Source organism: Ambystoma mexicanum, chromosome 7q (genome assembly GCF_040938575.1).
Source record: "Ambystoma mexicanum isolate Mex_15411 chromosome 7q, UKY_AmexF1_1, whole genome shotgun sequence".
Lineage (NCBI taxonomy): Eukaryota > Metazoa > Chordata > Amphibia > Caudata > Ambystomatidae > Ambystoma > Ambystoma mexicanum.
In genome coordinates, this window is record NC_090941.1 from 1,157,114,584 (window position 1) to 1,157,172,611 (window position 58,028).

At 45.2% G+C, this 58,028-nt stretch overlaps 1 protein-coding gene across 1 annotated transcript; it reads right to left on the minus strand.

The window, feature by feature from the left end:
- Window positions 1-22,705: 22,705 nt before the first annotated feature.
- On the minus strand, window positions 22,706-40,281 carry LOC138528290 (pepsin A-like). Its single transcript, XM_069639753.1, has 9 exons — window positions 40,215-40,281; window positions 38,273-38,429; window positions 35,211-35,328; window positions 33,080-33,198; window positions 32,790-32,986; window positions 32,262-32,378; window positions 25,971-26,115; window positions 24,086-24,184; window positions 22,706-22,856 (listed from the first exon to the last, which is right to left on the minus strand). The coding sequence occupies exons 1-9, from the start codon at window positions 40,265-40,267 to the stop codon at window positions 22,728-22,730; spliced, it is 1,134 nt and encodes a 377-aa protein (XP_069495854.1). The 5' UTR covers window positions 40,268-40,281; the 3' UTR covers window positions 22,706-22,727.
- Window positions 40,282-58,028: the final 17,747 nt, after the last annotated feature.

Sequence of the window (58,028 nt, forward strand, 5' to 3'; positions counted from 1 at the left end):
ACATGGCCGGCGTTAGTGCGCGATTACCGCTCTAGCGTTTTCAGGAGTTTGCCAGTTCCTTGAAAAGAGACACGCCCTCGCGGTGCTTCGCGTCTCAACGCTAACTTCCGAACTTCGGCAAGTTTGGTCCTACTTTTCCTGTGCTCGTACCTTACTTCCCAGGTTCTATATTCCTCCTCTACCCTAAGCCTTCCTTCAGCGCTCTCCTTTGTAGGGCCTTCCGCCCGTAGCGCTCGCTTCTTACCTTGTTCGTATCCTGGTTCCTTCCTTCCTTCCTGGACTTTCTTCACTCATGCTCCTCTCTGGAATCATCTCGGTTGGAGTAGCCTGCACGCTGGCGGCGGAGGATACGCGACCGAGTCTCTATAAGTCCCGAGCTGTCCGGAAGAAGGAGAAGTCCCAGTCCAAGACTTTGAAGGACACACAGGTGAGATTTCAAGCAAAGTGTGACACCTCCCTTCTTCCGGGGTTGGTGGTGAACTCCCCCCACCTCCCTGAATGGGTGGTGTTTTTTAGAATGCTCTTTTGGGGCCTAAACTCTGACCCTTCTTTATCTGCACAGTGGACCAGATGGTCCCTTTGTAGCAGATGTCTCTGCCAGTCTAACTCCCTGATCGCCTCATCATAGGAGTCCTCCTGGTCAGATACATTTGCCAAAATATTTTTGAATATAAGCAATGATACATGTCCATCAATCTCTGATGGGGGCTGGCCTTCCACCTCAGTCATGCTAGGCCTACGTAAGTCCAACTGCTTATGTTACCTTGTTATTGTGAACTCATCAGCAAAGTTAGCAGTGCCTTTGTGCATACAGGATAGTGAGTTGGCTTGAGACCCCTGGTACAGAGGACAACACACCATGATGCGGGGGTGCCCTTCTATTCTCAAACTGTTCGAGGTTCCTCCCGGCCTTATTAAATCTAGCCGGTTCTTTTTCTAACCTCTCTAATTTCTCTTTCTCAAACCCTATTTCTCGGTAGTATTAGGAATCCTGGGCTTTGTTCTCTGCTACCAGGTCTTGACTGGCTTCTATGACCTTACCTTGTGCTGCTACTTGGCCCTGGAGTCCCCGGTTCTCCTCACAATGGACCATATTTTCATTCAGTGCATCTTGTATTGTCTGGGAATACTCAGGCCATTTCTTTTGCAGGAAACCAATCTCGTCACTCTGTGCATTTTTGGTCTGTATTGTCTGCTCTAGGTCACATTCTATGTGTCTCATATGTCCCATTATTTTTTCATTCTCTACATTTAGGTCTGTCAGTTCCTAAAAACGTGACTCGCCTTTCTCCAGGTCTGCCTTCAACTGGCACACTTCCTGGCATAGGGAATCTTTTTCCTGATACAGTGTGCCATTCTGTTCACTGAGGCTATCTCTCTGCTGTTTCATAGTGCTCAATTTCTGGCGCTCCTAGTCAAATTCCCCTTGGGACTGAACCTCCTTAATAATCTACTGTTTTTTTCCTCTTCCAATTGCTTAATCTAATTTTTCAAAACACACATGTCCTCCAAGCAGATTCTATTGTATGTCACTTGTTGATTCAATTCTAGCTGGTTCTCTTTTAGTTTCTCAACCCCTCCTTGGCACTCCTCTTTCAGCACAGTGACTTTTGACTCTTGCTCTGAATTAATTTGTTGCTGTGCTGCCAACTCATCCTTTAGCTGCTGAATTATGTTACCTAATTCTAACACATAATGTTAGCTCTATAGCATCTTCTCCTCTACCTGTCTTAACTCACTCTGTGTTTGATCTAAAAGCTCAGATTGTTTTTTCTGCACAGTGGCTGCACTCTCCTGGTACCTTTCGTCCGTAGCCATCATGTGGAAGTACATGTATGCCGTGAGTTGCACCATTTTATTTTGCTCATCATTGGTGGTCTGCATCATGTACAAATCAATCAGGACTTCATCTAACAGGCCACTGTACAGCAACCCATCCATGTTTATAGAGGTCACCTGTTGCATCATGCTAGATTTCCAGGCTTCGCGTTTTTGTTCTGCCCATTCACCTGTAATGAGCAATTTAGATAGGAGATGCTGCCTAGCCATGTTCATTTCCATGGTGCTCATTGTGAAATGTGTTCTACTACTGGTGGGTTATCCTCTGCACCTGCCTAGTTTATGTTCACACTATTTGATTTTAGACACACACAGCTCTAAAACTTCGGATACAGCTTTGGCTTGCGCCTTCACAGTGTAACACAGTTTACCACCCACTAAATGTAATTATACTTCAACGGGTTAGTCTGCTGTGTACACTGTCACGGGTGACAGACTCGAGCCCCCGAGTTGTCACAATATATTATACAGCAACAGCAAGTCAGGGATCTCTTCCCTTGCAAATGAAGGTAGTGCACAATAAAAAGCTTTTTTATTATTACACAGAATTCTTTTTTAAGGAGGCCTCCAACCCATCTCGCACCCTTTTGTCACAATAGACCAGGAAATAGGCTGGTGTGTTGCTAATTAATATTTATTAATTTTTTATTTTAATGTCCAATCAGAATAAATAGATGACAGCAGCCACTAATGTCGTGACAACACAAATGCACATACTTCTAGAAAGTAACCAGGTTAAGGGATACTGTGATGCCACTCCTATTTTGTTTTAACAAAAAAACAGTTCAGAACAATCCCACTCAATTGATTGCAGGAAAGTTAACCTCCCCCCACCCCTTGTGACAATGGAAACATGGGTTTTCAATGATTTAATACTATTGCTACGGGGCATCACACAAAGGTACTTAAGGCTGCTCACACGAGATGATGATTTTGGCTTCAAAACAGACTAGCTAACACACATAGGAAATTCGATTTAAACACAGGCAACACAGGAGAAAGAAAATAAAGAAAATGAAATACAATTCAAATCTGTGACCAGGGTGTTATTGGGGAAGAAGGATAGTACATGAAAAACAATTTTGCAAAGGTTGAAAGAAATATTAGATAAACGAATATGGAAATCACCCTCATTTTTGCTGGAAATGACAAGAAAGCTTGAAGCCATGAAAAATGAAGGAAAGGCATTGCAAAATCCGAGCTTTGAATATGATAGGGGAAGGGGAATACTCTAGGAAAAACAATGTTTTCAAAGGTGAAGATACATGTTTCGAAAAACGAAAATGCAAATCACACTAATTTTACTGGGGTTGGAAAAGACACAGATGCTTCAATCAATGGGATGCTTACATCGGAGCTCGGTTCTCAGTTACAATAACAGAGGCACATAACTGGGAGACTTTGGGCAAAGGGATTACTCACAATGGGAACCATGGTTGGGGTGGAATATGACAGATGCCAATGGGAATTTGTTTTTAAAACCCTTTAACACATGGACAATGGGTTTTCAGCTCTTAATGAAATTACTCACTGGGGAATATTTTATACATATAATGACTTTCAAGACACAGGGAATGGATAGGAATTTTTGAATGCTACCTATTCCGTGAATTCCTGTGAATTCCTGTGAATTCCTTTTGGTGACTCTCCACGACAGTGCTTAAAAAAATAGGACCTATTTAATCTATGGCTGGGGAGGTATATACTTATAAGAGAACAGAGCTGTGTGGTCTTCAATGGGCAGCGGCTTCACTGCAGGACCATTAAAGGGGTCAGTCAAGGCCTCGCTCTGTCCTCCAAATCACCTACTCCAGCTCCCTGCTTCACTCCAAGACTAGGCCCACTCCTGCAACGATAGCTCAAAATATTTGTCAGCTGCACACCTCGGATTTTGTAGACAGAATCCTCATTTGAGGATGAGTAACCTATTTACAAGGCCAATAACATCTCGGAGGTGTCATCCTTCTCGCACAACTGATAGGGCAGTGATCAAGGGTCCCCCCCCTCTGTGAACTGGTAGGTACAGAGGATAGGGGAGTGATTTGAGAAGCCATGGGAGGATACCCCATCAATCATCTAACTGGAACAGGGGGTTGGATCTGGACTTTGCACATGGATATCTCACATTATGATAAATGCCCTTTCTCATCAGATTACACCATATATGCCAGCATTTTCAGACACTATATTTCTTTGTGAATCAAATAATCCTACCTAGAAGTTTGTAGGTTATTCTATGGCAAAGTTAGGGTTTTTTCCTGATTTCCTCTCCAACTATACTCATGAAAAATCTGTCATTCGGTGTGCAGAATATTGATTACTTTCTTCATGTTCCATCAAGTCTTAATATTTCTCAGTGACACCAAGAATGCCCCATAATATTTTCCCAAATAACTTGGGTTGTGTAAGTGTCACAAAAATCATTTTCAGCCCACCAGATGCAGCTTGCGGACAGCTTTTCATAAACATGAGCCTGAATAGTGTACGATTAATATTTCCCAAGTTATCCCTAAAATAGCATATCTCCTATTGTGTGCCATGGGCGTGACACTTTGCCTTCACTCTGCCCCCTTTCATAGGAGAGATCTGTTTTTTAGCTCTGACATAAAGAGGGACATTTTTGTTTAGGTTAGCCTACAGCTTCAAAGGCTAATTGACAATGTTTACGATGGCCTGGGTGCTTTTGGACATACACCTTGGTGAGCAGGGGAATTCCTGGCAACACAGCTTTGAAATCCAGTTTCATTTGTGGAGGGAAATTGAAACTTAAGACTTGCAGTTCCCTTAACCTTTCCTTCTCAGCCGAAATTGCCTTTTGAGCTTGCATTTTAATTTGACATGAACTTTGGAAATGCACTCCATTAATATATTAAAATATCACTGCAGCGCTGTTCCCGGAATACAGAGGTTACATGTGGGGAACATAATAACAATTTTCAAGGCTTTGATGCACATTTTGCTTTACAAAATGTTACTTAAAGGCTAAATCGAAATGTCTTATGTACTCTCAGCCATGGAAAAGACATTCATTTGACTGCAACAGTTTAATCCAAATCAGGCTCCCAACATTACAGTAGCCAAACTCTTATGATGAAAGTTTTGCACACATTTTGACAAGCATGTCTTTAAGTGAAAAGGAAAAATAGCTTCACACATTTCCTTTAATCATTCTGCAAGAATGCATTCATTCTGCTTCAGTCTATGGCTCAGAATTCTGCCATCCCATTTAGGGTTCTGTGGACTGTAGTTCTGGAGGATATTATTTCAGCGTTCTCATGCTTTGGCAAATGATGCCATGTGTCGGTCCCTTCGATGAGGTAATGAACCTGTGTAGGCATCTGCAAGTTTTGAAACCTAATTTTGTTCCTTTCAGTTTTGTAATTGCAGGGCTTTATTTCCATGTGGATTCTCAGTAGACCTTTCAGCATGGGGAACCCTCATACTGACTCTGGACTTTCATTATGGTGTTTAGTGCTATTTCACCCCACAAGCAGCACTTGTGTTGACGAAGTAGGTCAGACTTCTGATGTATGAAAACATGGGGCACATGACAACAACCTTGAAAATTGATGTGGCGGGGTGGTCTGAGTTTAAATTGGCCCTCTAGGGAAAGGTCAATGATATAATAATGACTTCTGCTCCACGCATCAACTATATTCTTAGTATGTTTCCCCTTCATGAGAAGAAGAAAGGAATATTGGGCATAGAGAGCCTGTTACAGACTTTTTCATGGGAACAAAAACAGCTGTGCCTGATGCTTTGGAACCTGCAACGACCCTGCAACATGGGAAATGTGGGGGGTCCAGACTTTGCTCTGTAGCAGCTGGCTTTTTCTGCAATCCACATGACCGCATTCCTTGAGGAATCACCTGAGGTTTGGGGTCAGGCAGAATCCGGCATGACTATGTCTCCTGCACCCAGGAACACTCTTGACAACTGGGGGAACGTCAGAGTTGCTGTTTCCTCTCTGTTGACTGAATTCTTTAGGAAGACTTGTGATAAGCTGGATGAATTGTTCAATTGGAAAACCACATTGTCACTGAAAACATGGATTTGGCTGAATGCCAATGTGCAATTGATGGGAAGGCAACTGGTTTCTGGGTCGTATGCAATGGATTGGTGACTTAATTGTAGATAACAAGTGTATCCCCTTTACAAGGCTGTCTACAATGAAGGGCCTCACTGAATGCACATACAGCAAATTCAGAAAATTGAGGACAGCTCATGGTGATGTAGAAATGGGCAAGCAATGTGTTCGGAAGGAACGTGGGAAAAGAAAGGGTCACGTTGCTTCCAATGTGTACGCGATTCTTGTGAGTAGCAGGATAGTCAGTGAGGACCTCCTCAGGTCCTGGTCAGATTCAACTGTCACCAAAGTAACAGAAGCAAGGTCGGAGAAGATGTCTAGGAATGTGGTTTTGACCGTACTGATTCTTGGGGAAAGAGTGCAGCAAATAAAAACTCTCAACAATGTCTACTGTACACCAACCCGGTTATGTGTAAGCGGTATGAGTGACTCGGTGCCTGTTGGGGTTTTGTTCACAGGTCTGACTCCTTTGAGCACATGATATGGGAGTGTCGTAAAGTAAGAACATTCTGGCTCAGAGTCACTGAAATGATTAACACAGTTTTGCTATCTAACCTTGATTTTGATTTTCTGATGATTGTTTTGGGGGATAATGAACTCTTGGAGTATTTGACATACCCTCAAAAATGTTGTTTTTTTAGGGCCTCCCTATCTGCAAAACAAATAATTTTACAAGAATGGAAGTGTGCCACCTTTCCATCATGGTCAGTCTGGGTTGAGGACTTTTGCAAAATGTTACTGCTTGAGTGAAATGGTAATCCATATGAGAAGATTTGGAAGTTTTTCGCCTGCCTGTCTTGTTGTATTGTATATGCTCTATAATAATGATATATTTAATGTGATTTAGTTTAAATAATAAACTTTACACATATACATAATCATAATATACACTATATAAAAATAAAAAAAACAATACAATATATATACATTGATAAAATATAATAAAATACAATTCAATACATCCTTATCTCTTAATCATGATGTATTATATCCTGAATTTAACCTCCTTCATAACACCACATTCTCCTTACGGCAGCTGAGTCGAGATGAATCCAATCAGGCCTCGTAGTGAAATACCCAATTTCGCTTCCACCTTCAGCCAGATATCATAGAGTGCTATTAGCAAATGCATACATTTGGTATTAACACAATGGTTCCAAAACGACAACTCCCCTATAGTCTCCCAATTATGTACATATTTTCCAAAATTAAGTTTGATGACATCCGCCATTGCCTGGCATTCAGTGAGGACATGCTTGGCTGTCTCAGGTAATTCCTGTTTATTACAGAGGCGACAGTGATGTTGTTCTTTGGGTATCTTATCTATCACCCCCGTAGTCATCTTAATGGGAAGATGTTCTAATCTTAAGATAAATATAAATCTTCTGAGCCTGTGGGACGAGCATAATAGCAAGTATTGTTGCAGGTTCTTAAATGAGAATAACCTAGATTGCACAAAGTTATACCTTTTTAACTTGCGGAGATGTTCGTAATTCTCAAGCCAGTCCCATAGCTCTACCCGTCTTCCCATTAAAGCCTGCATTGCCTCCGTATAAGGCCCAGCTCGGTGCGACCAACAAATCTCCTTAAACAACAGTTCCATTTAATTTTTGAGTTGGCAAGTAAAACTTTCTTTATTGATTTCCAGAGCAACTGTTGTCAATAAGGCATTTCCGGTTCCATTCACCATTTGTAGATAGAGACCTGCTATCTTTTTCAATACCAAAGCTTTTAATGATATAAGTCCCAGCTCAAGTCTTAAGAGAGCCATTGGAATGCATGTCAGGAGTCCCAATATCTTCCTCTAATTTTTGCCCTCTATAATTTGTAAACAGTTCAGCTCCATTTGAATCAGTGCTTCTAACCCATAACCCATCATAGGAGAAAGAACTTGGATATAGAGATGGTGAGATCCCCATAGGGTGAAGCCTCCCTGCTTTGTTGTGAAGCTTTTAAAGAGGGCAGTAATTTGTGCTGCTCTTATCATTCGGTTACGTTTGCAAAATGGGATATTCACCTTTGGGTTCAAATTCAATTCCAAGGTATCTATATACCGGAACCTATGTGATTTCAACACTATCAATGTGGAGCATCACTCGGGAAGATCTTTTACTTGTGTAACGTATCACATGTGTTTTCTCAACGTTGATAGTGAGACCATTATTTTCCGAGTATTCCCAAAGGGCTATAGCTGATCGACGTAAACCACCAATGGTATGATCGAAAACCACCAAATCGTCAGCATATGCAAGTACCAGGCAAGGGATTTTGCCAATGCTCGGAGGACAATTATTTGCCAAAGCTATTGTCAGGGGGGTGTCATGTTCATATAAATTATACACTAGGGGGGCACTCACACACCCCTGTTTGACTTCCCTATTCTGTAAGACTTCTTCAGACATGTGGCCTGTTACGTGACTTCAATTCAGCACTTCAACTAAGTCAATGCCTAGTCTGGGATGCCCAAGGGAAGCCCTTATTTATATATATATTTTTTTAAATATTTTTATTGGTTTCTACAAACCTTTAAAAAGAAGACAAATACAACACATATAAAACATTTTCCACAATCCATACATTCCAAGTCTCCGCCCTCCGATCAGTTCAATTTCGTTTAGGTACACAGGTTCGAAATCACACATGCATAAATTACATCACTTTGGAGTTTAACTTTCATTAGGCTTTGATTTTATAGGCACATCATTCAGCGCGTCCTTTATCACACGAATAAATGCCACTAGAGCGTATAAGACAGGTCGATTAGAGCCGTCGAATAAGGCTCTCCAACAATCGTCCTTTATCAAGGTTTGGTATTTAGCGGTTATTGAACCAAAAATGATAGATCTTTGCTCAACAAACCCAGAACATGACATAGTCAAGTGTTTTAAAGTCTCGATTTCAGACTGGCAGAAGCGTCACTTTGAATCCAGGTCGGCATGTTGTGCCCAAAAACTTAAACATTCCTTGGTTGCCAGAATGTTCAGCCTAAAGTGCATATACAAAGCCCTGCTATGTTGGTCGGGAAAACAAGTAAGGTCATTTTGCAGCTTCCCATATACTCTAGTTTTCACTGGGACATCCTTCATTGTTTTCGATTCCGATCTTGCAGTACATGTTCTGATCCAGCCACTCTCCACATCTTCTTTTTGGCCTGGTCTGGATTGTCCATCAGGGTCTGTATAGAAATGTCGTACATTACTAGGACTTCGAGACATAATCTGTTCCATTGGGACAGCATTGTTTCAGATGTATCGTTTCCCAGTGGCTGTATTATGCAGATTTGTGGCAATGGATCTTTTTGCCTCGTTTTCCTAAACAAACTTAGTAGGTTCCAAGCAACACGAGCTTGTATCGAGATATGGGAAAGTTCGAATCTTATACAAAATGTGGGCGTACCCTTTGGTAAACATAACACTTTGGACCAAAAGATGTTTTCTAATGTGTTCCACAACTCGTAATCACAGCCAAAGGCATTTTCACCACCATATATAAGTGCAGGCACCACTTTTTGTTGAAAAAAGGTTACAGTAGGTTTCAAAGAGAACTTCCCAAATTTTCTGTTAATCAGGGAGGCCTGACACGCCAACTGGCGGCATTTGTTTTTAGTCGCTTCAACCCAAGGAGCATCATTTCGGTTGGTGTTAATTTTCATGCCTAGGTATGAAGTGTTCTTCACAATCCTAATTGGTTCTTTATCAAGAAACCAGTTACATTTTTTCACCTTCCCATTATTGCCTGCTAGTTTTTCAAGGACCAAGATCTCACATTTTTGTTTATTTATTAACAAACCATTGGCCACTAGATATTTTTCAAGAGTGGTGAGTTTACGCTGCAACCCTATCGGTGTAGAGTCCATAAGAATATATTTTTATGACAAGTTCATAGATCTGGATGATAAACCCTTGTATAACGCCCCTCTCCTTGAATCCCCCTGACTTCACTGAGCCAAGAAGTAGGTTTGTTTTGCAAGTTAAAAGATTTATTTGAAAAATTAAACAATATATATATGTATATCACACTTTATGAATAAATTAATATTTGATAGCAGACTTATGAATATAATGTTGATCAACAATGGGTAATGTTACAATTGCACACTCTTTTCAATCAGTGAGGAGTTAGTATAGAAAGGATAAGGTAGCAGAGAATACTTTTATGGTTTCAAGGAAAAGCAATGATGGAAAGAATGCAGCACAGAAATAAACTGATATGGTTTCAACAAGAGATAATATGATCACTTTTTCTTTTGACAATTTACTGCCCCCCTATGCAATATAAGGAGATGGAAGGGGAGCACACAGTTTTCAGGAATACAATCAAAATCAATACAAATTCCAGTTCCCCCCTAGCAAGCTTAGAGCAACCGGTATGCTTTTAAACAGTCAAAAATACTTTTAAATGTGATTTGCAATGTGATTTGCAATGAAGTGAAAAATATGCTAAAAATGATTTTCATTCCCTATAGGAGATTCCGGGTAGGTGATAGCTACTTAAGATTGGTTCAGGTCAACACTAGCAGTGATTCATGAATGATTATCAGGTTTAAAAACGGAGTTCAGCAGTTGCAAGCAAAAGGACAGCTATTTTTGACAGGTGGAGAAATTGAGTCAAATTGCAATTTTCTGCACTTTTTCCAAGTGTGTCGATCACAATTACGGAACAACTAAAGTCTTAGCTTTAAAATGAAAGTTAAATCTCGCTCGTAGGACGTGTGGTTCAAGAGATACGGACGATTTAGTGGAGGTAGATTCTCAGAAATAAAGTAAGATTCAAATGACAAATGACACTTTCACAGGTTTGAAATCACAGAATGGACACACGATTTCTATGCAGTTCTAAATAGGTGGAAATTGTTTGAATTAGATTATTTTAAGCTAAGAGATTGGTTTTGCACAGCTCTGGCTGGATACTCACTCCTAATTTTGGAAGGGACGGGCCTCGTCACAGATCTGGTCAACAGGTTTAGCTGCGGTTCTCTCTGCTCTGCTGGTCTGGTCTGGATCTCTGCTTCTGGCAAAAGTTCTTGGCACTGCACAGTGGTCTGGTCTGCGGTTCTGGATACAGCACTGCTCTCTGGGTCTGGTTCTGGTGAAAGTTCTTGGCCAAAGAATCAAACAGCACAGCCCGGCTGTTTTATTCTGATGTGCCCCTTGGAAGTCTGGGGTAAATCAGTTTGCAAAATTGTAAGGCCAGCTGAGAATACTTTTAGCTTGCAGTAGGCCTTCTGCTTCAAAGTTCTGGCATATGGAGTCTGGTTTTCTAATGTCTGGTCTCTGAATATTGCCTGAATTTGAAGTCGTCCGTCAAAGTGCTTCGCAAGAAAGTGGAAAAAGCAGTCCCTATCTGGCTTTCAGTGGTTATTTTTATGTCTTTTGAAAATGGGTGGGAAGGCTAACTTTCTATGCCCAACCCTCTGAGGATCCTGATAGGCTAGAGGATTCTCTGTCCTCTGACTGGAGAATGGAGTTGTGAGCCAGAGTGATGCTACCCTTTTACAATCTATTGAAGAAACGCCCCTTTGCTTTTACTTAGAAAATGAATTTTTCATAACAAACAGGTTTCCCAGATACACACGTGGTTCATAATACATATACACATCACAGATGAATTAAGACAGGTCTCTGTTCAAGCCTGGTATTTCTAAGAGCTTGGGTTTAGAAGCAACAACATTTTGTGCTTTTTGTGTGTTTTGCCCTGGTCGGTTCGGCATCAAATCTTCCCTTGAAGTACACCCCCTCTCTGGGCACATTACAATAAGTTTTCAATTTTCTAGTGTAAGCACAGTGTCTGTAGTATTAATAATCACAGGGTTCGGTCTCAGAACATCACACAGAGTTGCGCTTAGTCTCAAATTGTGGATACATTTCTTATATTAAGAATCCCCAAAGTGTACATTTCTGTCAGCTTAATACAATATTCTATAAGCAATTTAATAAAACATACATTTGCTCTCAATTCAGTACACCCCTTTGTTTGCCCCCACACCCGGGAACTTGGCTTGACTCAGAGATCATGTGTCTTGCCTTCCCCAGAGCAACTGTTGACAATTACACCTCAAATCAGCATATCCCATTCAGCTGAAGGCATCCTTTGTCTGGTTTTTCCTGCTAGCAGAGCATCAGTCCAGGGTGCCACTCTCCATTTGATTAACAGAAACTTGTGATTTCCTGCCTTCTGGTGTGGAGTTCTGAGGTGTGACAGCTTCCCTGAACTTTTAATTAACTCAGACTGCCTTCTAGTATAGGGCCCGGGAACAGTAGGTGTTAAGAATTCTCATTAACCAGCAAGGCTTTGAAGTCCCAGCTGGCTTAGGTTCCTTTTCAGCTCCTGAAATACCGGTCTCCTGTCAGAGTTTAGATCGCTAGCACCGGTTAGTGTCAAGCGCCGGTACTGCACCCATTTTTTTGGCAGCTGTCTTGAATTAATGCATTTCCAAAAAGGGGATTTTACTTGATGGCATATGATCCTTGCTAACATGGTATGGATGTGGATTCTGCAGTAGAGTATTTTTGTGCCCATGATTTTAGCAATTTTTGACATTAATTAAAACAGATTTTGAACACCACCATATTCCTTTGCACTGATTTCGCTCTGTGTGTAGCCAAAGGATAGGGTCCGGCAATGGTCTCCTGTGTTAACTATCTTGCAATATTTGAAATATGCATTTTGAGCTTGCATTCAGAGAAACAATGATGATTTCAAAGCCCTTTTTGAGCTAACAGGCACTGCTGTTTTTCCTTTGGCACCACGTTTCACTCATGGTGCTTCTGGCCCATCACGCTCACACTGGTGGGTGACAGGTCAGGCGACCATTTTGGTGTGCGCAAAAACTACACGGTTATCCTGGATTCTGGTGCCAATGTGGGCTTTTCGGCCATCTTGGATTTTCTAAGCCCACAGCACCAAATGTTGTAGCATAATAACTTGAACATGGGTCAATACACCTGACAGGCCTTCCTGGTCTAGTTTTAATTTCACCTTGGTATTCTGGTGTAACAACCTAAGATAATATAACAGATCTTCTGGGCAGCCTAATTTTTGTAGCTTCATCCAAAGTTTCTCTCGGGGGATAGAATCAGATGCTGCTTTGAGGTCTACGTAGAGTGCATACAGGGGTGGTTGCCCACTCTGTTGGGCCCTACTGCGCATATGATCCATAACCAAAAGGATATGGGTGGGTAGAATAACCTTGTCTAAAGCCGCATTGAAACTTACATAAGATATTGGCCTGGTCCACCCATTGCTGTAGTTTTTTCAATATTAATGAAGCAAATCATTTACTTGTAGTGTCAAGCATTGAAAGTAGTCTATAGTTATTGGGATCCAGACGATTACCCTTTTTGAATATTGGTATTAATATGGCCGACTGCCAAGAGCACGGGACCTTACCCAACCTCAAGATCTTCACAAACAAGATGTTCAACAGAGTAGCCCAGAAGTCAGGATGGCTCTTTATTACAATATTTGCCAGCCCGTTTGGTCCGGGAGCCCTGGAGGATTTCAGCAATTTAATTTCAGACAGAATAGAATCATAGGAGATGTCTATAGTAGGCTCAGACGGTATTTTGCCTATCACAGTTGTTTCCTCACACTTACGTACTATATTCCGATTCTCCAGAAACCTAGTCGATTTGGCGCTGGCAATAGGGTTAGCTAACTGCCGTAACTTATTACCCCTAGCTTCATTAAGTAGCACCCATATGTTACTTGTTTTCCTTGTGCAGATAGTCTGTACTAACCTTTGCCAAGTTTTACTTCTATCAAAGCTTTTTTTGCCTTAATATCTGCCAGATATCTGTTCTTTAGTTTCTTGGAGATTGAGATAGATCTCCCAGGTCATACTAGATTTCTTAGCCCATCTAAGTTCCACCCTCAATGATCTCCAGGCATCTTGGATATATCTATCATAGTAAGGGGTTTTCTCCTGTTCATTAATCATAGCTCTAGCTGGGGTTGATGCATGTTTATCAGAGAACATATGAATCCAAACCTCTACATCATCGATGAACATTTTTTAAAATTCTTCTAAATTGGGGTAACAGTTTTTATTTATAGCTTCCCCCGCTAATTGCACATTCCTATCGGACCATCCGATACTAGTTCCAGCATGCTCTATACAAATGTGAATGCAAAAAAAAAAAAAAACATCTCTAATGTACAGTGGGATAATACTTGATTGGTAAAAATGTGAAACAGGTTAAAGAGTGAATGGTTGAAATGTTCAAGAGGATAAAGAGGATTGGTTGAAATGTTCAACAGGATAAAAACCAATTGGCTGAAATGTGCAGTGAGATAACTTGTGATTGGCCGAAATTTGCAGCAGGATATAAAATGATTTACTGAAGCACACAACAGGCTAGGGAAGTATTGGCACAACAAAAAATGCAGGCACATTGCAGCGGTAAGAAAGGAAACACATGTTGGGTGGGTTTGTTGGTGAGTATAGACCACCCTGGGACAGAGAGATATCAGCCTTGCCGACACCTTTGACCTGTTCCGCATCAACATCAAGACCACAGGAAAGGTATATACTTTATGGCTTTTTCTTACAAGTCCTATAGTGTCAGCTCCTCCCTCCCCTAAACATGAAACATCCCATTGCATGTACACCTATTTACCTAGACTGACTGCCAGGTTCACCACAGGGCGTCATAAACTTCAATAAAACACAATCCTTTGACCTACAAATGATGCAAAGCAGATCAAGGTTTGCCTAACATGTGACTGATTGTGCTGGTCTGACGTGCAGTCTCACAATTCCGCACTTAAACTTTACTTCAGCTTCGCAAATGTGGTCAATTTGAGAAGAATGAATGCCTGAGTTCTTCTTACCCAGGTTAAAACCAGGACCTGCAAGTTATGCAATGGTCTCTGCAATAGGTGCATTAACTTACTGAGATATCTTACTGCAGAGTTAAATTTGCCATCCCACTTGGATAAGATTCACAGATGCATAGGACTCCATTTCCTCTTGCTAACCCCCACACCTAGCCTCACCCAACCCCTCTCTTCCCCCTGAATGTTCTCGTCCATCCTTTAGACGTTTAAGATATGTTGTTGCATGTGCTTTCCCGTGAATCAGCCACAACCTGCCAGAACCATCCTGAAGAGTCATGCTTATTAAAGGAGATTTGGTCTGGAAGAAAAATCTGCAGGAACCTACAAACCCCAGCAAAACAAAAGAGGTGATGAATGGAAGGTTTGGAATTAATCTTAACCTCTGTGATGGATCTGGGCGACCCTCCAGGCCATAGTTCTTTGCCTGCCAAGCCATTACAAAAGGGGAAAGACATGTGAAAATCAGGCTTGATCCCACCCCAAAAAGGACAGTCCAGCACAACTGCTTGGTCATATCCCTTCTGCACAAGCACAAGCATCCCCAAAGATGTTTCAGCCTGATTGGGCATCATCGGTGAGGAGCAGCCTGGAATTCACAGAAGCCTATACATCACTTTTGACATAGTTGGCCCAGGCTTGCTCTCTAAGAACACATTAAGTGGGTAGGATGTGTCGCGGTTTATAAAGCGGTCACACTCAACTCAAGGAATTCCTTTTCCACCAATAAACGTGGTGCAGAATAAATTACTATGATTTTTTTAAGGTTCACTTTGGTAAGGCTTCCAACTGGTCTCGCACTCAACCCCAACAAGCACCCGATACCACAGTGGACTAAGAACCAGGCCGGTGTGCAGTACGAATATATCTATTAATTTATTTAAACAACAATTGATAAACAGACTAACATCAGCCGCCAATGCTGTGGCAACACAAGAAAAAAAATGAACTTCCTTAATGGCACCAACATAGATATAATACTAAGATATGGAGTCACAATTTCTTTTTAAATCACCCACCAATACAGAAAAAGAATAATTCAAGGCTAAAGGTGATTGCTAATTTGGTTATAATACTTTTCTCCCACCGACCACCACCCTCCAAATATAAATTAGGCTTAGCCCATCTGAACTGAAGGCCAGTGGCAGAGAGTGGGAACACAATGGGAACATCATTTTGGGATTCTGGTCACAGATGCAATATGAGGGAAATAAAAGCTATGGGAAAATGTGTTTTGCCACACCCAAAAAGAGCAGGCAGGGCTTTGTGGATTTGGTCAGAGCACAATGGGAACATGGGGCAATTTTTTTTTGCACCCTGGATATGCAAAGGCAATATCAGGCTTCGGACTTCTGATTTAAAATTAAGGGAATCAATGGGGAATTTTGTTCTGCACCCTACACACTAACATGGAAACAGGGTTTGGGGATTAATGCTTTTAGCAAATCTTTGTCTATATCAGGTCAAAACACACTGGGAAGATTGTGTTGGTTTAGAATGCCAACAAAACACAACCCATTATCTCTATAGGGGAATTAATTGATTTACTTTTATTAAATATGCTAAGGATCTACACAGACAAACAGGATATTTTGCTATGGGGAAATAACTAAAATAAAATGCTTGAAAAATGCAGGGTCTACACAATCTATGGCTTTGAGGATAGATTGATTTATAGGCGAGGCCTTGGTATGAAAATCAGGGAAAGGCAGGGTACCTCTGGGACTGCAAGGGTGTCACTCAAGCGAAGTCTCCTCTAAATCCTCCAAGGGGTCCCAGTCAGCTTCTATGTATCCTAGTTCCGGCCTCCAATGAATGATTTGGGCCTCTCTGCTGTGATGTTTCTCACAAGAGCTCAGCAGCAGGTTGACTCCCGGAATAAGTGAAAAAGTCCAGTCTAATGCAACTGATCTACTTATAGGGCAAATGACATCACAAACGTGTCATGATTCCCTCAAAAGGGATTGGTTGGCTGTCTCTAACCACCTCCCACCTGTGTGCTAATAGGACATGGTGATGAGGGGAGTGAGTCAGGACATCTTTGGGAGGAGAAAGCTTTGTCATCCCAATTTGACAGGTGGGCTCAACATGTTCAAAGCTTTAAAAATCTATCAACATGGCAAGTACCCTAATTTTTCAAATCTTTACATGTATGAAAATATTTTTGAGAACTACATTTTATGGCAAATCAGATGATGCTCATCTGAAGTCAGCATAGCCTTCCCATGCATAAATACATTTTTTCTTAATTTACTCATGAGCCGTATCAGTGAAAAATATACCACTTCATAGTTTTCATGTTAATTATTTCCTTCACCCTCACACCAACTTTAAATCTCTCAGAATCAAGGGAAGGCCCACATCAAATTTATTTATGTTTATCACATAAACTTTGTTTCTGCAGGGTTCAAATGGGGTTACTGTCACCTTTAACAAAAGTCTGTAATGGCCATTGCAGTGTATATGCTGCCCTTTTTATGCAAGACAATGTATTTTTTTATTAATGAAACCTCAGCTTCATAGGCCTCACTCACTCTAGCCGCACCTCTGTTCCTCTACGTTTCATTTATCCTTAACATGTGACCAGCCAGATGCAGGCTCATCTGTATCTTAGCCTATCCTTCTTCAATGCCTGTGAGACCCTGATAGCAACTCTAACGGACATTTTATGGGAATTGTGACCTCAAGGTCACTTCTGCTGAAAGTACAGGCATGGGCTTATCTGTCCTAACAGTGATTTGAATCTAAGCAGTGTATTTCTTTGTATATTTTTAAGTAATAGCCCTGATTGATGGTTGACAACCAGGACCCTCTCTCCAGGGCAATAGGGGGAAGGTCTTGGGGGTTAAGAAATGACCACCTAATGTACCCTGCAAGAAATGGACTTTAAATTCACACACAATGCATTATACCTGACATCTTGTGGGGCACCTGGGCTTGATCCATATGCAGTTTGTTTCTTTAATTTCACAGTTTCAAAATACATGGGTATTCTTCTGGATTGTCCCTATGTATTGGACAGTTATATGTGAAAACATGTCCAACCCTGAAAGTCTAGCAAGCACTTCTCTCTGCATACTGTCCTTTGAATGAGGAGAAATAAAAAGGAAATCATTTTATTTCTTGTAAATTTCAATGAGCTCTGTTTCAATTTAGATGACTGGAGCACAATCTGGTATTACATTGAAAATAATGTATGCACTGCTGTCCTTTAAGTAAAAGTGCAGCTCTCCATGGATAGATTAAAGCAGCCTTATCACATCACTGTGCCTTTATTTTCCTTGATGAAATGCATTGCGCATATCTTCACATTTTTGCAATTCAAGCCAACTTCCTTTCCTTGGCGAGTTAGGCCTGTTTTTGGTTCCATAGGCCTCATTTCTGACATCACCGTTTCTGTGCTGGCCTTAGACTTCAATGGGCCTTCATAAATCACTCTAACCTTCAGAAGCTGTATTTCACCTCACAGATGCAAGGCCTCTTCAGCCTCCCATTGATGATAGTATGATCTGTGCACACTGTCATGTAGGTAAGAAAACAATTATCTGGCTTCAGAGCACTTCTTGCATTTGTTATTTAAGGGGGTTTAAAACACCCCACAGATCATGCAAGTCCACTGGGGTTCAATGAGGGAAGAGGTGGAGGCAGAGGAGGAGTGGCTGGTAAGGGGCACAGGAAGGACACAAGCAATTTGCTGTGCAGATCTAAACATTTCTAATTACTAGATTACAATTTACAAACTACTGTTTGCTTACCGCCAAGGCTTTATACTTTTTATAAACATGTTTTGATCGGAATAGTTCATGGAGAATTGTTGCTGGACAGTAAAGGGTCAGATGGGAAAGCCTTGGATGGCTTGTTTAAATGGTAGTGTCTTGAAGTCCTTTCTAAATTTCAAGATGGCTCTGGTGACAGAATTCCTGGCTGCTGGGTTCCCAGGCCCTCACTTCTATGTCACTGAAAATATCACTCTACCTCTTGCAGTCTGATGCAATTACCATCAAACAGACACAAAGAGGGCATTGTCAATTGAAGATCTAGAAGCCCCTTTGGAGGTAAGACTACCCAGGTGTCTCTCATTGTATGCTGGAGCTGAGGGCCACATGATTCCCTAAATTAGGGTGATTGCAGGACATGTCCTGGGCCCCGCTGCCTGTACATGCAGCAACAGAAGATCTTTCACTCATGAGCTATTCCTGAGGTGTTCCCATCTTAGCATGATACAGCCAGTAAAGTGTTATCTTCCTGCCCTCAGGGGTGTATTCTCCCCTATGCCTCTGAACCGGAGGGCATATGCAACAGAGGCCCGTAATGTCATACAGAGCCTGATTCCGCGGGTGATGCTGCAGGTTGGGGCCCCTGGTCAGACTGATTCCATCCGTGTAAAACCTCTGGATCTACTATGCAGCCTGAAATAAAAAGCCTTTAGAAATTGCAACCTATGCTCCCCATCTATTTCTTTTGTCACACTGGGGGGGGGATGCCCCCTAGAGTGAAGGACTTTCACCCCAACATTAGCATTGCCAGAATTACAGGCATGCGTCCAATCATGTGACTTGCTAGTACTGGCCACAGAAAGGGGATTTTATCTCCTAGCGGTCCATTAAAACAAAGTGAGCTGTTATCACGTATGACAGAGATACCACACACATGTACTTTCCATGTTTGCCATTTGGGACTCCTGCCATTGACCATTAAAACAGAAATCTACATCTTTCTGTCCTCATTCTGCGGGGCAGTGGGGCAAGGAATGAGACATTTTAGAGGGTGTCATTGGGAAGATGAATGCATGTGCCCCCCTCCTAGAACTAGATCCTCGGGTGGAACACCCACCGGGAGCCCCGGAACACTGAACCACCTGCCGGGGCATGCAGAGGCCATGGTGGAGTGGAGAACTAAGCGGCATAGTTTCAATGTGTTGCCCACCCGAAGGATCTCTGGGTTATTGCCTTCACAAGCGAATCCCTGCTGCAGGGGCAGAGGACTTCCTCAACCATGGTGGGGAACCTTAGGGCAGGCCTCTGAAGCTGGGATGTAGCTTTTATAGTTCCACGTGCAACCTATACTTCACTGGGGCTTGAATGCCCTCAGAGTAGAAAAAGGACCCACCCCCTTGAGACCTTCCTCTTGGTTATGGTATGGAATATGACAATGTGATTGGTTGGTATCCGGTGATGGAATGAATTGCATTATGGGGCTAGGGGAGGGTGTAAGAAGGCTTAAAAGAAAATAGGATGGGGCCAGTGCTACAAAATGAAGGAAGTGCTTAGTTGATGTTAAGGGAAGCAAAGCACAGTGTGTTTTTATCTAAACACACATTTGCACTGTGTGTGTGTGTGTGTGTGTGCGTGTGTGTGTGCTGTGTGTAAGTGTTTCATGCATTCTATTCACATTGCAAGGCACGCATGATGCCATGTTTGCCCTGGTGATAGCATTGGGGCTGCATCTTTCCTCTGCTCCATGTTTATGCAGACATGTCATGTTGTGTTATTCTGTCGCCAGGTGTGAAAGAGAAGTGCTTGTTGAGATCACCGTGTCGTTCTGCTCCGGCCTCAGCCCCTTCAGGATCTTGGACACAGTGAGCAGCGCGCGGCGGCCTGTCTTAAGCTGGAACATCTGTGGGCTAGACCAGGTGCCTAAGGGGAGCCATCTCTACTTTTAAGGGGCGCAGCAACTACACACTGATTTGCTGGCAGGAGACCCATGTGTGTGCAACCAGGGCCAGGTGATCCGAGGCTTACACCAGGGCGGTGGAGGTGCTGTGGCTGACAATTCGGCAAATGTATTAAACAGTAGAGCCAGGGTTCTCCAACTCCAGGCCTCGAGGGCCGGGTTCCTGGCGAGTGTTCAGGACAGCCCTCGTTAATATTCATGATGGCAAATGTGCATACATTTAGAATTATATCACGCACATTTCTTACATGAATATTAATGAGGGATGTCCTAAAAACCAAACATGGATCCGGCCCTCCAGGCCTGGAGTTGCATTTTACTGTGCACAATGTGGAACCGATTCTACTGCTAGTCAGCTCACGACACGAAGGAGAACACACCGGGACGCCACTGGGGTTTCCGAAATAGGGACAACCTGTCAGAACACATGTAAAGAACAGACTCATCCATTTCTGCACTATTGTATTGCAAACGTATTTAGATAATACAATCTGGGACACACATGTTTCCTCCGTTTCCAGAATTTTGAGCAGCTGTGCAAAGGCCCCCAGTTTTGCTGCTTAGGTAAAGCTGATTGTGGGGCAATCCATGTCACTCGAAGGTGAGTGCAATGGACCGAAATGGTTATGCCCATTTTGTCCGCTAGGGGCTTGCTCCAGATTTACCCTATTCACACTCATCAAGGCAAAACATCGCCGTACACAAGCAAATGTGTCATTTGTTTCTGTTGCTCTACTTTTCCAATGAGAAAGATAGGGCTTAGCTTGAGGCAACATGTGGTCCCTCTTTGGACCTAGTTGGGAGAGAATATAGTCTTATAGACCGAGGGAGGGGTTGTTATCGTGGGATAATCGCCCACCAGCAGGTTAAAGCCCAAGGTTTAGCCGAGCGCCATAAGTCGGGGAAGGATAATGGTCCCAAGTGATAATGGCCCCTCCGGGACTTCATAAGGCTCTTCGCACATGGCGATAGCAGCAATACAAGATCACGAAATGTTGTGCTGAAGTAAACAATGTTCCTTTAATACTGCGTAAATAGACAATCTGAGTTAATACATTAAATGCGGTTTTATTTTGAAGATTTTAAATAACATTGTTGTCCTGAACCTTGGTTGAACTAGAGCAGGTTTAACATGGACATGCATGAGGTGCCATGTACAAGTAAATGGTTTCTCTATAAGGAAGTGAAAGCGTTTGCCACTGTTTTTCTATCTCTCTTTTGTGTATTAATTAGGATATTGCAGCAAAAAATAAATTAAAAAAGGGTCCTCCCAGAGAGGAAGTGTCCTGTTGAAACGAAGTCTTACCTAAAAATGGCATTGTTATTTCCCTCAGTGCTTCTGACAACAGAATTTTCAGAATGCAGTCAATACCGGTAGTTATTGACTGCACGCTACACATTCCGATTGGCTGAGAGGGTGCCATTAACTATTTCCATGTGCTAAGGTTATTGCCTATTCTGCCTTTACCCACCGACCATTTCCTGATCAGATGTTGAATGTATTCCCATGTATTCAGGCTGATAAGTATATTGAACCCATCTGCCAGCTACACATGTGGAGGGCTAAGTTCTCAGGCTGGCAGAGCGAGAGGACCTTTCAAGTCTCCTTTAGAGAGGGCTTAGAAATACCAACCTGTACTGCTGTGTAGTGTTTATCTTCAGGTTAGAGTGACTCTCGCCATGGCAACGTGGCAGAGCACCCCGACTGCGCTCTGGGAAGGAGAGTGGGGTAGTCATACTTAAAAAAGGTCATTTGAATGAACATTCCAATCCCTTTGCACATTTACACAAGTAGGGGTCTGTTCTTGTGCATTTCAGTGTGCAAAGCCCAGATCTCGAATGGGCTGTGGTTTGAAATGCACTAAAAACAAACCCGTCCGCTGAGCCTGTTTTACAGGCACAGGGGGGTGGTAGGGGGGGGGCGCAACATGATGGGGTCCTTTCTGATCCTTTAATGCATAAGTGTGCCAGCAGAGGTATTAAACACCACTGTCACATTAATCGGTCCTACAACCATTCTGAATAAGACCGGGGATAGATGGGCACTGTTGTCCGAGGGCGGAGGCAATGTGGGTGAACCAAGCTCCATGTTGGCTTTGCTTCTCTCTGCCATTTACCTCTCATCACACTGGTGTGTTGTGACCACAGTCTCCTCATTCCATATTTTCAGCTCTGATAACGAAGGCAATCATGGTTTCATGAAAACACACGGCTCTTTATTGGTTTTGCATGTTTTACACACACTGATTGTTTTCTATAATCATTGAACTTAAACATTCAAAAGGAGTAATGTTCAGGCGATTGGGGCGAGGCCGACGTAGTTGTTAGTTCGGTCAAACACCACGTAGTATTCCCTGATGAAGACGTCGCCCAGGATCCAGAGGTCCACGGGGGTTTGCTGGACGTTGAGGGTGCAGTAGTTCTGTGAGGGGACAGGGACACATGTGTTAGCCTCAGGCTTGTGGCGTGACTATTCACTGCATGCTTTGCTCGCTGAGGTATCTCGCGCGGACACACGGAACCTTCTACCTTCAGCAAGGCTTGCACCAAACATTATATGGAACTCACCCATGTTACATCGTTATATTGTACGCCGTGATACCCAAGGGTTTGGGTGTGTAATTAAATGCAATAAATAAATAAATAAATAAAAATTGCTATTGCTATAAATCCATGATGTCCGGGCTCCTATCTCAAAGAGCACGGCCAGGTCTCAGGTGGCTGCAGGGTCACACAGAGGTCAGACTTCCAAAAGCTAGACACTGTCATCTTTAGAGCCGGTGCTCAGCATTGGCTCTTTAACCCCTGCTACCGCCGACCCCCTCACACGGTTTCCGCCGCCTGATATCCCGGTGCTAACAGGATATCATGAGTAGAGGTGGAAGGGTAAATCCCCATTGTCGTGGAATCCCATAGAACTCCACAGGAACGGAGACACTGAAGAACCGGCTCCGTTGCTAATGGTGTCAGTGCTTCAGTGAAAACTCTGCTGGTAGGGACCTGAACTTGGGAGTTCCATGGCCCCTACAGACAGACTCGTAGTTTATGGTCAGGAAAGGCTGTTGGTACATTGCTACCGGCACCCTCATTTCCAGACTGCCAAACGTGTAATGAGGCCCCTTAAATGTATGTCTTTACTTTATCTGCAGCCACTTTGTTTTTTTAACCTATTGTTACCTTATCGTCCCCTCGCTTTCACTTCTTCTAAAATTCAGTTTGTCATTTCAGGGGAAACCCATTTTACCCCCTTCTTTTAACACTCTAATCCTGCTCCTAGTCCTAACTCTAATCCTATGCTAATACCTTACCCAAGCCCTTATCATAACTCTAATCTTGATCCTAGCCCTAATAACTTATATTTACTTAACTACCATATTTCCCCCCATTCCAATCCTGTACCACTCACCCTCTCCTTACCCGCACCCTTAAATATAACCCTAAACCAAACCCTTACCATAACCCCAATCCCATCTCTTACACTGATACCCAACCTAAAGCAATATCTAATCCTTGATCTGCGCTTGACCCTGTGACGATGCAGACATGTTAAAGACAAAAAGTACATGTTTAAAACAGTGATTGTAGAACAGGCAAGCACATCCACTCAAGTCTGAAGAATAACAAGGAACACAACATGAATCAGTCCTTTACCTGGTTGATGTAGGCACTGGCAGGGACCGGGTACTGAACGCCGTTGATGTTGAAGACCATGTCGGGCAGAGAGCCAACAGAGTTGCAGTTAACCACGTACTGACGTGCAGAGGAAGAAACGAGATTGTGTTACACTCATGAGTGACCACTACAGAGATTTCTGGTGGAAGCAGTCCAGCTATTTTCAATTCTGGGCACTCACTGTAGTTCATATTTACAGCCTATGGCTTAGCTCTGTTCAGACTAGATATTGTATAGAAAGTATGGAGAAAGTGAAAAAGAATATTTAACTGAAAACCATTTTTTGCCCTACAAAAACATTCATGCTTGAAGTGCAAGCCACCACACAGCAAGTGCAATTGTCAGTTCCTACTATTACAAAATAGGCAGGACAGTCTTATTAATGACGGTCTTAGTAATGACAGTCTTAGCAATGACAGTCTTAGCAATGACGGTCTTAGCAATGATGGCCTTAGTCATGGCGGTCTTAGCAATGATGGCCTTAGTCATGACGGTCTTAGCAATGATGGCCTTAGTCATGGCGGTCTTAGCAATGATGGCCTTAGTCATGACGGTCTTAGCAATGATGGCCTTAGTCATGACGGTCTTAGCAATGATGGCCTTAGTCATGGCGGTCTTAGCAATGATGGTCTTAGCAATGACGGTCTTAGCAATGATGGCCTTAGTCATGACGGTCTTAGCAATGATGGTCTTAATCACGACAGTCTTAGTCATGATGGTTGTAGTAAGCCTATTGTAACAGCATGTGTGCTATAACACTTCAGTACAAAGTGTAACTGTTCGCAACTTGACACTGTGGCTTATTCTACTTGTGAATATATGGGAGTCCTTTAAGCAAGTCATTGGCTTCTACTTGAGCAAATAGCAGAGATCAAGGTGCTCGGGTCCCTTCACAGAGCATGTTAGTGTGTCCGACTGCCATATCTCGCCAAACCATACAAATGCGAGTCAATGACCTAAGGGTTTTCTGATTCATTCAAACTGCAAGAAACAACCACATGGCAGCAAACGTGTCTTTGGATTTGAGTGAGCAATTACAGCAGAATTTAAAAGTAGGGGAGATCCATTCTAAAATGAAAATCCATCTCAGAAGATAACATTTTCCTTGCAAGCTTTCTGAGCTAGAGCTTTGGTGCCTTCTCAGCTTTGGCTCTGTCTCCCAAGGATCTCTTGAAGATATCACTCTTTGGATTCTACTTTGCTGGTCCAGCTAGAATGTAATGCTGTTTCTTATGTTGGTAACAGCTATTTGTGATCTTATTCTCGGTCTCAGCTTCCACCCGGACCTCTCTGCCACGTAGCTCCCGATATATGGCACTACGTGGTCTAGTGCTGAACTCCTCCAAGTTTGAAATAATCTACTTTCCGGCCTCCAAGTCCTTCCTCTCATTCTGTATCCCATCTCGTTTCCACCTGAACTAATGTTCCCCTCCCGCACCCAAGCACCATACGTTGGGGTCCATTTTGACAGTGACCTTAACTTTTACCACTTTATTACTGCTTCTTCAACTCTGGCGACGGTTCATCTGATGAGCATCAGTAAAATCCACTCCCTCCTTACTTACAGAACTACTACAACCCTTGTCCTAAGCCTGCCTAATGGCCCAGACTCCTCTCTCACTCTACATCTTGTGTACTCGTGTTAAGGCACTCAACTTTACGACCCATGGACAATATATATGGTTCCCCACACTTTTCCTCTTTCGATCATCCTCTGATTGTTTTCAAATCGCTACATTGGCTTGCCTCCCCCTCCCACTTGCCTCACCAATAAATACAAGCCTGAATCAAAAGTCTCAGTGCATGGTATGTGAACATAGAGTGCATAGGTCAGGCCGATATATAATACAAGTACAAATCTCACCTCGCCGTTCGAGTCCTGATAAGCTCCGACAGCATTCTGGATGTTTGCTACCCCAGAGGATGAGCCGGCGATGAGAGACGTGCCAGTGTCTACGATGGCCTGGCAGCCGCCATTGCAGGCGATGACGTTTCCGTTCATGGTGACGCTGAGGTAGGAGACAAAATGAGAACACTTACAGAAAGTTCCTACACATAACGCTTAGGTGAGCGTAAACTATTAGTCTGCCAATCCTGTCCTGGGAATGGCCTCCCTGTTTTTACTTGCTCCAATATCATATGTCCGTTTCATGGTAGCATCCCCCGCATAAGCAGGACACATGTGCCCACCGCCATCTTCTCTGATGGCCTCGCGAGACTGTATCATAGTCACATGCAGAGAATGGGCTATCAATGTGAGACACATGTCTGTCTTCCCTTGAGGATACTGGGGTGTGTGTGTTTGCTCTATAGGTCCTGTGAAGCCAACCTGCATTGCATCTGGCTCCTCTTCCATGTCACAGGATGTGCAACCATGAGGACCATCCACAACCCCCAGCTGCGGACACTCAGACACGAGAAGCAAGGGCCTCCCATTGGCTCCCCCGAGCAGGTGACACTGAGTTCTGGCCTCACATTGGCCTGTCTCTCACAGACATCTGCTGAGGCTGAGGGCTGGGCAAGAGATCCTGGCCTTGCAGAGCTAGGCCTGTCCCTCTTCAATGCACGGGTAGAGGCTCCTCAGGTCTTCTTTGTAATGTTTGAGTTACATCCTGTTGGTAATAGTAATGATACTGTTTTCCAGGAGTCATGTGACCTTGCTGCCTTCACTGTGTACCTTTTGACTACTGTGTATTATGTAATCTTTCATTAACAGATCTATTTTTGGATTGGAACCTCAGGGGATCATATTGCCTTCTCTTTTCCCCTCACCCCAGTTGAATCCTGCGCTGAGACGGTTCTTGGTCGTTGCATGCATGTGGGTGGGGCAGTTGAATCCTGCGCTGAGGCGGTTCTTGGTCATTGCATGCATGTGGGTGGGGCAGTTGAATCCTGCCCTCAGGCGGTTCTTGGTCATTGCATGCATGTGAGTGGGGCAGTTGGATCCTGCACTGAGGCGGTTCTTGGTCATTGCATGCATGTGGGTGGGGCAGTTGGATCCTGCCCTCAGGCGGTTCTTGGCCATTGCATGCATGTGGGTGGGGCAGTTGAATCCTGCGCTGAGGCGGTTCTTGGTCATTGCATGCATGTGAGTGGGGCAGTTGGATCCTGACCTCAGGCGGTTCTTGGTCATTGCATGCATGTGGGTGGGGCAGTTGGATCCTGACCTCAGGCGGTTCTTGGTCATTGCATGCATGTGGGTGGGGCAGTTGGATCCTGCGCTGAGGCGGTTCTTGGTCATTGCATGCATGTGGGTGGGGCAGTTGGATCCTGCGCTGAGGCGGTTCTTGGTCATTTCATGCATGTGGGTGGGGCAGTTGGATCCTGACCTCAGGCGGTTCTTGGTCATTGCATGCATGTGGGTGGGGCAGTTGGATCCTGACCTCAGGCGGTTCTTGGTCATTGCATGCATGTGGGTGGGGCAGTTGGATCCTGCCCTCAGGCGGTTCTTGGTCATTGCATGCATGTGGGTGGGGCAGTTGGATCCTGCGCTGGGGCGGTTCTTGGTCATTGCATGCATGTGAGTGGGGCAGTTGGATCCTGACCTCAGGCAGTTCTTGGTCATTGCATACATGTGGGTGGGGCAGTTGGATCCTGACCTCAGGCGGTTCTTGGTCATTGCATGCATGTGGGTGGGGCAGTTGGATCCTGCGCTGGGGCGGTTCTTGGTCATTGCATGCATGTGAGTGGGGCAGTTGGATCCTGACCTCAGGCAGTTCTTGGTCATTGCATACATGTGGGTGGGGCAGTTGGAACCTGACCTCAGGTGGTTCTTGGTCATTGCATGCATGTGGGTGGGGCAGTTGAATCCTGCGCTGAGGCGGTTCTTGGTCATTGCATGCATGTGGGTGGGGCAGTTGAATCCTGCGCTGAGGCGGTTCTTGGTCATTGCATGCATGTGAGTGGGGCAGTTGGATCCTGACCTCAGGCAGTTCTTGGTCATTGCATACATGTGAGTGGGGCAGTTGGATCCTGACCTCAGGCAGTTCTTGGTCATCGCATACATGTGGGTGGGGCAGTTGGATCCTGACCTCAGGCGGTTCTTGGTCATTGCATGCATGTGGGTGGGGCAGTTGAATCCTGCGCTGAGGCGGTTCTTGGTCATTGCATGCATGTGGGTGGGGTGGTTGGATCCTGACCTCAGGCGGTTCTTGGTCATTGCATGCATGTGGGTGGGGCGGTTGGATCCTGACCTCAGGCGGTTCTTGGTCATTGCATGCATGTGGGTGGGGCAGTTGGATCCTGCCCTCAGGCGGTTCTTGGTCATTGCATGCATGTGGGTGGGGCAGTTGGATCCTGCGCTCAGGCGGTTCTTGGTCATTGCATGCATGTGGGTGGGGCAGTTGGATCCTGACCTCAGGCGGTTCTTGGTCATTGCATGCATGTGAGTGGGGCAGTTGGATCCTGACCTCAGGCAGTTCTTGGTCATTGCATACATGTGGGTGGGGCAGTTGGATCCTGCCCTCAGGCGGTTCTTGGTCATTGCATGCATGTGGGTGGGGCAGTTGGATCCTGCGCTGGGGCGGTTCTTGGTCATTGCATGCATGTGGGTGGGGCAGTTGAATCCTGCGCTGAGGCGGTTCTTGGTCATTGCATGCATGTGGGTGGGGCAGTTGGATCCTGCGCTGGGGCAGTTCTTGGTCATTGCATACATGTGGGTGGGGCAGTTGGATCCTGCCCTCAGGCGGTTCTTGGTCATTGCATGCATGTGAGTGGGGCAGTTGGATCCTGACCTCAGGCAGTTCTTGGTCATTGCATACATGTGGGTGGGGCAGTTGGATCCTGCCCTCAGGCGGTTCTTGGTCATTGCATGCATGTGGGTGGGGCAGTTGGATCCTGCGCTGGGGCGGTTCTTGGTCATTGCATGCATGTGGGTGGGGCAGTTGAATCCTGCGCTGAGGCGGTTCTTGGTCATTGCATGCATGTGAGTGGGGCAGTTGGATCCTGACCTCAGGCAGTTCTTGGTCATTGCATACATGTGTCTCGGGCAGTGTAGATCTATCGGCAGGTTGTGCTTATTAAATACGTCTGAATTTCTCTTTAGTTTTAAATGGTTAAGGCCTTCCCGCCTGGAGACAGATGGACCAGACTGGGCAATTTTCGGGGTTGCACGTGGGGTGGGGGTGTTTGCCTTGCAGGGAGCAGCTGGAGCCCCTCATTGTGATCACCGGATGTGGTCCTGGATGCTGCTTGGGCTTCACCATCCAGCTCATAGTCACCTCAAGCTTTGTGTGAGTGATGACGTGGGAGCTTCTTTTAGGATAGGTGACTCCCACACTCTCTTTGCCTATGCACGTGCTTCCCTTTTGTTTATCTGCTTTTGGATCTGTTCTGTGTTTTCCCTAGTCCATATTGGCTTCTTGCTACGTGGTCAGAGTTGTGAGGAAATTATTGGTAAAGATGTATACGGTGCAAAGACCTGCATTATTCACTGACCCCTTTGATGGGCCTCGCAAAGGGATACCGGGCACCGTTAAGGACATCAGTGCCGGTAATCCCATTGTGCCCTATACCGAGGTCCCTTAGCGGGTCCCTTCCTTAATGCCTGGTTTTACCAGGCGTTATGGACGGGGCCCGTTAAGGGACTTGAGAACTAATAACGGTACCACAGTTATGCTCAAATGGGAATGGGGAATGGCTTTTTCAATGAGGACTTACCGGTCCCGCAAAGGTCGGAATAGACCGGTAAGTCCCCATTGAACAAGGGCGGACTCGGTACCAGTATTGGAGGTAGTCATGGCGTTAATAGCACCATGACTACCTCCAACCTCGTAATGAGGCCCGATGACTCCTTTGCCTATACCCGGGAACTCTCCATACTGTCCTTCACCTACCCTCTGCTGGTCTATTGCTTTACAACTGGGATATCACCTGTGTGCTCTATAGAAGGTCACAGGACAAGAAGTCCAAGGTATGGGAGTTGTGTCAAGGGTTGTTTTTTAGGAGCTTGTTGAAGGGTCAGCCAACTTCCTAACTCTTGGACTTGACCAGATGTGTAAGCATTGCGATAAAGAATAGCGTGGCTAGATGTGCGGACGATAGCCTGAGAATGCCTTGGCATTCCGGGATATCTACATTTCCAATTTCTCAGGGAACACCCTGGAGACGGCGCTGTACTGGCCCAAGGTAACCAGGGGAATCAAGGCTGGACATCTACATCTGTCATTGTTTTATGTCGCTTTAGTTGTTAGCCTCATAGGTACATACACATACATAGACCCAACATACGTATAGGAACACACATCGACAGGGTAGTGCCTACGTATGCGCATAGCGTTAACTGCATGTGTATGCCCCCATATAAGGGTACAATGCAACGGTATCCATAATAATTTGGCATAGGCACTGCTAGAATGGTACACATGTACATTAAAGGGGAATACAGATATAATTAAGTCAATTTAAGAAATTAGGTGTAGCCTTTAAATACTGAAGAGTTGGGGCGTTGATGTTGGGAAGCAAGTGTGTGACACCATGTGAGGAGGGCACGCAGATGGTGCTCCTCCGGAAACAATGGCCACACTGGAAAACTCAGACAATTCTGCATATTTTTGACTTTGGTGTGTTTATTATCTTTAGGTTTTCAGCAAATTTTGATTCTGCTAAATGTCCTTAAGCTTAAAAAATGTAATATGAAGGATTTCAGATCTAAGGATTTTCTACAAATACCTTGAATGGATGTACACATTCTGCCATCCTGTACGTCACGGCAGAGGTTGGAACCCATGGTGGGGTATGTAGACGGGTCGGGTTCTGGATCCACTGAATAATGAAATCCAGTTGGGTTTTAAGGATGGCCAATGAATGGGCAGTCTACACCACTGGAGGCCATCACCTAGTCTCTCATGCACGTTACGTGTGGATCTCCTGGAGGTCGGACTGGATTCCATCACACAGTGGATTGAAGAATGAGGATAGAGCTCTGACTAACCAGAGCTGTGCACCTCTTAGGGCAGATTACAAACCGCGCTCTGGCCTCATCAGACACCACAATGCACCCCCTCCGCGCCCAGGTCAAAGCAGATGAGGGGGCCCGTCTAACCTTAGGCCCGTGGATCACAATCTTATTCCAGGGCCCAGCCTAGAAAGCGGTGTGGCTATGCTCCTGGAGAATGGCAATACCCGGTTGGGCCAAATGTCTGTGGCTAGATTCTGGCTACCTCAGGAGTGTTTCTGTATAATTTACTTTCCTGGTGGTTACACATGTCTAGTGGTACCAGCTCTTGAAGTCCTAGGCCAAGCACTTGGAAAGCACCCTAGTGCACTGCAATGGATTCCTGGTGTACACAACAATATGAATGCACTCCTATTACAAGGAATAGTATGGAAACGTGCTGATAAAGAACACACTCTCTGCTGATACTTAAAATCTTGCGGTCAACCTTATGCGATGGTGTATTGTGCAAGGTCTTGGCTATGATTGCAGTAGATTTAGAAGTGCAGCTGAATGTCTTCCTGTGTGAAGGTCATGTGATTCGCCATCTTGCATTGGGGTTAGTCTCATCTGGGTCTATGGATTTGGTGCTGAGTGTACCTCTGTACACCACAGATAACACTTGGTTTAGGGCTGCTGAAGTAATGGCGTGCCGTACAGCTTTACAGATAAATTGGCTGAACTTATTCAACCTTTGCTCTTTACACATGCACTCTACCAAGAACGTGTTTGCTTCTTCCAGTTGCACAATCCCAGCTCTAACATTTCCTGTCTCAGATCAGGGGTTTGTCCCCCAAGACTTCCTGTTGTGAAGAGCTTGGCGTCTATGGGGTGTCTATCAACAAATGCATATGCTAGGATTTTTTAAATTTAATATTAAAGTAATGGCGTCCATTCCTGATTTTCTTCCTTTATTGTTTGTAATACTGGCATCTGATTTGGGAAGGCATGTGCACTACACCAACTTCTAAACATATGTCCCGGTAATCCAATAAAATGGATGACATGGTGGGTATCTTGCTATTTGTACTAGAAAATACATTTAGGCAAAATCCTTGCTCAGGGATTCTATAGTTTCTGTTGACATATTTTTAAAGATGCAGGAATGTAAATAAGACATGCACTGTCCATTTGTGAAGGGAGCTTTGGGCCTGCATATAATGAGGTCACATATCTTGCATAGTGATCCATTTCCAGCTCTATGCCCCCAGAAAGAGGTACCTGTCCACGGTGATCTGCCAGTAGCCCTGGGAGGAGAGAGGGATCCAGTTCATAGCGCCGGAGTAGTAAGAAGTTTCATATCCTCCGAAGATCACCACGCTCCCGCTGGCTCCGTTCCTGCAGAGACGAAGAAGAGGGAGGTACTTGACTTCTGAACCATGAACATAGAGAAGTTCTTAGAGGTGTTTGACAGGGGAACGCTGCACTGTGGGATTCATCAGAGAGTCAACAATGGGCAACATCAAGCATTAACAACAGTTACATAGACTACAGAGAGGCAAATAAGGCTGGAGGTAATGCCGACACATTGGCAAAAGGGCATTACCTGATCTGTACACATGCATTGCCCATGCATATGAAGTAATACACTTGTGTGCGTCCGCTTTCACTCTTACAGAAGTGTGCGGGTGCAGCCAAACACAATGTGCACAAAATTACGTTGATATTGGTGATATTTAAAATTGATCTCCCAGGCTGTATGAACACCATCTTGTATATGCATAGATGGCACACCACGCACTGACTTACGCGCTCAGGTAGACGGAGAAGAGATCCTGCGAGAGCAGACCCTGGCTCCACATGTTGTCAAAGACAGGGGTGGCTCCGTCGGAAGCAATGCTCGGATATGCCACGCCCAGGATGCCATCAAATGGCATTTGCGAAAAGAAGTCGGCTTCAGTGTAGGCCAGACCGAAGACTTGGTTTGTAACTGTGAGGCCTCCAACCTATGAATGGAAGTACGATAATGGTATTAACCAGTAATCAACACTGGAGTTAGCAGAAGACGACGACTCAATGTCAAGGCCTGTAGCGCCTACCTGGACGGTGTCGTATCCCAGGACTCCAGTCATGCTTCCTGTGCCATACCCAATTGACAGGCTTTGGCTGGTGGCCTGGAACGTGGAGGAGCTGGAAGGGTTAAACTCGTTGTGATTTGCTGCGGATAGAAAATGTTGCTTTTTAGTGCCTGTCACTCATTAACATTAGTTACAATGGTCCTTGCTATTTTCGGGCCATCCCAGTGAGCCGGTGGCCCCTATGATCCTGTTTAATTTTGCTTATTGGATCTTATTTGAGGTCACAGGAGAAGCTCCTAGATCACTTCAAAATACACTTTAATAAACAATGCAATGCAGCATACTGTACCCCCAAATGGATTCCCAGGCATCTTAACCTGATTCAACATTGCAAAGATCCTAGCGACAACACGATGGACATTACCTGACACCCGCCAATCAAATTGTCATTCATGGAGCAATGACATGAGGCAACAATAGCCCCTCCCTCCCACAAACACCCCACCGCTTTGCCATGTTGCAAGTAAATGGAATATTGCACAACTCAATGTTACTCAGTTTAGTGACCTCAGAATATTACACAACTCAATGTTACTCAGTTTCGCGACATTGTGATATTACATGACTCAATGTTACTCAGTTTAGCGAACTCAGAATATTACACAACTCAATGTTACTCAGTTTAGTGACCTCAGAATATTACACTTCTCAATGTTACTCAGTTAGCAATCTCAAAATATTACCAGAAATGACATCTGGAATATTCACACTTTTCCAAGTCTGCTTATGAAGAAACAAAAAGCCTTCAGAGGAGACATGTTTAAATTACAAGAACCAAATAAAAGAAAATAGTCAAAATAACCTCTTAACTATAATGAACAAAAATCTACTAAAGAAAGCCAGTGCCTTTTTTTCTCCAAATTAAACGATTTTGTTTTTTTTGTTGCAAACACAGAGGCAACACACATTGGAAAATAACATAGCAAGGAAGATACCATCATGTTGGACCAATTCATAGAAAATAATGGAACAACTATTTGCAACATCACTTGCAAGGTGTGCTTCTGGGAACCATCTCAAAGGAAACACCCCTAGGGTCCAGACACACCAGTTCCTGTTTGGGCGCATTCCATAGCTTTGGCAAAGCCACCACCGTTGGGTTGCAATTATGGCCACATGAGCGATTGTAATCGATGTTGCATCCCCAGGGAATCCTTCTAATAGCTACCCAAAAAAATCGAAAATGCTGGTCCTCTGACTTTCTACCACTCAAATCAAAGAACACAAACTAGGCTTCGTTCCATTGGCAGACTAAGGAAAGATGTCTTCTCGTGATAGGAGGAAAGGAAGCAGTGATCCGCCGTGCATTGCATTAGGAAATTTAATGCACATTAGAGCCTCCAGTGACAGGAGGGAAGGAAGCGGTGATCCGCCATGCATTGCCTAGAGCCTCTAGTGACAGTAGGGAAGCAAGCGGTGATCCTTCATGCCTTGCATTAGGAAATTTAATGCACATTAGAGCCTCCAGTGACAGGAGGGAAGGAAGCGGTGATCCGCCGTGCATTGCATTAGGAAATTGAATGCACATTAGAGCCTCCAGTGACAGGAGGGAAGGAAATGGTGAACCGCCATGCATTGCATTAGGAAATTTAATGCACATTAGAGCCTCCAGTGACAGGAGGGAAGGAAGTGGTGATCCGCCGTGCATTGCATTAGGAAATTTAATGCACATTAGAGCCTCCAGTGACAGGAGGGAAGGGAGTGGTGATCCGCCATGCATTGCCTTAGGAAATTTAATGCACATTAGAGCCTCTAGTGACAGGAGGGAAGGAAGCGGTGATCCGCCGTGCATTGCCTTAGGAAATTTAATGCACATTAGAGCCTCCATTGACAGGAGGGAAGGAAGCAGTGATCCGCCGTGCATTGCATTAGAAAATTGAATGCACATTAGAGCCTCCATTGACAGGAGGGAAGGAAGCAGTGATCCGCCGTGCATTGCATTAGGAAATTGAATGCACATTAGAGCAATCTTACAAGAAAGACAACTGATCCAAAAGTGGAGAATGGACAGGAAAGAAGTGGTCCCAGCAAGGTTGTTGCACGTTTTATTGATTATTGATATTATAGTTATTGATCCATTGAAGATACTTACAGCAGGCACTACTGGTGCAGGAGGTAGATGGGACCCAGAGGTTGGCTGAACCGCTGTCAAAGATGACATTGAAGTTCTGGGGCGGTGTCCCGATGGAGATAGTTCCATAATAGGTTGTCTGTCAGAATGCAAAAAAACAGTATGTAATGAGTTCTCATTCCAGCAAAAAGAACTGTGTTATGATATGATATGATATTTTATTTGTATCGTGCTCGTACATAAGTGATTTATAGCTCAACAAGGCAAGGGAGGGGAACAGGTGAGAACAACAACGATGATCTTACTAGGCCCAGTGACATTGAGAATGTGCAAGTGCATGGGAGAGGGAAAGGGGAACAAGTGCATGGAAGGGGGAGAGTGCAAAGTGCAGAGCAGAGGAGAACAGATACATAATAAATACAAATAGATAGAAAATTGAGTCAATAAACTGTGCTAGTGCAGCCAGCAAGTAGCAAGAGCTGTGTTTACGGCACCAGACTGGGTAAGACTGATAAGGGCAGAAAGAGAAATAAAAGTGTGTGGGGACGTGGGGGACTGTATGGGTACAGAAACAGTCACCAGTGCAAGGGGTGGCCAGGAGGCAGTACAGCAGGGCTGCAGGGTTATCAGGTATCTGTGCCCAGGGGACAGAGGGTGGCCAGGTGCGTAGTACCAAGGGAGAGCAGATCTGCAGGGCAGAGGCGGTGCAAAGGCAGAAGCAAACAGGAAGGTCTTCAGGTGCTTCCGGAACTGGAGATGGTTCTCCTCAGGTTTCAGAGTGGCAGGGAGGCTGTTCCAGAGGGAGGCCCCAGCCGAGGACTGAGATCTACCCTCAGCTCGTTTCTTTGAAAAACGACTGACCAGGAGGGAGTTAGAGGTAGAGGAGCGAAGAGCTCGAGAGGGGATTTATTTGCGGAGGGATAGCTGAAGGTATTTTGGACCCAGGCCCCAGAAAGCCTTGTGGACAATGCAGAGGGTTTTGATTGTAATCCTTGCATCCACTGGGAGCCAATGGAGAGATTTCAGAGCTGGAGAGATACGATCCCAGGGCTTGAGGACAAGGACAAGTCTCGCAGTCCTGTTCTGGATTAGTTGTAAAGGGCGCAGAGTAGAGGCAGGTAGTTTTAGAAAGAGGCTGTTACAATAGTCCAACCTAGAAAGAACCAGAGCTTGGGAGACAGTGAGCTACTGGGGGAAGGAGAGGAAAGGCAGAGTACCTCTGAGGAGGTGCAGTAGGAAGTTTGACTTTTTAGTGACCTCAGAGATGTGGGCGAGAAGGAAAATGTGGAGTCAAAGATGACCCTGAGGTTCTTAGCCTTTCAGGTGGAGGTAGGAGGATGGCCAAGGGAGGCTGGCCAGAGAGTGAGGGGAAAGGATGGTGAAGGTGTGCCGATGAGGAGGATCTCCATCTTGCTGACATTCAGACAAAGATCATTGGCGGCACACCAATCTTAAATGGCAGTTAGGCAATCAGAGATCAGAGAGGGAGAGAAGGTGGCTGAGGGCAGCCCGAAAATGAGTTGAGTGTCATCAGCACAGCACTGGAAATTTGAGCAGAAAATGGCAATGCAGTGGGCGAGAGTTGCCATGCACTGGTTGAAAAGACAAGCTGAGAGGTTAGACCCATGGGGAACACTACAGGTAGAGAGGAAGATAGAAGAAAGGAAGGACCCCAGTTGGACCTGGGAGGGTCAATCAGAGAATAAAGAGGTCAGCCAGGCTAGAGCCTGATCAGTGATACCCAGATTATCACGGAGACGGTTGAGCAGGATGGTATGGTTGACCGTGCCGAAGGCAGAAGAGAGATCAAGAAGGATGAGGACAGAGGGAATGTTAGAGTCATGGTTGGAGAGCAGATCTTCACGGATGTTCAGAAGAGCAGTCTCTGTGCTTCTGGCTGCTCTGAAGCCAGACTGGTGGTCATGTTCTACTCTCTGCACCAGGTGAAAGAGCTCATGCGTAGTGGGTAGAGGCAGTGACACGGAATGATCTTGGCTAAAAGTTGACGATTTCAATTTCCAGATAACCAACACAATATCAACACATTATTGGAACAGAAAGCTACGATATTGTTTTATGGGTGCATCAGAAGGAGTTAAATCAGTCCCCTGATTGAAACTGTTCCTAATTAAGAAAGAACCACATGTATCTTCTTGAGTTAAGACATGTGTATGCATCAATCATATTGAAAGCAGCCCCATAGAGTGCACTAAGTGCATTTTGCCCTAGCGGTGGTAATGGTGATAACGACTCACCAGCAGGCTGTCCCGGCAGGTACTGGCACTGCCCAGCCTGTGTTAAGCTGGTTTGCGGCCATTAATGGCAAGGATGGTAGATATGCTTGTCTCAATGTGACCTGTCAATCAGTTTGTGGTGCATGGCTTCGCCTTGGATTGATCTAAGCAAGGAAGGTTAATACTCTGCTCTAAGGTGATAGTAGTAATTACTTCTGGCACCATCACAAGCTATTGTTCAGAAATCATGATATGCGGCAGAGGTTAAATCACAAGTACCATAGTGCCGCTTTGTGAGGAACGAGGAACTACCTGGGGAAATGTCCGGCAATTTCTCTCCCATGCTCACATAATGCCCCAATCTGTCGACATATTAGAAAATTGCCCTCAATACTATCCCTGCTCTTTTGAACATGAGTTTTCAGGCTGGTATCTTCACGGAAATGTTGCGACATACATGGAGCACGTGCACAATTGTGCTAGCATAAACTTATACTCGTGGCCCAATTAACAGCTGTGCCCTTTCAATGAGCAAAGCGCTCAAGTGGGATTCTTTAGTAACATGATATGGTGGAGTTTGTCTATTATAAACAAAGAATCTGCGTGGCTCAAGGGCAGGAGGCCACAGTGACTACCAAGCTTTAGGAGTAATGTATGACTATGCTGCCTATGCGCCGGTGAGATTACTTGCTTTGTGAATCCAAGATGGACAACATGATCGTTGTGTGCTCTGCTCAGCACAAGCATAAACAACACGATAAAAAAGAAACTAAATGATCACAGGAAGCTCTTTTTGAGGGTCACAGAGGGTTTGGGGGGGATGTGGCATGCATCGAGAGAATGACTCACGTCCATGTAGTTGGTCATCGGCTCGGTGGCCACCTGTGCCGCCAGTCTTGGGAAGTATTTGGAGGCCAGATTCACTTGGTGAGTCTTCAGAAAATCCTTCAGCTTCCCATCTTCCCTGAGGCGATCCCGGAGGGATTTCCCTTTGTGCAGAGGAACCCTAAAAGGAAGGGGCATTGGGTACAAGTTGGGTGAAGTAGAAGGAGAAGAAAGCATTCAGAACCTTAATGTATAGCCTTTCTTCTAAGAAACGCTTAGTGATGTCAGGCAGCAGTCATAATATTCACAAGTTACAGTAAGACAGATCATAATATTGCATGGAAGGTAGCTACACATCAGGTGGGAGTCATGGGCAACTATGTGCGGCGAACATGACGTAGACGCGCAGCTGCGGAGGAGTATGCCAACATAGACAGTAACTGTGATGAGTAATCTTCTTTATAACTGTGCTGAATGAGTGCCTGGTTTATCCCTCAAACAGGTTATAAGGTGGAGCACAAGGGGCAGAGTGGAACCTGATGATGCATAATGATCGAAGACTGAGAAAAGGGATCCAGCACCGTGTGCCGCACTATGCCGGCACGACCGGATGAGTCTGTTCGCTGTGAGATCACTCATACATCAGTGCCTTACCTTCCTTCTGTGTTGTTTTTCTTGCTGGGCTGTTGTGCTAATACAGTTTCACCTAAATATATTGCGGTCTTAATGTCATTATATCCATGATCTATTTCATGATATAATTCTATTACGTGTCTATAGTGGACCGCAGTACAGCTGGTTTAGGACAACATGAACAGGCGAGAGAGTTGAAAGGCAGACAGTTACCATGGTTACACTGTGATGAGTTGCCGATAGTCACCCCAGGAGTGGTGAGTAGTAGCCTGAGAATCTGTAACGTCAAGGTGTGATGAAATAGCTCGGCTTTTAGCCCTTTCCAGAACAGGATGCCGGAGGGTCCAGATTCCTACTGGGATGGAATTCCAGAGGACTGGAGCATAGCAGGAGAGTCACTGTGCCCTAAGTGGCTCCTTATGTAACATGTTATCTTGAAACCCAAAACCCTTTGCCTATGTGGGGCCCCATTAGAGAACATGGCATGGGTGCCCGAGCTAACCATGCTTCTGCATAGAGACTGGGCAGTGCCCTCACTGGTCCCAAATAGAATATAACACCAGGAAATCTCTCCTAAATCATGAGAATAACCCTACAAAGCCTTTCAGAGCAGTGCAGTGCGAGCTTCATGCAGCTCGGCTGGAGCACAATGCCCTGAACATCAGCAGCTGCTGTAATCCCCAGAACTCCCAGTGACAGGGATGTGCACGCCAGAAGAGAGTTCTTGGGGCATAAGAGTAGCTTATTAATATAGGGCACACATAATATACCAGTTGCAATTATGTTTACTGTCATTATGTATGGTTTAATTTTTGTACTATTCCATATTTTGCAGTAAAAAACACGGTGCCTGAGAAACTCAATAACAAAACTGCTTCTTAATAATTACAGCACAGATCCTGGGAAGTAGAAAGAGCCAATGGAGTGGTCTATTCCAAGGAGGTGCCCGTTCACTGCACTCCACTACAGTCAGTTTAACATTCTAGCTCCACGGACACGCACGACGCCACTCTGGCTACTAATGCCTCTATGCTCTCCACACAAAGCTCCTAGAAACCAGCCTGCAGGCAGAGCTCAGGGGGTGTAGAGCACGCATGCATCCAACACAACAGCCAAGCTGTCTTGCATTTCCCAGATCTGCCAGAATACAGGGAGAGCATGTACATGGGAGAAGCACACGATCCATCCCCCAGTGGCATAGCATGGCATGTCCAGGTAGCCTGCAGCTCGATATATGACCCCCAGGACTTCATGTCATTCATGGGGGCCATGGACCCTCTGCGTGCCTCTCACAGACCCCCCTGGGAACGCCGCGGGTCCGGTGAATACTCACTTGACCAGGCACTCGGAGAGGGCCACCAGCCCTAGAAGGAACAGCCACTTCATGGTTCTCTCTTCTGCTTCAGTGCCAAGGAAGGGACTGGGCTCTGGACTGCAGATATGGAGGCCCTTGTGGAGGGGGCCCTTATATACACTGCTGCTCTGTCCACCAGACAACCTTCACAGGCCGATAAGCAGCGGGAACATATCATTGGGGACTGATACGGCATTGCACGCGCTGATAGGAGTGTTTTCCTAGACTTGTAATCTTAGTGTAATTCTATGATCTTTCCTAATGCACGCGCACTCCACTGCTGGCGTTCAGAAGGGGGACTTACATTGGGTTCCATGAATACTCACAGTTGTGTAGCCAGCACAGCCTTCGTGCATATTTTCCTATCATATAGTCAAACCCAAGACTGTGTTGGTGACCTTCCAAGTGCTTAGTCTCAGACACACAATGCCTACCTGCTGGGCCCTGAATCACTACCTGCACATGGTGTGTCCACATGAGTCGACTCACCCTGGCCCTTTTCACACTACAGAGTTGGGCATGACTTAGATGCACGCAACACGAACCCTACAATGTGACTCAATTCTTTTGGATAGCACTCTCAAACAGAATGGTCAGTAAGCAGGTGCGATGCAATGCTAGTTGGTCACAGATGTTTGCATTTGGACAAACTCTTAGCTCATTGCTTTCTGCAAATGAAATGTGAGAGAATGTTTGGGTTCGTGGGACTAGACGCGGTGGAGCGGATGCTGGTGTTTCATCATTGAGTGAATCTGGCCTGCGTGCACTTGTGCTTTGCTTGTGGTGTCCGGGTTTTGCTGGACATTAGTGTTCAGAAGGACAAGACCTCTTACCCATGTGTGGGATATTGTACACATATGATGGTGTGCCAAGGGCCAGTCAAATTCATGGATCAAATGTGTGCTTGCTTTGGGTGATGCATTTTGTATCACGTTAGGAAGGCAGATGGAGGGAGCTAATGCAGAGTTGTGTCTGATACAGTAAGAGGCTGAGCGTTTGATGCCGGGCACATGTTAGATTTATTTACCCTGCATAATTTGGCATGGGTGGTGAAGATGCAGTTCACATATTAGACAAATGCCACACCTAGATGGAACTGGGATGTTAGCATGCGCCACACTTAGAATTGAGAACATTAACCTGCGCTGTATCTAGATAGGATTGTGAATGTTAGCTTCTGCCACACCTAGATGGAACTGGGATGTTAGCATGCGCCACACTTAGAATTGAGAACATTAACCTGCTCCGTATCTAGATAGGATTGTGAATGTTAGCTTCTGCCACACCTAGATGGAACTGGGATGTTAGCATGTGCCACACTTAGAACCGAGAACATTAACCTGCTCCGTATCTAGATAGGATTGTGAATGTTAGCTTCTGCCACACCTAGATGGAACTGGGATGCTAGCATGCGCCACACTTAGAATTGAGAGCATTAATCAGGTCCGTATCTAGCTAGGATTGTGAATGTTGGCATCTGCCACACCTAGATGGAACTGGGATGTTAGCATGTGCCACACTTAGAACCGAGAACATTAACCTGCTCTGTATCTAGATAGGATTGTGAATGTTAGCTTCTGCCACACCTAGATGGAACTGGGATGTTAGCATGCGCCACACTTAGAATTGAGAACATTAACCTGCTCCGTATCTAGATAGGATTGTGAATGTTGGCATCTGCCACACCTAGATGGAACTGGGATGTTAGCATGCGCCACACTTAGAATTGAGAACATTATCCTGCTCCGTATCTAGATAGGATTGTGAATGTTAGCATCTGCCACACCTAGATGGAACTGGGATGTTAGCATGTGCCACACTTAGAATTGAGAACATTATCCTGCTCCATATCTAGATAGGATTGTGAATGTTAGCATCTGCCACACCTAGATGGAACTGGGATGTTAGCATGTGCCACACTTAGAACCGGGAACATTAGCTGCGCCGTATCTAGATAGGATTGTGAATGTTAGCATCTGCCACACCTAGATGGAACTGGGATGTTAGCATGTGCCACACTTAGAACCAAGAACATTAGCTGTGCCGTATCTAGATAGGATTGTGAATGTTAGCATCTGCCACACCTAGATGGAACTGGGATGTTAGCATGTGCCACACTTATAACTGAGAACATTAGCTTGCACCATATCTAGATAGGATTGTGAATGTTAGCTTCTTCCACACCTAGATGGAACTGGGATGTTAGCATGTGCCACACTTAGAACCGGGAACATTAGCTGTGCCGTATCTAGATAGGATTGTGAATGTTGGCATCTGCCACACCTAGATGGAACTGGGATGTTAGCATGCGCCACACTTAGAATTGAGAACATTAACCTGCTCCGTATCTAGATAGGATTGTGAATGTTGGCATCTGCCACACCTAGATGGAACTGGGATGTTAGCATGCGCCACACTTAGAATTGAGAACATTAACCTGCTCCGTATCTAGATAGGATTGTGAATGTTGGCATCTGCCACACCTAGATGGAACTGGGATGTTAGCATGCGCCACACTTAGAATTGAGAACATTATCCTGCTCCGTATCTAGATAGGATTGTGAATGTTAGCATCTGCCACACCTAGATGGAACTGGGATGTTAGCATGTGCCACACTTAGAATTGAGAACATTATCCTGCTCCATATCTAGATAGGATTGTGAATGTTAGCATCTGCCACACCTAGATGGAACTGGGATGTTAGCATGTGCCACACTTAGAACCGGGAACATTAGCTGCGCCGTATCTAGATAGGATTGTGAATGTTAGCATCTGCCACACCTAGATGGAACTGGGATGTTAGCATGTGCCACACTTAGAACCAAGAACATTAGCTGTGCCGTATCTAGATAGGATTGTGAATGTTAGCATCTGCCACACCTAGATGGAACTGGGATGTTAGCATGTGCCACACTTATAACTGAGAACATTAGCTTGCACCATATCTAGATAGGATTGTGAATGTTAGCTTCTTCCACACCTAGATGGAACTGGGATGTTAGCATGTGCCACACTTAGAACCGGGAACATTAGCTGTGCCGTATCTAGATAGGATTGTGAATGTTGGCATCTGCCACACCTAGATGGAACTGGGATGTTAGCATGTGCCACACTTAGAATTGGGAACACTGGCCTGCGCCATATCTGGATAGGATTGTGAATGTTAACTTCTGCCACACCTAGATGGAACTGGGATGTTAGCATGTGCCACACTTAGAACCGAGAACATTAACCTGCTCCGTATCTAGATAGGATTGTGAATGTTAGCATCTGCCACACCTAGATGGAACTGGGATGTTAGCATGTGCCACACTTAGAATTGAGAACATTATCCTGCTCCGTATCTAGATAGGATTGTGAATGTTAGCATCTGCCACACCTAGATGGAACTGGGATGTTAGCATGTGCCACACTTAGAACCGGGAACATTAGCTGCGCCGTATCTAGATAGGATTGTGAATGTTAGCATCTGCCACACCTAGATGGAACTGGGATGTTAGCATGTGCCACACTTAGAACCAAGAACATTAGCTGTGCCGTATCTAGATAGGATTGTGAATGTTAGCATCTGCCACACCTAGATGGAACTGGGATGTTAGCATGTGCCACACTTATAACTGAGAACATTAGCTTGCACCGTATCTAGCTAGGATTGTGAATGTTAGCTTCTGCCACACCTAGATGGAACTGGAATGTTAGCATGTGCCACACTTAGAACCGGGAACATTAGCTGTGCCGTATCTAGATAGGATTGTGAATGTTGGCATCTGCCACACCTAGATGGAACCGGGATGTTAGCATGTGCCACACTTAGAACCGGGAACATTAGCTGTGCCGTATCTAGATAGGATTGTGAATGTTGGCATCTGCCACACCTAGATGGAACTGGGATGTTAGCATGTGCCACACTTATAATTGAGAGCATTAACCACGTCTGTATCTAGCTAGGTTTGTGAATGTTGGCTTCTGCCACACCTAGATGGAACTGGGATGTTAGCATGTGCCACACTTAGAATTGGGAACACTGGCCTGCGCCATATCTGGATAGGATTGTGAATGTTAACTTCTGCCACACCTAGATGGAACTGGGATGTTAGCATGTGCCACACTTAGAACCGAGAACATTAACCTGCTCCGTATCTAGATAGGATTGTGAATGTTAGCATCTGCCACACCTAGATGGAACTGGGATGTTAGCATGTGCCACACTTAGAACCGAGAACATTAGCTACGCCGCATCTAGATAGGATTGTGAATGTTAGCATCTGCCACACCTAGATGGAACTGGGATGTTAGCATGCGCCACACTTAGAATTGAGAACATTAACCTGCTACGTATCTAGCTAGGATTGTGAATGTTAGCATCTGCCACACCTAGATGGAACTGGGATGTTAGCATGTGCCACACTTAGAACCAAGAACATTAGCTGTGCCGTATCTAGATAGGATTGTGAATTTTGGCATCTGCCACACCTAGATGGAACTGGGATGTTAGCATGCGCCACACTTAGAATTGAGAACATTAGCTGTGCCGTATCTAGATAGGATTGTGAATGTTAGCATCTGCCACACCTAGATGGAACTGGGATGTTAGCATGCGCCACACTTAGAACCAAGAACATTAGCTGCGCCGTATCTAGATAGGATTGTGAATGTTAGCATCTGCCACACCTAGATGGAACTGGGATGTTAGCATGTGCCACACTTAGAACCGAGAACATTAGCTGCGCCGTATCTAGATAGGATTGTGAATTTTGGCATCTGCCACACCTAGATGGAACTGGGATGTTAGCATGTGCCACACTTAGAACCAAGAACATTAGCTGCGCCGTATCTAGATAGGATTGTGAATGTTAGCAAAATGCCACACCTAGATGGAACTGGGATGTTAGCATGTGCCACACTTAGAATTGAGAACATTAGCTGTGCCGTATCTAGATAGGATTGTGAATTTTGGCATCTGCCACACCTAGATGGAACTGGGATGTTAGCATGCGCCACACTTAGAACCGAGAACATTAGCTGCGCCGTATCTAGATAGGATTGTGAATGTTAGCATCTGCCACACCTAGATGGAACTGGGATGTTAGCATGTGCCAAACTTAGAATTGGGAACACTGGCCTGCGCCATATCTGGATAGGATTGTGAAGGATAGCGAGTGCCACACTAAGACGGAATTATGTAGATCAGCAAGTGCTACACTTAGACAGAACTATGAATGTTAGCATGTTAAATGTAATTTAACTCACTAACCAATATAAGCTCAAAATCTCTGCATACTCATCTCATTAACAAAAAAAAGTCACACAATCATCTCTCGCACAACAAGCTGCATGCATTTCACCACACCACAATAGCACATAAACTGCACCAACAGCACACGAAGATTGATGCCAATTCAATATTCGCACCAAAGCTCAGCACCCAGGGTCTACCGATCTGAAGCTGCCAACAGTACACCACTCCTCTCACTATCCTACTCCCTCTTCACCTTACTAACCCATCCCACCTTTTCATTTACAGATCCACCAGAGCACCTGGTGACCAATTCCATTTTTGACAGTATGCTATATAAGTACCTTGCATAATTTGGCATGAGTGGTGGAGATGCAGGTCACATATATATATCTTTTTTTAAAACATTTGATTAATTTCAACCAAACAATACAAACCAAACTGGCAGTGCATATATCAACAGTTCCATTGTACATTGCTTACTTCTAGCCACTGCTTCCCTTATCCCACCCCCCATTTCAAGCCTATTACTGCACACATTCCATTTCTGCATCCTGTTGTAGGGTCTCTCCTTCCATAGGTTCTGCTGGGTCTCGTATTGACCCAAACAGCTCTGCTATTAATGATTTCCAGGCCATCAGGGACTTTGTCTCCTCCTGCCTCCCAAGCATTGCTAGTTTCTTGCCATACCATGGTTTCTGCCTCCGCCCATTTCTGCAAATCTTTCCCCCACACCTCCACTCGCGGTCTATGGCATGTCTTCCACCCCATAGCGATTCTCCTCTTTGCAAGCGCATATGCCAAATCCCTCAGTTTACTCACATGCTTGAGCTTCTGTGATCTTGGGAACCCCCCCCCCCAACAAACAGGTCCACACTGTGTCCACTAGAATCTTGACCCCCTTCTCCGCTAGTTTTCGCTCCACTTCGTTCCAAAAGCGTTCAATGACCGGGCATGACCAGAACATATGCACCATGCCCGCCTTCTCCTCATCGCACTTGGGGCATGCTTGCCGTCCCGCATTCTCAAACCTTGATATCCTCTGGGGTGTCATATATGCCCTGTGCGTAATATACAGTTGTATCTGTTTCATTTCTAGATACCTTCTTATGATATCCCTGAGCCCGTTCCCACATCCCGTCCTCCATCGGGGATCCTACTTCCGTTTCCCAATCTAGTCTCAACTGTGTGACCTCCTTCCCCATTTTAAACATCAACATCTCATATATTCTAGATATCTCATGGCCCCCTTCCGCTATGTCGTATATCATATCTATGGTGGCATCTGGTTCTTCCTCCAGCACAGTTTCGGGCCATGTTCTCTTAATTCTCTGCACCATTCTATGATGTGTAATATACTGGCCCGCGTGCAACCCAGTTTCTTCCCGCAGCCCCTCAAAGGTAATAATTGATCCCTCCCGCCAAATATCTCCCATTGTTGCTAACCCAACCGGTTCCCAGTGGTTTCTAATTATCATCCTTAGCTGTTCATCTGCACCTGTTAATGCAACCAGTGGTACCTGCGGAGAGCATGGAGACAGGTTCTCCATCATCTGGCACGCCCTACGCCACATCTTCCACCCCAGTAACATCATCTTGGGGCACCCTTTCATTACTGCCTTGGGTACCCACATCATCTCTTTCAAATAAAATGGTGCACAATCTTGTCCACACAGCCTGGATTCAGAGGTCTCTTCATCAGAGAGCCATTTGGCAACATACTGTAGCTGGCTCGCTACATAATAAACCTCATAGTTAGGCAATTTTATCCCCCCTTTTTCATAGAAATTCTGTAGCTTCCATAGCGCCACTCTGTTCCGCGTGCCATGCCACAGGAAATCCATGCACATACTGTTCAGTTTGGTGAAGAACTTCTTAGGCATCAGGTATGGTATGTTCCCAAAATAGTGCAGGAGCCTAGGTAGGACCACCATCTTGAGCATCGCTCTCCGTCCCATCATTGCTAAGGGCAACCTCCTCCAACATTGCATGCAATTTTCAATTTTTTTAATGGCCACCTCCGTGTTGCCCCTTTGCTCCTCTTCCACTGTGTGGTATATGTCTACCCCTAAGTACTGAAATGTACTGACCTCCCATGGTATCTGCAATACGGGTACCTGTTCCAATGGAATCCCTCTATACCCACCTAATGGGAACATGCTAGACTTCTGGGGGTTCACCGCTATACCAGACAACCCTGCATATCTCTCCATTACTTCTAGAATATATTGGAGATTTTCTTCCGGGTGCTGCAAGTACAGCAACATATCATCTGCGTGTAGGGAGATCAGATGTCGTTCCCCTTTCACCTCGATGCCTATGGTGTCATATTGCTGCCTCAGATATATTGCTAGAGGTTCCAGGGCCAGTATGTAGAGCATTGGAGACCACAGACATCCCTGTCTGGTGCCCCTGCGAAGCTGTCATCTTTCCCATATCACTGATCCTGTCTTGACTCTAGCCAGCGGTTCACTATACAGTATTTTCACCCACCGTACATATCCAGGCCCCAACCCATAGCACTCCAGGGCCGCAGCCATGGGCACTTGACCGAGTCAAAGGCCTTTATTGCGTCCAAGGACACAATTGCCATTTCACCTGCGTTTTTGCTTCCACACTCAATAATTCGTTGGAGTCGTCTATGATTATTAGAGATGTTCCTATTTGGGACATAACCCATCTGATCAGGGTGTATTCGTCTATCAATAACCCTCTTCAATCTATTTGCCAAGACAGCCGTCAATATCTTGCTGTCTTGATTCAGCATCGACAAAGGTCGATAGGAGCTGCAATTATGCCCAGGCTTGTTAGGTTTGGGAAGCGGTATTATGATCGCTTCTCTCAGTGACTCTGGCAAACTTCCCGTCTCAAACGCTTCATTTAGCATTTCTAACAGTGGGGGGAGAACCTCTTCCATGTATACTTTATAAAATTCACTTGGCAGTCCTTCCGCCCCCGGGGTCTTGCTAGTAGGCAATTGTCTCACCACCTCCCCCAGTTCTTCTAGGGTAATTGGTGCATCTAGCTCCTCTTTCTCCTCCGCACTTATCTTTGGCAATCCTATATCCTCCAATGTTTCTATTATCGTAGCGCGACTGCTCTTACCACTCATCTCCATATAATAACTTATAATAGTCTGCAAACTCTTGGTTGACTCCCTCTTGGGTGTCCGCTACACTACCGTCTTCCCTCGTTATAGTTCTGATTCTAACTCTGGGGGTTTCGCTCTTAAATGGCCACGCCAAGAGTCTCCCTGGTTTATCACCTCCCGCATGCTGTCTCTCTACATATTTTTTATAGTTGAGGTTACACAATCTATCCCAGTACTCCGCCATTTTTGCTGTAGCTTGAGTATCCAATTCCTCCTTAGTGCCATCTTCGCCCCTTAAAGCCTCTTCCAGTTTCTCCTCTGTCTCTCATAGATCAGATAGAATCCCACCCTGCAACCTTTGGATTTTGCTATGGCTACCCCTCTCATCACAACTTTGAAGGCCTCCCACAGTGTTCCTGTTGAGTCCACACTACCAGTATTCGTCTCAAAATAGTTTACAATCTCCTATCTCACGTCCTCCCTAAAAAAGGAGTCTCTCAGTGCTTCCGCTCGTAGGCGCCATGTCGGAATCCTTGTTCTCGGGGGGCAGTATTGCCATCCGAGGATCAGGGCGAGTGGTCCAAAAGGACCCTTGCTTTATACTCTATTTGTGTAATCTCTGTTATAACTTCAGGTGACGTAAAGACGTGTGTAACTGCTGCGGGCCGAATAATGTGAATATTGCCTCTCCTGGGGGTGTCTCATTCTCCGTGCATCTTCCAAACCAAAGTCACCCAGCAATGTCTGCAGCGCTTTGGCAGCAGGGGAGGGTCTATCCATCTTCTCATCCAATCTGTCCACCTTTGGGTTAAGTACACAGTTAAAGTCCCCTCCCCAAATCACCGCGCTCCCCACACACCTGCTCAGATTAGTACACAATGTTCTGATGTACGCCGCTGTGTTATGGTTCGGGGCGTATGTATTTACTATGCTTATCTCCCTATTCTCCACCAGTCCCCTCAATATAACCATCCTCCCATCAGCCTCAGCTACCTCTTGCAACCGTTGAAATGGGACATGTGGCGCCACCCAAATAAGCACACCACTGGCATAAGCAGAATATGCTGAGCCCACCATCACCCCCTTCCACTTCCCAGCAATCATATCCATTCTCTCCCGTGTCAGGTGGGTCTCTTGCAGCGGTGTAATGTCTATTTTCTGCCTACGCAGGTACAACATGACCTTATTTCTCTTTAGATAACTATTGAGCCCTCTTATATTCCATGTAACTATTTTAAGGTCCCCCATGGCTTCTCCGAGTTCCATTCCACCTCCCACAGGTGCAGTCCAAATCTAAGTTCCATTCCATTCTGTATAGGCTCGTTCCCCAGTTTAAACTCCCCTTAACCAAACACACGCCAAACTCCCCGCTCCTCCACCCTCCCACCTCCCACCTCCCTTCCCATCCCCAACAACACACCCCTCAACTGTTGCCCAGCTCCATCCCTGGATCTCAGGCACCCCCGCATCTAGCTCTTTCTGGCTATCGCCTGTACTCGAAGCTCCGCAGGGTGAGGTCGCCCTAGTGGCTAACCTACTACTACTACTACTATTGCACGGGGGGGTAGGGTGCTTTCGTCCTGCCGCTCCTGTTTGCTTCAGTTCAACCACACATTGCTACTCAATTTACATATATATACGAACTGCTATATTCCAGTCCCTTAAGTTCGACACAATCAAAGGTACCACAGCCAAATATCAACTTTACTCGGTCGCACCCTTTATCTTAATCTCTATCATAGTCACCGCTGGGGTAACCGCTCTGCGTCATATCAATATACATGCAATATCCCAATCACTTATCGTGTTCCTCTTGAGCCTGCTCCGTGTCTCGTTCCGGGCATCCCTGTAGGTCCAGCCATGCCGCTGCTTCTTCTGGAGTGTCAAAAAAGTACATCCTGCTTTTGTGCAACACTTTCATTTTCGCGGGGTACAGAAGCATGTATTTGATTCCGGCCATGCGTAACCTCCTTTTGATTGCCACATAGCTGTACCGTTGTCTCTGGACCAACATTGTATAGTCAGGATACGCCGTGATGGTGCTTGCAGCCCTTTCAATCGTTCCCCCTTTACGAAAGTACTCCAAAATCTTCTTGCAATCTTTATAGTTCAGAATCTTTGCGATTATCGCACGGGGAGGGGCCCCAGGCTTCGGCTTCCTCATAACGGCTCTGTGTGCGCGCTCCACGGCAAATACTTGCAAGAGTTTTTAGGCCCCTAATCCTTGTAAGATTAGGTTCTCACCATAGTCTGTAGGTTCTTGGCCTTCCTCCCCCTCCCGCAGTCCGACCACGCGGATATTGTCCCTTCTTGCTCTCCCTTCCGCTTCCTCCACACGATTTTCCAGGTTAGCTACCTGTTGCTTCAGTACGTGAACCTGCTTTGCATTGTTGGTGCTAGTATCCGTGTTGGTTTTCACTGCACTCTCCAGACTACTCGTTCTCCCTGCCAACGCTCTAACATCGTGTCGCAGCAGGGTGACTTCTATGCCTACTGCGTCTATTTTGGCCTCCAGGGAAGTGTGCCCTGCCATCTTGCAGCCTCAGTTATGTGTCTGAGGCTGCTTGGTCTCTGGTGTATCTATCCTGCTCCTCTGTTTTGATACGGCACCAGTGTATCACTCCAAGCCTGGGGCAATGGTCCTAGAGGAACCCCTGTATATGTTTGTGTTCGTTGGGCTATTTCCCCGAGTGGGTTGTTTCGTCCCACATTTCAAATTATCTTGCTGCGTCTTGGAGACAACTCTTTTCCCCTATCCTAATCACCCAGCTTTTGGGCTCTTTGCGCACTTCACACCACTTCTTATATCCGCAGCAGTCTCTCTTGTATCCTCATCAGTTTGGATCAACCCTATATGCCGTACCTTTCTATGGTGGCGCCCATTTTCTGGCTCATTCACTCCCCAGGGTCGTCTGCTTGTCTTCAGCACCACAGAGTGCCCACAGCTCCTAATACTGTACTCCCCTTTATCTCTCAGAGAAAAGGATCGCCTCCATCAGTGCCAGCCCAGTGGTCTATTAATGTGTCATCCCGTAGCCGTTGCTACAAGATGTCCATTTCCACAGTTATCAGCTGATGATATCATTAGTGAGCAGCTGCCATTTGGCCCCAGCTGCCATTTCTGCTGGAATCCCAATGATCTGTCCTCCAGCTTGACTTTCGCGCACCTCTGTCCTCTATAAGGCCATCCCGAACTCCTTCATCCCAGTCCAGGCATCCACTACTTGTGTTGCCACATGTTGCTGCAGTGCACCCGCTGCCTCCGCTACAATGTATAGAGCAGTTCTGGTCCATTGCGCCTATGCTCTGCACGAGGAAGCGTTTGGATAGCCGCTCCTAACAATCTCTGTCCCGCGGTGCCCGGCTACATCAGCTTCGCGCAGCCAGCTCCCCCCGATGGAACCCTCAGGGAGCCCCACCTGCGGCTACAGTATCTCCTCTCCTCCACTCGCAGTCTTGCTGCACCCTGCTGCTCAATGTGGGGCGATACTGTTATAAATATGTGCTCCGCTGGGTACCCCGTCAGGAGCCAGCTCTTCGCTCACTGCTCATAGCCCAGCTCCGTCATTTCGGTGGTTGGGGTCTCGGTACCTTTGTTGTCCGCCATTTTGTGTGAATACGTGCCCACCAGGTCATGCGCATAAAAGGCTACAACTCTGGAATGCTTACACCGATAAGCTTGTAGTTTGCTGATGCCGTGGGGCACACATTCCGACGCCTCTGCTGTGTTTTCAGGGACTTTTAGATTGATTTAAGCGTGTTACTATGGATCGTCATCGGATCAACAGGAGCTGCTGCACCGGAGCAGGTCCTACTTCATGGCTAGTTAGCCACGCCCCCAGGTCACATATGAGAGGTATATAGCTTGCATTATTTGGCATGGGTTGTGGAGTTGTATGACACGTATTATAGTTATATAGCCTGCTTATGTTGGCATCAGTTGTGGAGCTGCATGTCACATATTACAGTTATTTACCTTGCATTATTTGGCATGGTTTGTGGTGTGTAGTTCACATACTAGAGTTATGTAGCTTGCATAATTCGGCATGAGTGGTGGAGATGTGTTGGGTGAAATATAGACCCAGGGTGCCAGAAATAGGCCAGGGCAGAAAGGTGCCTGACATAAGGCCGTTGGAGCCCAAATCAAAATGAAAGAAAGTGGGCCTCAATTTCAAAATGCAGAGATATGAGCAATGCATTTCATGAAGGGAAATAAAGATACATGGCAATGATGTTTGACAAATCCATGGAGATCTACCCCAAACACATATGAAACATCAGTGCACAGTATCTTCAATGGGATGCCAGAATTGTGTTCAAGCAGCAGCAGTGAAACTGAGTATTTTACATGTAAAATAAATAAAAGAATGTCATTTTCGTTTTTCCCTCATCTAGATTAACAATATGCCCAGCAAAATGCCCACCAGACTTTCAAGCTTGGGCACGGTGTTCTCATGTACATGTACCATTGAGAAATAATATGCATATATTGTTAAATTGTGTGCCATATGAGATGTCATTTAAAGCAATTGTATGTGAGTTTGAAAAACCATGTGCTGCTGGCCATTTCTTCAGAGATTAAACTAAACTCCAGGACTTTCTTCTGTTGCCCCTGGAGTTTCAGGCCTGGTTGTCTTCATCCATCCGTGCCCTTTCTTAAATATATAAGAAGGAATACTTTTGAGATCAGAAATGCAGTGAAGACCAGATAAAGTTAGGTCGGTTCTGCGGCACTAGTCCCTTAAAGAAAATCCATTAGTGGAATATTAGGCAGCTCTGCTTGTATCATGTGCCCAAAGAGAAGAAGTGACATTTTAAAAAAGGTGGGGTCCCAGCAAAGGAGGAGGGAAACTGCACCTTGATGTAAAATGGGAGAAATGTATTTTATTGCATAAAATGGACAGTGTACATCACACAACAGTCATTCCAGACTGTTATTAAAGGTGACAGCTAACCCATTATAACCATCTTAAACAATTTTGATGGGATAAACACAAGAAGTTATTAATGAAAATGTGATTTGGGCCTTCCTGTGATTACCAGAGATGTGAAAGTCAATAAAAAGCATGACAATAATAATTAATATGATGCCGGTAAAGTGAAATATTTTCAAGAGATATGGTTCCTGAGTAAATGAAGAAAAACTGTATCTCTGCACGGGAAGGGCGTGCAGAGTCCATGCTAATATTGCCTGATTTGCCTTAAAATATAGTTCTCAAAAATGTATTCATGCATGTAAAGATTTGGAAATTAAGGGCACTTGACATGTTGAGATATTTTGTGAGCTCAATGCAGACCAAGTCCATCTGTCAAAGTGGGATGATGAAGCTGTCTCCTCCCACAGCTAACCCAAAGCACTGCCCCATGCTCTCGTCCAATCAGCACACAGGTGGGAGGGGTGTAATGATGACTAGCCAATCCCTTTCACGAGAATCATGACAAGTGAGTGATGTAATTTGCCCTATATATAAGCCAGTTTGCATCAGAGTTGGACTTCTTCAACTTATTCCAAGAGATGACCTGCTGCAGAAATCTGGCGAGAAACATCCCAGCAAAAAGAGCCTAATCTTGCAGTGGAGACAGGAGCCAGGAGACATAGAAACTGACTGGGACCACTTGTAGGAAAGAGAAGAGATCCTTGACAGATGCCCTTGCTGTCCCAGTGCTGTGTTCTGATGCTCCCTGATGCCAAGTCCAGACATCTGAAGGTGGTCATTCCCCAAAAGACAGATCCCAAACTCAGAATAGATGGACACACCCCAATAGGGAATGCGACCAGGAGAAGGATTGCAAGTTTTTATCAGGTATATATGGAGTATATGGCGTTGCTGTTGGTACTCTTGTTCAGAGAGGAATTGCCATAGCATTTTGTTGCTGGACTGCCCATGTGGGCGGGACAAAGACTGATATGCAAATGGATATTTCCCATCTGTGAAAGGTACAGTGAGCAAAAAGCGTGTGCTGTAAACTCTCATCTCAGAACAGGTTATCATGCCAAAGAGAGCTTTCACTTGTGCCAGTGCAACAGCAGACTATTCATTGAAGGTGCATTGCATTTAGTGGATAGAAAGTTGTATTGCATTGTGTAGGCACCATCCAAACCTGTGCACTGGGTTTCAGGGTGGTGTGTTTATATAAACGTAATAATTGAGTTGGCATTACACATATAAATTAAGCAGGAACAGGGTTGAGATGTTGCCCTGGCATTTAGAGCTCATTAGGTGCAGAACACATATCATAATGAGCACCGTCGAAATCAATATGGCTAGGAAGCACCTTCTATCCAAATCGTTTATTAAAGTTGAATAGGTAGAACAGGAGAATGACATGTGGTAATCTAGAATGATGCAGGAGGTTACCTCTATAAGTGTGGTAAATGGCAGGATAATGGACAGTTGCACCAGGTCCTGACAGACCGTTAAATAACACAGACCACCAGAGATGATCAAATTAAATGGCTCAGCTCACAGCATATATGTACGCCCATATGGTGATCTTGGAAGAAAGATATGAGGAGATTGTAGCCTCTTTCCAAACCAAATCTGAGCTTTTGGATCATGCACAGAGAGAGTTGATGCAAGTAGAGGAAAAAGTGCAAGAAAGTCAAAATTCTGAGTTAAACTTAGAAAACCTTATTCAGCAGCTAAAAGATGAGTTAGTGTCACAGCAGTAAACACATTTAGAGGGGAAAGTCCCAATTTGCTCCACTGATGTGGGAAGATCAAGAAGGTGTGGAAAGTCTGAGAGAGAGTCAACAAAAAGAAAGTGAGGAATTGATGCACAATAAAGCCTGCTTAGTGGACATTTGTGCATTTCAAGTGCAAATTAAACAACTGAAAGATGTGAATAGCCAGATGATCATAAGGAAGGTCGATTCCCAGGCGGAATTCGATCAGGAGCGCCACAATCTGAACACTCTGAAACAACAGAGAGAACACCTAAGCAAAGAGAATAGCAAATTGTGTCAGGAGAAAAGTGCTCTGTGTTGGGAAGTGTGTCAGTTAAGGAAGGACATGGAGAAAAGCAAGTTATGTTCTCCGGAACTGTCTAACATGAGGATAGAAAATGAAAAATTAATGGGACATGTGAGGCAAGCAGAATTTAAACTAGAGCAGGCAACACAGGCCAAAAATGTGCAAAGTGAAGAGATTAGTCTCCTGCAAAAGAAGAGGTCTGAGTACGCCGAGATAATACAAGCCTCACATATGGAAAATGAGTCCCTTTGTGAGGAGAACAAGGGACTCAATGACCAAGTAAGGTCACAAAACAACGTAATAGAAGCTACTCAAGCCCTGATAGCAGAGCTGAAAACTCAAGCCTCTGTCAATCACGAAGAGATAGGGGCTGAGAAAAACAAATCTGAGAGATTGGAGAAGGAAATGGCTAGATACAAACAGGCTTTGAAGCACCCAGAACAGTTAGAGTATGTAAAGGCACCCTCAAATCAGTTTGCAAGAACAGGGAAACATGAGGCTGCTGGACTCAATCAGCTCTAGTATAACTGAGCCAGAAGGCTAGTCCCTATCAGATATTGACAGATATTCATCTTTTCAAGACTTAAAACTACCCTAGCAGATACCCCTGACCAGGAGGGCTCCTATGATGAGAAGATCAGGGAGTTAGACTGTCAGAAACACAAGTTAAAAAGGGAACAGCTGGTCCGCTTTGCAGACAGATAAGAACCAGAGTCCAGGCCTCAAAATAGTATTTTGAAAATGTTCACAAATTCAGGGAGATGGGGAGAATTCTCCACCACACCCAGAAGAAGGGATGAGGAAGATGAGTACTCCCTTGTGTGAAAAGGGGAGCTCGAGGGAAGTGACCCAGGAAGTCCACAGCACCACAGGGGAGAAGAGGCCAGACCCCGTCATTCTAGGAGGTATTCCTGGTCTCATAGAGATCGGGAGCACCTAGAGGACAGGCTGTGGACCACCAATAGTAGCAGCTCTGAGTCAGAGGGCGAGTGGTCTCAGGTGCAGCGAAAAAAGAAGGCTGCCGAACAGAAGAGAGGTCTGGTACTGGACCAATTTCGGCAAATAAAACCCACCAAGAGCTTTACAACACCATATCACAAGAATGACCAAATGATGATAATGTAATTTGGCATCAAAAATTATCAAAATTCCATAGTTTGTCAAATGGACATTCTTCCTGGAATACTACAGCTTCTTTGCAGTGCTGTAGGACCAAGATCACCAAAGATGGTCCACCTATAAGGCCACCATCTTAAAGCATTTCTCTGTTCACAGGAACCCTCAGGAGGCATGCAAAGTGGCCTACAACCTGCAGTGTAGAGAAGACCAGGCACCCAGAGAGTCTGTGCAAGAACTGAAGTGGGAATTTGCCCAGAATTCTGTACGGGTGCGCACAAATAGCTGGGAGTTTATTAATACTTATTTCCAGGCACTCGCAAAATAAATAATGACCCAACTGGTTAGGGACTTCCATGAGCGTAGGACCTTGATTGGGTGATAGAAAAGACCCAAACACTGCAAACCATTTAACACACACGCTGCTGAAAATGTGGCAGAGGTGGAGAATACCCCCATTTTGGACATAGAAATGGGGGGGCCTATAAATACTCCTCCCAATAATAGGCAGAATGAGAGGCAGAGGAGACCCTCTGATCCAACACAATCAGGTGGTAGCCAGGCAGGGTATCCAAACAACTCTTCACCTATATCAGCCCTACGTACAAGGGCAACAGACCCATCTTGGGGCATGTATGGACTCCTCCAGCACACAGGGGTTCCAATCAGGTAAGTGCTGCCCCAGGAAACATCCCTCAAAACTTCCCACACAACATCCCTCAGGAGGGAAGATATACTCCACCCTCAACTTAAGCTTCTTTCCCACATAACCTCCAAACCCCAACTACCAGAACAATCTTCCTCTCTCTCCCGCTTTCAGGCCAATATAACCTCAAATTAGGGAGAAGGGAGACCAAGGATGGAGGGTTATCAGGGAAACCCTCAATACCCAAGCTTATCTGGGAGAAGGGGCATCTACCCCTTCCGAGAGCAGCAAAGGTATAACTCTAGAACCACATGCCAACCAGTAAGGATGCCGCAACTGGAGCGCCATGTCCAAAATTTGACACAAGACCTGGGTCGCATGTTGAGGGCTCAGCAAGTACCATACAAGCAGACCCTGAGTGAATGAATGTGAAGAAATGTGTGTGAGGAACTGCAGACACCCATAAGTGAGCCCTACATCCTTAGAACCATAGTGCTGCCTAGATGACCCTGCACGTGCAGTGCATCAATGTTAGGGGCAGGGGATAGACATCCATAGCCATGGGACAGCTACGTAGAGTATGAGTGTGCAGGAATACATTCCCAAGACCCCGAGCACAGTGCACCCCACCCACGCATGCAATCTTGTCACACAAACCATTCCATGCAGTGTACCTCCATACTCACTCACACCAAGCACCACATGACGACTGAACAAAATGAAAGTTGA

What these genes read in the sequence shown, in the direction of transcription:
- LOC138528290 (XM_069639753.1), bottom strand. Translation starts at nt 40,267, where the DNA reads ATGAAGTGGCTGTTCCTTCTAGGGCTGGTGGCCCTCTCCGAGTGCCTG. An exon ending in CTCTCCGAGTGCCTGGTCAA is followed by an intron (nt 38,430 to 40,214) that starts GTGAGTATTCAC and finishes CCTTCCTTTTAG; the next exon opens with GGTTCCTCTGCACAAAGGGA. An exon ending in ATCAGGACTCGAACGGCGAG is followed by an intron (nt 24,185 to 25,970) that starts GTGAGATTTGTA and finishes TCTGCACGTCAG; the next exon opens with TACGTGGTTAACTGCAACTC.